Here is a 72,089-nt window from a genome sequence, read left to right on the forward strand (position 1 = left end):
TAATATTAATAATACATGCTTTGTCCAATACAAGAAAAAATAAATATTAATTGTTTTTTATATTTTTTTTTATTTACTGTCAGATGTTTAGTCACTTTGGGAGCAGTGATCTTGAGATTTCGATGCTAGATACTCTCAGATTTGAAAGCCGGTATCTTGGATATTTTCTTAGCTCCTCTAGATCAAGATGGCAAAGAACTTTATAAGGATAGGTCTCCCATCCATCACACAACATTCAAGCACCAATGGGTTTCTTTCAAGGAGTTGAAGATAAGGTTTGTATCAGATTTATCTTTTTACTACCTCTGGCATTTTTTTTATTCGTCTCATGCTAAAAAGTGATATTTTTTTTGCAAATTAGAGGACAGAAGGTAATATCAACACTGGCACTGGTGTAGATGAGAGTAGCTGGCAACTGATGCTTTCTGATAGAGACAATTAAGCTCTCAAGAAGGCAGTGGAACACACATTTAAGGCCAAAATAAAACCTGTTTTGAAAGACAGGTGCAAAATTCAAAAGAAAACAATTGGATCCTTGAAGGACAACAGCTTTGTCTGCATCAGATGATGAAAAATATGCATGGAGAAAGAGGCTTTGCATAATATTGATGTGTAAAAACAAATGTCACAGATGACAATCTCAGCTCTGCATGGCCTATACAAATGTCTTCCATACATTGGGCTGATTGTTGACAAAGGGCAAAAGATTAGCAGCAAAATCTCAAGTGTGTTAATTGAAAAATAGAGTTAGACTTGACTCAAAACATTTTGAAAGAACTTGTAATGACAATATCAATGCAATTTCTGATTAAAACAGAAGGAAAGGCTGGATGAAGACTTGGAGAAAAGTTCATTTTCTAAATAACTCTTTTATGTAAATTTCATTGACCTTCTAGAATTTGAGTTCAGTCTATTTAACTGTGTTTATTTTGTGCATAGGTTGTTCCCCTAAACTAAGCTGAGATGAGGAAGTTAAAGCGAAAGGACTGCAATGTTTGTTTCAAGGTATGTTTTTATAGACATAACATTTACCATCCTTTTTATTTATGAAAGCAGTAAAAAAGTTTTTTTCTTTTCTTTGGAAGGGGGGGGGGGGGATTTTTTGTGTAAATCTGTTTGTGGTAAAAAGAAAAAAAAAGTTCCCCTTTCCGATCTTGTAGTCTGTAGGGCAGATGATGTAAAGGTCATCTGATTCTGTGGCCTACGGCTAATGAGGGTGTCATGTGGCCAACAGAATGACCAACCACCTTTACTTTTTCCCCAACTTATGTCAGGTACCCATTAGAGCTGGGTCTAAACCAGGATTCAAATCCTGGACCCTTGGTTCAGAAGCTAAGCGCCTTACCACTCAGCCACCGCACCTCCCTCTTTGTGGTAATCAGGCTATTTTATCTTGATAAGCTATAAATATAAGTGTAAAATATTTTTTGATGTGTATAAGATGCATCTCCAGATAAAGGTGCTACAACTGACCAAATTTTTTAAAATTCATATGTAAAAATGAATAGTGATGTGCCTTTAGAACTGTTTCATGGGAGAAAAACATCTAAAATCATTTTTTTTTCCCGCAGGACCAGACACAACAGAATGCGACAACAGATGTATCGGAAGCTCAAAATCAGAAATTGAAATCTGCCCATGTGGAGTGTCACCAGAGAATGCTGACCATCTCCAAAACGGCTCTCTTTACCAAGAGGCTGTACATGACACTGGCCCCCAAACACCCCAATAGAAAGAAAACTATATGGAGAGTTCCCTGATTTGGAAACCACTGCGAAAATAATCTCATATACTGGTCCAGTCATCTGAATGCTCCAATAAAAAAATGAGAAGGAAGAAGAAAGAAGATTGTATGTACCATTTTTGTTTGTTTGAGGATTGGGAGAAAAGTGATCTTAGAATTCAAACACTCAAAGTATGTGTCTTTATGAATTCAATGTAATTGATACTAGGCTTTTTGGGCTGAAAATAAAATGCAGGAAATTTTATTGGAAGTGCAGAAAAAAAAAGATTTTTTAGCCAAAATAAAAAATGTATAGCCTGAGAACAAATCAGGTGGAAGAACCAAGGTAAATGCTAGTATATTATAGAAGAAGTATCTTTTTTTATGCTTGCAACTTCATTGATGCATAACAGTGTCACAAACTGTTTGTTAATGTGATATGAAACATAATTTTTTAATTTTTTTTTGTTACACATATAATCACTCTAAAAAAATTATTTTTAAAATAGATAACTGTCTCTAGTAACCTGCTAGTGGACCATGACCAACCTTTTTCTATCTTGCTTTGTATGGTATAAACTTTCCTAGTTTTGACTTTAAATTGTTGTTCTAGTCATGTCAGTTATGCTATAGGCTACTTTTAATTGCATGTATAAGATAAAAATAGTGAAAACAAGAGTACATAACATTTTCTAAAGAAATTTTTAATATTTTGCATTTTTAGGTGAGCAACATGGCTATTGAAAAGCAGAGACCATACAAACCTCATTAGATGGAGAGTTTTATTTTGTTGGTAAAGTCCTTGGTTTTGAGCCAGCAGAGAAACATAGAAAGGTAATTTGTCAACATTTCAGATTTATCACTAAGAGAAAAGCAGAAAAGCTTTGATGGGCAGCATCTCTGTTGACCCAATGATCCATCCAACTTATGGAACAAGTGATGGTGAAGATGTTCATTACAGTGCTTATGTCTGGCAACACTGAATGACTTACATTTTTAGTTCATGCTTTTCAAAATGTGGTGATGAAAGCTGAATTGAAGCCTTCATCTCTGGCCAGTAGTCATGCTGTTTATTATTGCTGGTATTATTAATGCTTTTGATTAGCACAACTTCCATGCTCCTATAGCAAGCACAGTGCATTCTGGGTCAATATCTTTTGTTGACATATGGAAGGGGGGGGGGGAGGATATCTGTGAGTCCTTCCTTTAGGCTCTCAGCAAGCACAATGTGGAATCAAATCAAAAATACCTAGTCTACAATGTGATTTCAATGAAGCTCTCCTCACATACATAATCAAGCAGTTTATAGCTTAGCATTTATAAATTGTATAATGTGTTATGTTTATATGTGTGATTTTTTTATATGATTTAAAGAAAGAAACTTAAGGATTTTAATTTTTATTCTTTTTGAAATATGTAAGGAATGTTAGTATATTGTTGGCAACATTGTTGGTGTAAAAATGTATTTTCACTTGGTAGCCAAGAATGCTTATAACTGATATATAATTAATAATAACAATTAATAATAATAATTAACAATAATTTAATACACAAAATGTCCAAAGACACACAATTGTATTAAAAATGTCTGATATTTATGTTGCCAACAATTGCTTTATTGTTTCAATGTTATAGACATTGGAACCTCAGCATTAGGGTCAAATGGTCAGTGCCTCACCAATATTTTTTTTAGATTTATCAATTGGCTATGAACTAAACTGCATTAATTGGAAGCATTAGCTTTCTAAAAAGTAAAATAAAGTCTATTGGCAGATGATGAAAAGGTCTGTTTCTCTGGCCCATGGTTAACAAGGTTGTCATGTCCCCAGCACAATGACCAACTGGCTTTTCTTTTTCTCTAACTTATATTAGGTACCCATTAGAGCTGGGTGGACTCCGAGGTATGCTAAAGATCCCGAAATTAAAATACCTGTCTTCAGAAAATTAAATGTTTAGTTTTTCTTTATGTTACTACAACTTTTTTTCATTGAATATAAACATTTCATGAATTATTACATAACACTTATCATTTTGCAGGGCCGTACACATATATGTAAAATACATGCTAGATCTATGAGTGTAGAGAAAGATATTCGTTATGAGCTGCTGGCTAGATTATGCCCAAACAGTACAGGTATGTATTCACATTATTATGTTTATATTTATGGGGTAATTAACAATGTTAAAAGAAGTGGGATGTGTAGCTGTTTTGGATAAAATCTCTTGGCTCCCTATCAATGGGGCTTGAGCTCAAATCTTAATTGAGCTTAGTTGTGTTTGCTGAGCCTCTAAATGCAGTACAGAAACCTTTTTACTCCAAGTTTCCACTAAAAGAGATTAGACCATGAGCATGTTATAAGCATGAAAGATGCGCTCTATAAAAAAAATAATTAGAAAAATAAAGGAATAACTTGTAGTGAATGGAAAGAGCAAGGATATTTATTTGGTAAAAAATTAAATGACTCCAGATTAATACATTAAAATCCTAAATAAGAACCCTTAAAATGCAAAGTAGCGAAACTTTATTGAAAGCTTATAATCAGCCACTACATAAAAAATTCACTAACCCTAACCATATGACAATCAATGACTACAAAACATTTATGGCTGCCTTTTAGCCTTTTAAGCCAACAATCAGTTGCCTGATTGCAACTTGCTTAGAACATAAGACTCCATAAAGTTATTAGAGCTATTGAAACTATTTTACCAAGCTGGGTTCAAAGGAGTACTCAAATTTAATGTTGAGATATTACAGTGAGACTTTCCTAATCCTATTTGATGGTGAGATGAGACTTTGCTAGTCATATTTGGTGTTGAGACATTACATTGAGGTTTTCCTAGTCATACTTTGATGTTTAGACTTGACTACTTTCTCTTTCTTCCATTCAAGTTTATACTTTCACTCAGCAATCTAATACTTGATACTCTTTCTATTATTGACAAATTCATGTATGAATACAAGCAATTACTTCATTTTAATGTACATTAGCTTAAAAAACTGTGTATTCATCATAATGTAGTTACCACAATGATCTTTATTGTTTACAAATTTAATTCTCTCACAAACTATGTTCTTTCCTCTCAACAAACACTCTTTATGTTAATGTCTTCTCATCTACTCTTGATAATGGTATACAGAAGTAAACCTAGATTTCCATTTGAATCAACTTACATTAAAAGAGAAATTCTTCTTCTTCGTTCTCATTGTTATGTTGGAGTGTTCATATGACTAGACCAACACATGAGATGAACTGCGCAGTGGTTTCCAAATCAGGGAGCTCTCCATATTGTTTTCTTTCTATTGGGGTGATTTGGGGCCAATGTCTTATGCGGGCCTCTTGGTAAAGAGAGCAGTTTTGGAGGGCGTGGTCAGCATTCTCTGGTGATACTCCACATGGGCAAATTTCACTGGTTCCAATTTTGAGCTTGCGGTACATGTGTTGTCGCATTCTGTTGTGTCCAGTCCTGAGTCAAAAGATTAGACGTTGGTCTTGTCGGGATAGCTTATAGTAAGCGTCATCTTTCTTGTGATTTGGATGAGAGCTCGTTCATTTCTCATTTATTTTATTTACAATTAATTTCTTCATTTCTTCTGGATAGAGTGCAGAGTTTATTTGTGAGTTGGTTCTCCCACTCTTAGCGAGTGTGTCAGCCTTCTCATTTCCTTCTAGTTGTATATGAGCTGGTATCCATTGATAACAGTTTTTTTGCTGTTGTTGTTGAGCTTTGTAAGTGCTGTTCTAAGGTGTTTAATATAAGAGGAATCAGAGTTTTGCAAGCTTTGGAGGGTTGTTTTTGCATCGGTTAGAAAGACAATCTGACTTTGTGGGGAACTTGGATGATTTGCTAGCATGGTAGCAGTTAGTGCTTCCCTTTCTGCTCTGTGACTGTCAGAGAGCTCTCCAGTTGCAATGGATTTTTCTAGTTTTCCTCCATCTGGCCATTTGATAAGTATTCCAGCTCCTCCATTTGTGGTGGCTTTATGGGATGAGCCATCCGTGTCAAATCTGATCCACTGATTGCTAGGGTAATTGGTATGTAGAAAACAGTTCACCATTTCCTTGAGCTCTGTTGGTCTGTTAACAGATTTTCTTTTTATGTTTTCAATATGGTCCCTTATAGTAGGAAGAGGGCTTTCGTCCCAGGGTGGAGATTCATTATAGTTTATTGAGGATTCCAGAGTAATTTTTTCAAGTTGGTGTTTCTTTTTTAGGCTTAGAGATTCCTGTATGAAATTGGTCCTTTTGAGATGGTTTTTGTGCCAGTTTTGTGCAGTGGTTTTCTCCATAGCTCTTATAGGTGTTGTTTTCATTGCTCCTGTCATTATCCTTAGACCAATATTTTGAACCTTGTCTATTTTTCTTAGGTTGGTTTGGGCTGCTGAGCCCCCCCCATGCCGTGGTTATAAGAGAAATAAATCTGAATAGTATTTATTTAGAATCTTGTCATACTGATTATTTTGATAGTGACTCCATATTGTCTGTGTTTTTATGCTTTTTTTTCTAAGTTTTGAATTAATCATTTGTTTGTTAATGCATTGGTTAAAAAACAAGAGGTCTATTGTTGTTTTTTTTAATTTTTACTTTTTTTACTTGCTTTTATCAATAGGAGCGGAAATTCGTAGTGTTGGCACAGAAGCTGGAATGTTTGCTATTAGGGTTCATAGGAAGATGGCTACAGAGAAAGATTTTCTGGAAGCAGTAAATAAAGTCATCAAAGCCTACACCAAATCTAGTGCAACTCCTTGCTACATGACTTACAATTAAATCAATAGTAGCTTGATAGAAATGGCTACTAGAGAATCAGTACAGAACTTGTGTTTACTCACTGATCTGATTTTAAACTTAAGTGAATCATTGTTTGTATTCATGATTTTTTGTTTCAACTTATTAAATCATGGTATCTTTCTTATTAAATATGTTGTCAGTGTGGTTTTTACTTTAGTCAGTAATTTGTTAAATCTGAATGTTCCTTTGGAAGATTATTGCATCCCAAACCTCCTGCAGGATAGCTGGGAATGAATATGGGCATTTCATCTAGTAGGGTAGCTAATAGAATCTGAACATGAATGAACTAGATCAGTGTGCTTAATACTCAGAGCATTAAAAAACAATGCATAAACAGTACCCAGATGTGTCTTAATATCAATTGATAAAGACACTAGAAAGCATTATGAAAATAATTCTTCAAAAATCAAGTGTACAGAAATAAAGTTTTGGGTAAATAGGTTGGCATGTCTTGAGCTTATTTAAACCATAAAAATATTTTTTTTAAATTTAGACAAATGGGTTTCAAACCAAATTATGTTTATTCAAGCTTGTAAAATTAGGCTTCTAATTACTACTTGCAGTACACAACAATGGCTGCATTGCATTTATAAGTACTTGCTTAAATCAATAAGATTTGAACATTTCTTGTGTAACAGTTAACAGTTAGTTGAAAATGTAATTATGCTAAAAAATGTGCTGCAAACAGTAACAGAGGATCTAGACATTTAAATATTTATGCTAAATAAATTTTAACTTTGGGATGCTGTGGGTGAGAGGTTAAATGCTTGTCTTCCAAACTGAGGGGATGTAAGGGTTCAAATCTTGCAGAAGAATGGGATCTTTGATTCTTATGATGCCTGAGCCCCTCCTGCCCGAAGCTTACTGGTTAAGGCGCCAGTTACTCGCCTTTGCCCCTTCTCCTGTTAGTGAGAACATACAGTTCGGCCGGACTCAATATCTGAGCCACACATAAAGGCCATGAGTTGGACTGGTTGTCAGAGGCTATTCGAGATGCATGCCTTTTGGAAGCATTTTATAGGTAGTGGAGTGCTTTCATCCATTACCACTTCCGGCTATGACAACCTTGCTGGCTACCCACCTAGGAGAAGGAAAACTCTGAATTCAAACCTCTGTTGCTTTGCAGCTATACCCAATCAAGGAAAAGGCTTCGGGAGTCAACCCTGAGGAAAAATCAGGAGCTGGCGACCCTAAGGCAGTTTGCAGCACCCAGTGCTACACTCTGGCAGAACCTGCGACGCCGCTAACCCCAAACTGTATCGGCACTGCCGTTCCTTTGGATACATCAGCTGCGTGGAGAGGGGGGAACTGATGTGTGGGCAACATCGTTCCGATCACAGCTAATGCCCAGGCATTCATCTCACCGAGATGATCCATAGGAGGCCATAGAATGATGCCTGAGAGTCCAACCAAATCTATTGGGCACCAGACAGTAGTTGGGGAAAGTAACGCTGGTTGGTCATTGTGGTACTTTTACCTTCTTACAGGGTCATTATCTATAGATAAAAGTTGCATTGTATAATATGATTTTTACAATAGAGTTGGGTGGCTAATATGATTTAACACAATTAAACTAAACAAGAAGATTGAACATATTAAAACTCTTTTATTGTCTCCCCTACCTAATATTTTCTCTAAAATTGAACTAGTACTCAACTTTCTAGGCCATTTATAGCATGGCAATAAATAAAATTTACTGATGTTTCACAAAACCAATGTTTATGTAATTATCCAATTTATACATCTCATGACTTTGACACATACATTATATAACAAATAGCAGTAGTAACCTGGATTTTAATAGCCAAGATGTAGGTTTTGTTTCATTTAATTTTTTTATTTGAAAAATATTTTATTACAATATAATTATTCTACAATGCTGTCAGAAAGCAAACATCCCAGTCTACAACAGTGCCCCCCCCCCACCCACCCCCAGGGTCAAAACAATTAGGCTTCAAGGAAGTAAGAAAACAAGACAGGAATGGAAGAGCATTGCTCAAGTCTTGGTTGGGAAGAGAGCCCTTCTGACCATGTCAACAATCCCAACATTCTGTTTCACAAATGGAATGGGGATTGTTGAGTGTGGTAAAGAGAAGGAAGATGGCAGGAGTTCTTGGTGTGCTTAGCGGTCTGCCAATCTCTAGCCCCTGTGTCTGGAGCTTCTGAAGCATTGGAAATAGTAGTGTGATACAGACATCAATTAGGATCTCTTCCAGACAGAACAATCATTTCAGTCAGGCTGGTGAGAGGAAGCTTTTATTTTTTGCTGGCCTATAGTTTTACAAGCCTTCAGTTCAACTCTTCAGAGTTTTGAAAAAAAGCTTCAATGAACTCAAAAACCTTAGACCATGTAAAATTTTATAAAAAGAAGAATTCCATCAAATCATAGCTATGTATACAAATTCAGCTTGTAAGTAAAATTAAAACTAAACAAAAATGTAAAATAAAAAATTAATAAAGTACAAATTTAATGAAACCTCTCTGGTTTTACACAAATACTTTTTAAAAAATCATGATAGAAACTAATGACTTATACATGTGACCAACACAAATCATCTCACAAAAAATTACATTTTTAATTAAATAAATTGTGACACACAAAATGAAGAAGCAATAAAGTATAGCTCAGGAAGAATCAATTAAAATGCATTTTAGTATCCAATACTTTACAGTTTATATTTTTAATAATAACAAAAAGCTTTACGCAGTTTATAGTTTGTATGATTGTGAAATAGATTAATGTATGAACTTGGTTGTATATAAACTTTTTACATTGTCAATATCTATATGTTACAACATCTAATCACAGAAAAAATATACCAAGACCACATCATAGCATCATTATCAGAAAGACAACTACAGTGGTATTTAACATTGAAATCATGTAAAAATTAAAAAAAGGAAAACTCCAACCTTAATAGCTAATAATCAACCTTTGCATAATATACACACTATCCATATGGCTTTTTACAACAACAAAAACAATCAAAGCTAGCTTTCCCAGTTCAGTGATAGGATTCCAAGGTTGAGTAAATTACTATTTTAATATATATATAGATTTTTTTTATAAATTTTGCAACAAAATTTCAAACATCTTTTTTACTAACATGAAATATAAATTTTTAATGGTAAAAATACTAGACTGGTACAAAATAAAATAAAGTGAAAACAGAAACATTTTCCTAAAAGAGAAATATGATAATTAATGAAATGGTGGATACTTGAACATTCATCTGTCTAGTGGATACTTGCACATTCAACTGTCTGGTGGATACTTGAACATTCATCTGTCTAGTGGATACTTGAACATTCAACTGTCTGGTGGATACTTGAACATTCATCTATCTGGTGGATACTTGAACATTCATCTGTCTGGTGGATACTTGAACATTCATCAGTCTGGTGGATACTTGAACATTCATCAGTCAGGTGGATACTTGAACATTCAACTGTGTTATTGCTTTAAAAGTTAATAAATGAAACTTTTGCGCTGAAAAATAATGATACAAATATGTAATTAGTTACTAGCTATTTGAATTGTATATAATTATTAAATACATCTTGACACTATCATAATGATAACCATTCAATTTGCCCATTTCTTCCCAGATTCAACAAATTAGAATCTTTCAAAGATAACAGAAAAAAAAGAAAAGTTTTTACAGAAAACTGATTAGATACTTAAGATTAAAAAAAGGACTCCTTATGACAAGGCAATTATTAGTTGTTGAATATAAACTTAGCAAGTTGCAAAATACCATAAAATCAGTTTTTCTAGTTTTTGAGATCTAAACATGACAGTCAGATGGTCATACTACCACACAAAACTAATAGCAGCTCTTCCATTTTTGTAAGCCAGTAATAATAAGGCTTGTCTTAAGAGTCCGAAGATTAGCAAGGAATGCTGTATTTCCCATGGCTACACAGCCCCAGCTGTGTCCTACATATTTTGCCACATCCAGGGCAAGATAGTAAAATATGTCTATAAACAACTTATATAAATGTTTATTCACAAACCTTCTATTTACTCAACTCTCCTTGGCAATTTTGACTTTGTTAGGTCAACATATGAAGGGGCCTTAAAAAAAAACAATTTTCAACTCATGTTAAAATGTCATTGCATAATTTTATACAAACACTTATATTAGAGCTATTGTTAACTTTACAAATATATTATAGTTACTGTTGATGTGTGTTTTATATAGGTTGCACCAATCAGTGTTTGGGAGTAACATCCTTTGTAACTGTTGTTGTCAACCAATATGGCATTAGATTAAACAGCTGATTTCATGTCTTATAAGTTATATCCAGAGTCTTGTTATTATTTGTTCACAATAATCAACATGGTGGCAGCGGTAACAAGAACTATATTTAGATTTATATCAGTGATATAAATCTAGTTAAATTTAAAAAAAAAAAATAGATCTAAAGTGTAGATCTAGAATCTAGTAGATTCCAGAGTCTCAGTCTAGAATATTATTAAATATATATAGAGAGGCTCAGGGTTATTCAGTTACGGTAGATATACTATAGTGAAGTTTTTGTGGAAGATGGCAGAAGGTCTACTTAAACCACCAACAGAGTTAAAAGTGACTGAAGGTAATGTCAGTGAAAACTTTCGCCAATGGAGAAGACAAGTGGAACTGTTACTGTTAGCAATAGAAGCTGAAGAAAAACCTAAAATCAGACAAAAAGCAATAATATTACATTGTGCTGGACCTCAGGCCCAAGAGATTTGTGAGCAGTTGCAGCATGATGAGAATGAAGACGTAAATGACCCGCAAATATTACTAAAGAAATTACACGACTATTACAACCCCAGAAAAATGAAGTTCTGGAAAGTTTCAGATTTTGGAACATAGAAAAGGTGTCATCTTGTGATGTGTTCATTACGCAGCTTAGAGCTCAGGCTGAAAAATGTAATTTTAAAGAAAAGGATACAATGATTAGTGACAAGATTATATTCGCCGTGGAGAAAAGATTGCAGGAGAGATTACTGAATCACGATGATCTTACCTTGAAGAAGTGCTTAGAGATATGCCAAACATATGAGCAAACTGCAAAAGGATTGGCAGAGATAAATAAGGAAACTGTTGTGAAGATAGATAAGATAGAACAGAAGAAAAATGACAACAGAAACAACCTAATAGATTGCTGGTTTTGTGGAGGCAGACATGCAGTGAACAGAACAGCATGCCCAGCTTGGGGAAAAAATTGCAATAAATGCAAAGGCAAAAATAATTTTGCAGTTAAGAGTAAGATTAAGAATAAAATACATATGCATAATGCAATGGATGAATTTGACCAAGAGGAACAATTAAACTCAATTAATGTGTTAAACATAAATAGGGACAGAATGACAGCACTATTCATGATAAATAGTCAACAAATAAGATTTCAACTGGACACAGGAGCAGATGTTAACATTATATATAAGAAATACGTTAAAAAGACAAATTAAGAAGAGTGTTCAAACATTAACAATGTGGAATAATTCCAAATTAAAAACCAAGGGCACTGCTAACTTAATAATAACAAATCCTAAAAATAAAAAGAATTATTTGGTAACATTCACAGTTGTATAGAACCAATATCAATGCTTATTAGGCCGTAAAACATGCCAAAGTTTAAGTCTGATCACATTAAATGAAGATAGATTCATATCACAAGTAAACACAATGGATTGTCATCTGGGAGATTTAGGTGAAACATCATTAACTATCAATGAGAACAGCTCTGGTGGCATCACCTTGTCGTAATATACCATTTGCATTTCAAAAGAAAGTGGAAGCAGAAATAGAGACATTAGTAAAAAGGAAAATATTAATTCCTGTAAATGAGCCAACAGATTGGGTCAGCCAGATGGCTGTGGTTCAAAAGCCAAATGGGGATTTAAGGATCTGCATTGACCCAAGACATCTAAACACTGCTTTAAAAAGAGAACATTTTAAGTCACCAACTTTGGAAGCTGTAATGCCACAGTTCCTAAATGCTAAAATATTTTCTAAATTGGACGTAAAGGAGGCTTACTGGCATGTACGTCTAGATGAAAAGTCTAGTCTACTAACAACCATGATCACACCATATGGGCGGTACAGATGGTCAAGACTTCCTTTTGGACTAAGTGTAAGTGGAGAAATATTCCAGAAGAAGTTAACAGAAGCATTGTTAGGATTTGAAGGATGCATTAATGTGGCTGATGATATCGTGATTGTGGGATGTGGTCAGTCCAAAGAAGAAGCAGAAAAAAATCACACTGACAAACTGAAGAGATTAAGAGAGAGATGCAAAGAGAAACGCATTAAATCAAATGAAACGAAAACAGTAAAGAAACAAGACCAGATAAGTTTCATGGGACACTGCATTAGTGCACAAGGCATAAAGCCTGACACAAAGAAGATCAAAGCTATTCTGGAAATGAAGAAACCAGAAAATAGCCAGGAAGCAAGAAAATTATGTGGAATGGTGCAGTATTTGTCAAAATTTTTGAACAATCTAGCTGAAGTGTCTCAACCATTAAGAGAACTAACAAAGAAAGATTGCAATTTTAGATGGACTGAAAAATGTGAAGAGGCATTCAACAAGATAAAAACAATGATTACCAATACTCCAGTCTTTATATTCTACAACCCTGACAAGAAACTGGAAATACAAGTGGACAGTAGTCAACATGGACTTGGAGCTGTACTAATGCAAGAAGGACAACCAATAGAATTTGCCTCTAGAGCATTGACACCAACTGAAAAACGGTGGGCTCATTGAAAAAGAACTACTTGCCGTGGTTTTTGGGCTAGAAAGATTTAATCAATATACATTTGGAAGACATGTCATAATAATAAATGATCATAAGCCACTTGCAAACATCTTAAGGAAGCCTCTAAACCAGGCTCCAAGAAGATTACAAAACTTGATGTTAAGGAGCAATCGTTATGATTTCTCATTTCAGTGGGTAGAAGGAAACAGTTTACACATTGCTGACACATTATCACGACTGTGCAATCAAGAGGAGATGCAAGATGAAGTGTTTAACGTATGTGGACAAGTTGTGGACATACCGGATCCATTATTAGAAAGAATAAAACAAGAAACAGACTTAGATGACACATTAAATAAATTATCAAAGCAAATTATGAATGGATGGCCTCAAAGAAAACAAGATTTAGACAACATGATAAGACCATATTTTGATTTTGATGATACTTTGGGACTTAGTAATGGAGTAATTTTGAAAGGAGAAAGGGTAGTCATACCTTTCAGTATGCGCCAAGAAATGAAGAAAAACCTGCACACAGCACACATTGCATATGATGGAATGATGAGGAGGGCCCGACAGACGATATTCTGGCCAGGCATGGTTGATGAAATAAAGCAGATGGCAGAGACATGCACTGCTTGTCAAGAAAGAAAACCTATGAACCAGAGAGAAACACTTATACATGATGAAGGAAATGTTCCATGGGAAAAAGTTGGGGCTGACCTGATGGAAGTGGATGGAAGACAGTATCTAATTACTGTTGATTATTACTCTAATTTTATTGAGTATGATTATCTTTCAACAACAACATCACAAGATGTGATTAGAAAATTAAAAGGACAATTTGCTCGCCTTGGTGCTCCAAAATTGTTAGTAACAGATGGCAGTCCACAATTTAGTTCAAATGAGTTTTTGAGATTCACAAGGCGATGGAACATCAATCACATCAGATCAGATCCTGGTTATCCGAGAACAAATGGGAAGGCGGAAGCTGCTGTAAAGATAATGAAGAATTTAATACTGAAAACTAAACATAATGGTGATGATCCATATGAAGCTTTACTGGAACTCAGAAATACACCTCGGAAATGTACTGGATTTAGCCCAGCTGAAATGTGCCTCAAAAGAAGTCCTCGGACATTGATTACCAGCACGTCAAAGTGTTTAAGTGAACATGTTGTAGCTGAGAAGAAAGAGAATTATAAACGACAAGTAAAAAGACAATATGATAAGCAAGCTCTGGATTTACCAAAACTCCATCTAGGGCAAACTATTTATTACCAAAACCCAGGTCAAACTGGATGGTATCCTGGAATGATCAGGGAACATCCATCTCCAAGATCTTATAAGATCAAGGGAGATAATGGAGGACTCTACATACGCAACAGATTTCATATTAGGCCAAGTAAAACTATTTTGAAAGACACTGACACAGATGTCTATGATGGGAATGTCTTGGATGATGATGATGATGATGAAAGGCCAGATTTCTCTGATAACTGTTCTCAACATGCATCACAGTCTGAAGTAGTTTCTCATGTACCAGACAATAATTGTGATAGAAATATGCCAACAAGAACTAGCACTCGAGAAACAAATAGACATGTGTGGCATAGGGATTATGATATGTACTAAGAATTTTTATGACAATATTAATATGCATGTTGAAATATTTATTCTATATGTGTCACACTCTCAATTGAAATTTATTTTTATTTTTTTTAGTTGTTATAATATTTATAAAATAAGATGAGTTATTAATGTTTGTTATTTTAATTGCAAATATTTCTGATATGTATTTTGTTAGCTATAGAAAGGGAAGGATGTTGATGTGTGTTTTATATAGGTTGCACCAATCAGTGTTTGGGAGTAACATCCCTTGTAACTGTTGTTGTCAACCAATATGGCGTTAGATTAAACAGCTGATTTCATGTCTTATAAGTTATATCCAGTCTTTTATTATTCGTTCATAATAATCAACAGTTACTAGATCCTATCACAAACTTTTACATGGTAATTTGGAGTACTCTTGGGAGTTCAGAGCAGACTGTGTGGCAGTTTCTGTCTTCTTCAAAACAAAAAAAAAACCATTTGAACTGTCTTATCCTCACTAAATATTTGTTTACATATTGAAAAAAAACAACAACAACCATTTTTAGCATACATTACATGATATAGTAGAGAAGAAAGGTTTGCTGATCAATTAACTTAGGAACTTAAAATGTCAAGCTTAAACTTGGTTCTGACACATAATGATACCTAGACATAGACTCCCAAATAGCTAAGACAGAATGACCAAAAGTGTCTGGCACAGAGAAGCCATCACCATACAAACTTAACTAGAGGTCAGTCTGACTGTTTTCCTCTCAACAATTCTTTATGCTTTGAATCATGGACAGTGTATAGAAGGCATGCCATGAAGCTTAGCTCTAAATGATAGAGCAATTGGACACCACACTATGAGAATAGGAGCACAAACTGCAAAGGATAAAAAAAAAATCAGCCTTGAAAGAAGAAAAATAGAAATCCACACAGTCTTACATTTACCCAGTATGCAGCCAAACATTCCAAGCTCATCAGAAAGGCACAAAAAAATGGAATGTGCCACCTAGAGGACAGATGTGTCCTGTGAATTATAATGAACGAACTATACATTAAATATGATGTGAGCTGTTAATAGATGTTTTATTTTAGATGATTCAGACAAGAAAGATGATGCCTATTATAAGCTATCCTGACAAGATCAATGCCTAATCTTTCGACTCAGGACTGGACACAACAGAATGAGACAACATATGTACCGGAAGCTCAAAATTGGAACCAGTGAAATCTGCCTAAGTGGAGTGTCACCAGAGAATGTCCTTCAAAACTGTTCTCTTTACCATGAGGCCTGTACAAGACACTGACCTCAAAACACCCCAATAGAAAGAAAACTATATGGAGAGATCCCTGATTAAAACCACTGCTCAGTTGATATAAAAATATTGGTTAAGTCATCTGAATGCTCCAGCATAAAAATAAGAACGAGGAAGAAGAAGATGATTCAGATGATCCTTCAAAAAAGCCAAGGAAGGTTTTAAAAGATTTTTTAGCCTTTAAAAAAAACAACTACTGATCAAATACTTTTACATTAAGGTAGTAAAGTAAAACAAACAAGAAAAATGAGCCTTACCTGAGCTATGTAAAATGATGCCAAAAGATCAGAAAGTCTTACTGTGCTTATAAACTGAAAATCAAACAAATATTTTAAGATAATCTTAAATGTAGCAATTGACTTTGTATAAGTATGGGTTGAAATGACACTAGAGACGTGGGACAGGTTTCATTCAGTAGGCTAGGCTCTATCATTTTCAATTATTCTAAGAATATTTTTTTTCCTTTTTCAAAACCCATCATGAATTGGACAGGTGAACATCAGGGCTCTGTTGAAGCACATTATAAAAGAAACTTATTTATCTGAAATAGGGAGCTAGCCCTTTCCTGAGCTAGCCAGGAAAACCAGTGACTTGGCAGAATATAAGTCATTGGTTAATTTGCATGACTAAATGCATGACGCGTAGGACGTAATCATGTTCTTTTTTGAAGTAACGTCTGTATTATATAAGATAAGATAGGGAGGCTTTGTGCTTAGTTGAAATGCACCTGTACCAGAACAAATAACAATTTTTAAAACCAATTAAAACAAAAATGTTGTTTTTTTTAGTACTTTTCATAAATATAATCTTTTTTTTTTTCAAACATAGTTGGGTTCTTTGGGTAGATTAATTTAAATTGTGGGAGAGGTACTATTACTTCATGGTGTAGTAAATGACATATTGATTAATTATTTTGTCATGAGTGTGCTAACAATTAAGGCAAATGAGAAGCAACCTTTTTTTTTTAAAACTTAATTAAAAGAAAAAAAAAACTTACTGTAAATCAATTAAAATGACACCTTAGGTCCCTCAAATTCAATCCCATCAAAACTGTAGAAGAGAGATGTTTCACAATTATTAAGTTATTGGAGCAGCTAATAGAACAATATAATCTCATTGACCCATACAAATGTTATTTAATCAAACACTTTTTGATAATTTGATAAAACACTCATTTTTTTTTTATTACAAAAAAAAAAATTTGTCCCATAATAAAAACTGTTGATAGAAAAAAATTAACAATTTGGTTTTAACCCAATATCTGTAGACTCTAATAGTAGTACTAAAAGAATTACTTGTCTAAATGTTCAATATTCTAAGACAACTTTGTAATTCCAACATATAAGACACAAAGTATTTTGAAACCCCACTGTTTTGAAAATACATTTGATCTGAGTGAGATAAAGGGAAGTGAGACTACACAGACAAATCAATCATCTTTTCTTTTAAAATAATTTACTTTCCATTTTAATTCTTGGAATTATATATAAAAAAAAATGGGAGAATAATAATTGTAACAGTAGTTTTGATACATTTGTGTTTTATTTGAAGAATTAAAAAAACAGTACTGAGAAACTTGAAACAAAAATGTACAAACTTAAAACAAAGCGTGTAAATGTAAAGTAAGAACTATTTTTTTTTAAACTCATACCTTAATTTCAGCAGGGCGGTAATACTTTCTATTTTTGTCCTCTACAGCTGTTTTGTACCTATCTCTAGGAAAATGTTTGATACCAAAGTTGCCTTTAACTTGCGAATGACCTTCTCAATTGTTTTCATTCTAACATTATCTTCATTTACGGCTAATGCAGGCCAACTTACGGAGAGGCATCAGTGTTCTGCGATACAAAAAAAAAAAAAAGTCATTTAGAAAAGTTCAAGGATACAAGAGTATGCAAATATCAAGATCCAGGATTCTTACACATTTAAAGTTCACAAGATTAGGTTTTGAGGAATATACATGGCAGCAGAGTAGTGAAGTGCTTGGTTTCCTGATGAAACTGACTAGATCTCACATTATGCCATTCTTCTTCTTCTTCTAGCCAGCTTTATTGCTGCTGAGCTGTGAGCTCTTTTGCAGACTGTGCCAAGGAAAAAAAGTGTGCTGTTTTTTTCAGTTGTTCAGCACTGCCGTACAGGGTGTTGGTTATGTTGGGCTGTAGTGGAAGTAGGGTCTGCCTAAGGTGGATTAGGGAGGGGCATTCAAAGAGGATATGGTTTACAGTTTCAAAGGGGTGGGCGCAATGTCTGCAAAGGGGTAGTTGTGTGGAGTTTATTTTGTTCAGGTGGTAATTTAATAGTGGTGCGTGTCCTGTTCTTAGTTGGAAGATTGTAGATTGTTCTTTGCGGGGGAGGAAGTTAATACTGTCCAGTTTGTTAGGCGTAGTCATTTCCCTGTACATGGCTCTGCCTGTGTTTCCTGATGCCCATGATGCCAATGTGTCCAGGGATCCACTGTAGTGTAATATTGATATTTAATTTTGATATCATCTGGTGGATTATCACAATGAGTGTTGTCAACTCTCTTGGGCTGTTTAAGGTGCTGTTGTTAAGTGCTTGCAGAGTAGATTGGGAGTCTGTAAAGACAACAATATCTGATGGTGGTTGCATTCCTTCATATAATTTGTTTTCCACTGTCTGAAGTGCTATGGTAATTGCCTCAATTTTGGCTTGGAAGTTTGAGCAGTAATCGCCACAGGGTGCGCTTATCTCAAAGTGTTTATTTTTAGGAAAGACCAGGAAGGCACCAAGACCAGCATTGATGGTAGCTTTGAAAGCCGATCCGTCTGTATAAATATGGATAGCTGTTTTTTGATAGCTTTCGATTGTTTCAAGCGTGCCTACTTTGAGCTCCAGTGGATTTGATTCTTTTGTGTTAAGGTGTTATTTAGTAAATGTGTTTTGATGGTTGGTTGTTTGTAGTTTAGTCCGGGTGTAATGTTTGAAAACCTGGTAATTTTTTCTCTGTTATTGGGTAGGTGGTGTTTTAGGGCTAGTTCGTCAGTAAGTTGGATCAGAGTCCTTTGCTTTTTTTGGTTGTTTTTCCTATTTCTCTGTGTTAGTAATTTATTTGGATGATCGTCCTCCAACCTTCTGTATCTCTCAATAGCTTCTAATGCTGCTCTGATGTACCTTAACTTAAGAGGTTCAATATTGGAGTCTATTTCACAGGCTGCTGTGGGAGTAGTTCTCATACCTCCACTAATTAACTGCAAGGCTTGGTTTTGGATTGTATCTAATGATGATTGATAGGTTTTGTTGGCAGCTACTTGTATGGAGAGACAGTTATCCATTACAGATCTGACATATCCAGTGTATAACTGTCTTAAGGTTTTCTTTTCAGCTCCCCAGGATGTTCCTGCTAAGTGTTTTATTATGTTTAATCTTTGTGATGCCTTTTCTTTTAAATCTGCCATAAAGTGTTTTAGAGACAGTCTTTGGTCTAGTTTTACACCAAGATATGTTGGATTTTCTTCTTTATTTATTGGCTGAGAGTCTATTTTTAGGATGTAGTTTCTTTTTGCTGTTTTGTTGCTGTGGCTAAAGATTGAATAAACTGACTTTTCTTTGTTTATTTCCATTTTCCATAATTTTGAATATGTGGAGATAGTTGTGAGGGCTCTATTTAGTTTGGATCTAGTCAGCACTGGATATTTCTCTGTAGTCCAAATTAAAAGGTTGTCTGCATAAAGTGCCTTATTGACCGAAATGAGGTCCGGGAGGTCATTCATGAAGATTAGAAAGAGAGTGCAGCTAAGGGCTGAACCTTGTGGTAGTCCTTCTTCCAAACTTTTTTTACTAGAGATGGCACCTTCAAATTGGGTTTGGATGGTTCTGTTTTTTAAGAATGCCCTGATCCAGCTGTACATTTTTCCATGGATGCCCATTTTTTTCATCTTCAAAAATAGACCTTTTCTCCACACTCTATCATAGGCTTGCTGCAAATCTATAAATACTGCTGTAGTGTTCCAAAGGACTGTCAATGCCGGTGGTGAAAGTGGGGATAAGCACCCACTTTCCAAGAAATGCTCCCATGGCTTGCATCTCTAAATGCCTCTGACAGTCAAATCCAGCTCCTGGCCTTCACGTGATTTCTCAAAAATCCGGCGGAACCTGTTCTTACAAACTGACAGGAGAAGGGATGAAAGGCGGAACACTGGCGCCTCAAAACCAGTTTAGCTTCGTGTTGATGGGGCACGTCAGCCTAAATAACGCAACCCATCTAGGAGAAGGAAAACTCTCCAAACCTCCACTCTGTGGCGATACTCCCCCGTGTGGGTATCGGGGCTTGGAAATGACCAAGAGAAATAAATAACCCCACTGCCTTTCCACTTGCATTTCACTAAGTGAATAATAGTGACCTTCCCCCCCTCTAGGTGCTTTTTGACAGAGGTCTGGATTGCACTACACCAGACGGAGGTCCTTGTCTCACTACATTCTAATACTAGACATAAACCCATCATGAAGTGTTTTTTTCTAAATCTGGTGAATGTGATATCGTGAAGGGGCCTGGATCCAGGATGTGACGATTCCACAGAGCATACCCAGGGCACAGTCCACTTTAAGCTTTCTACTGCAGAAAAGTTCCATTTGGAGAGCTCTATGGATGGCGGAGAATGGACCATTGGCCAACCCCACCTTGTCCCATGGATATTCCGGTTACAGTCTTCAGACCTAGATGTTTCCTTTTATGTCAGTATTGGAGAAAATTGCCAAGACCGAAAACTCCCTTAAAATGCGGGGTCTATATATTTATATATTTTAAAAAAGCCTGAGGAAACACCCAGCCTACACTAAATGCCAAGGAATTTAACGAAATCCATACGAGCTCAGACGTCGCCTCGTAAAAGGTTTGCGCATGGCAGTTTCTTCCAGGACTGCCTGTGATAAGTCAGCTACTGGAAATAAAAAACAGACTAGCAGCAAACACCTAAACCTTTTGCAACTCAACATCTAAACAAGACAACAGAACTCCAACACATACTCAAGAAGCATGATATACACATAGCGCTATTGCAAGAAACACTACTGCCCAAGAAAAAAATAAACATCACAGGCTACACACAGTACAGATGCCTTTGCACCAAATGCCAGGGAATTATGACCCTCATAAGAAACGACACACAAGCCACAGTAAAACAAATACAGAACAATACAGACATCGACACGCAGGAAATACTTCTTTGGAGAGGAGGAACAAAGTACACCATCAAAAACTACTATTGCCCACCATCATCAACAGCAGAAATAGACATACAACTACCACACTACACAAGGACAATAATAGCTGGCGACTTCAATGCACACACACCTTCCCTAGGCTACCCACACTACAACAAGCGTGGCAAAGAAATAGAGGATGTAACAAATGCCTCTAACCTACAACTTCTGCAAAACAAAACTACACCTCCAACTTTCCTCCACAGAGCACACAAACCAACTAGCAGACCTGACCTAACTTTTATCTCTACAGACATTACCAACTCTTCTAAAATAACAGTACTTGAAGTAGGGGTGCACCGGATAGTACTTTTTGATATCCGGCCGGAGCCGGATATGACCGGATAGTAAAATTTGATATTCGTCCGGGGCCGGAGCCGAATACCTAAGTGTCTTGTAAATAGCTTGTATTGCTGAGCATTTTACGAAACTGTTAAATAACATACCTATATTTGTTGGTATTATTTTTTTTCCTTTTATATACCTTATTGTTTTAAACTCTGTTACTGATTGATTTATTCAAGCTTAACAGTATTTATAAACGAAAATTAATCTGTGTAGCATGTACGAGGCCACCAACCATAAAGGCTGTGTGTTGGAGGGTCAATGTAAAATATGTTAGTATATATTTAACTAGTTACTAATGTAAATCTCTCATCTGGCTTGTATGGTGGTTGGATGTAGGCTATGTGTTCAAGAATTTCTGACCAACAACTGGTCATCAGACTTGTAATTTTAAGTCCAAAGACTGCTTCTGGTTCTGGCTTCAAGGGATTAATACTGATAGCTGTTAGTTAATAGTTGGAATCTGAAGCGTAGTAGTTCATATATTTATTAATCCATTTGCGGCAAACGATATTTTATTAACAGCAGGAACATCTATTATACCTACTCATAGCCTGAGCCTTAAATGTTGCGAAGCATAGATTTAATTGTAGTCTGTAGGCCTATTATTGGTATCTATGTTTAGATCTACTGTTATATAGATCTAAGAAAATCACGAAAATCAACTATAGAAGAAAAAAAACTCATTCACACCCTCCGTACCAAAAAAACAACATAAATAGACTCTGTGTTCGACTGATAGTAACAATCTGGTTAGATAGACTTAGTGAGCCTACACATGTAGTCCTAGTGTAGTGTGTATAGATGATGGTGTTGACCATCATGCGTTTTTGTTCTTGGGCATACGCAACAGTGTTTAGTGTGCAGGCGAAAAAAGATAACACATTGGCATGGTCAGTCAAGCATATAGATAAATTATATCTGTACCTTAGTTACAGAGGTCAAGTGTTTCTTAACATTCCAGCATATTTTTTCTTTGTTTGCTAGATCTAATTGTGGTGCTTTAGATCAATTTATTTTCTGTGATGTTAAATGTTACTGTAAGGTTTTCCTTAATATATTAAGTCAATAGATTAAAACAATGATATTAGTTTTCTTTCTAAAAGTTTTAATACAAGGGGAAAAAATACATACACGCAAACATGCACATATTTGTTTTATTTTATTGTGCAACGAACATGTTTTCAGCACCCTAAATGACATTTCTCTCCAAGTGAACAAACTTAGTCTCATCATCTAGTGACCTCTAGACAGTGTCAATATTTCTCAACAATCTGCGTTAATCCATTCTGGCTTAAGAATGGTCAATGTCTATCAATACATTGTCATGGATTAAACAAATAAGAAGTTGGGGGTAATGAGTCTCTTTAGCCTTCCCTTTAAAGATAAACCTGGTCAGTGTCTGTTTGGCTTGTAGTCCAGCCTCCTAATTGAGACTTAAAGTAAACAAACTTATTGTCCCGGCCAATAGTATAAATGGTGTGGCTTGTGTTCCAGACCCTTGATTGACAACCTATCTCATAATAAACAAACTCATACCAGGTTAACCTTATAGAGATTTGGCTTGTATTCCCGCCCCTAATAAAAATTCTTCTCCAAGTAAACAAACTCAGTTCCCTCATAAGATGTGACCTCTGGAAAGTGTCAACACGTTGACATCTGGCTTAATGTGGTCAGCTGCCTATCTGTGAACTCAATGTTATGGACTAAACAAACAAAAGGAGGTGGGGGTTGCTCATCTCTACCTCTGGAGATATACTCGCACATCTAGACAATCAGCTTGACATAGTTAAGAAATATTACATAGTTACTAGACCACTCAAAGGTCAAGACAAGCTTTTAAAGTGTGCCAGACATCGCTGCTACGTATGTAATACGAATTTATAATGTAAAGTCTAGTCCACCACCCAATATCAAACCTAGTTCCCTCGTGTGACCTCTAGAGAGTGCTTACGTCCATCGTATCTGACTTGGGTTCACCTGTCAATCAATGAACTCAATGTGATGGGCTAAACAAATAAAAGGGGGAGGGAGATGTTCATCTAGAAATATACCTGGTTACCTTAGAGGTGTGGCTCTTGTAGTCCAGCCCCCCCCCCCCAATAAAGATTAACTATTAAGTAAACAAACTCAGTTCCCTTGAAAGGTGTGACCACTAGAGAGTGTCAATACGCTGACATTAAACCTACGTCCATCGTATTTAACTTGTGGTCACCTGCCTATAAAAAAAAACTCAATGTGATGGACTAAAGGGGTGGGAGTTGTTCATCTCTACCTCTGGAGATATACCCGCAGAGCTAGACAGACGTCTGGTCAGCATGACGTAGTCAAGGAATGTAGCATTTTAACATGTTAGCTAACTTACTCAAAGGTCAAGACAAATTGAAAAAAGTGCCAGCCATTGCTGCTCTGTATGTAAAGCGCATTTATGATGTAAAGTTTCATCTCTATTTATATTAAGTTATTAACATGCCTTGTCTTTATAACAAACGATATTTGGTGCATATGCATAATGGCTCTATTTTTAAGCACATTATTTTGTTTTCATATAAGCATTAATACATTCTATAACAGACAGTAATGGAACGAGGTCCACTTTATGCATATTAAATAGGTGTATTTTTTACTATCCGGTAGTGATATCCGAATATCCGAATAGTGAGCCGAATGGCACCAGATAGTAAAAAATGCCGGATATTCGGCAGAAGCCGGAGGGACTATCCAGTGCACCCCTAACTTGAAGACATAGGTAGTGACCACAGGCCTATACTCCTCAATATTGGAACGCCAGGTAGATACCAATCCAACAAAACAACTAGATGGAACTATAAAAAAGCTTTTTCACAAGAAACAGACACAAGACTATCAAGCATATAGTCTCCAACATCTTACAAGCAGCAAAAAAATACATCCCTCGAGGCCAAGTTAAGAAATACAAACCTTTTTGGACACCTGAATTAGATAAATTAGTAAAAGAAAGAAACATGGCCAGGAAGACTATAGAAAAAAAACCTACTAGAGAGAACAAGACAACGTACAACAAATTGACAGGGCTTATAAGATACAAAATTAAAACAGAAAAAAAGAAAAAGTGGACCACAACATGCGAACAACTAGATCTAAACAAGGATGGTCGAAAGGCCTGGACCCTTCTGCACCGGCTAGCAGGAAAGAAACAAATAACAAACCCCCAACCTATAAAAGGCAATGACGACATAATAACAGAAAACCTTAAAAAGGCTGAAACATTCAACAAATATTTTGCCAACATTAACAAGTCAAAGCCAAGAAAACAACTGGACCAGGCCTTCAGTAATATCTTAAAGAAAGAAGAAAAAGCTCCAACAGTCAACTGTCAGATCTTTGACACTCCCTTCACTCTACATGAGCTCAATACTGCCCTAAAAAGCCTCAAGGCATTCAAGAAAATCCCCTGGACCCGATAAAATAACAAATGAAATGATTCAGGGACTAGGACCACAGGCCCAAAACTGTATACTTAACTTTATCAACCATACATGGAAAACTGGAGACATACCACAGGAATGGAGAACCGCAAACATAATACCCATTTTAAAGAAAAATAAACCACCTGGAGACCCAAAAAGTTATAGACCAATATCTCACATTATGCCATAAAAGTGCTTTATTTTCAACTAGTCCTGCTACATCTGTAGATTCATTTATTTGCAATGCATATGTACTGCATATTTCTTATTTTCAAAGCAAGTAACAATTTTTTTGATGGCTCAGCAAATGGTATGATTTAATAATTGGTATAAGTAATTACCCCCCCTCCCCAAATAAATGAAAACAACCTAACTTAAACATAAAATTAAAATACATGATGCAAAATAGAGCTATGAGATTTATAACAAACAATTATTCACGTTTGAGTAACACCATTGGTCACTAAATTTAGAGATGCTTCTGAACTAAAGACTAAAAAGTAAAGTAGTAAAACATTAAACACTGAACAATAATTTGCAAATACAAAACACACCTAATATACTAAGAAAGACACAAAGATAAAGGCACATTTCTTTTTCCATATGCTAGGACAAATTTGTCCAAGTATTCCTTCCCCGGTGTCATTAGAGCATTGAACAGTTTGTCTGAATTAGCCAGGTTAATCATGCAAAATGAAAACCATGTAGTGGACTGTGCAGAGACCTAATAATGGGATATTCAAAATTAATCTCAGTTCCTATTACTCAAACATGAATACAAACTGAAAATAGAAAGAGTTGCTGTGGTTGAGAATAGGAGATGTAAGACTAATAGCAGTTGTAGACTGAGTGATCTACAAAAATGAAGTTTCTCTGCTAGGCTGCCTAGTACCTAGTACATACATTCTTTTTTCTTTGGCCTCATATTACAATGGTAAAATGGTTATAAAGAGGTGAATAAAATATGGTTAAATATAGATAAGCTCTGAAGAGGATACAAACAGATCTCCAAACTGGCCACAGCACCAGAGCCCATGTACTATGCTAATAGCTTTGACCATCAAGTCCCCAAAAGAACCTTCTAAGTTAGTTAGGTTATTAGGACTCATTGTTTTGCACTTTGCCAAGAGTCTGCCCACATACTTTTTTTTTACTTTTGTTATCTTTCCATGGGCATTTTTTTTTACAAAGAGGCTTTGTTCTTTGCTTACCTCAGAGTTTGATTCCCATGGTCAGATAGTTTCAAATATTGTTCTGTTCCTGTGGTGGGCATCAATATTAACAAAAATCCCAGACCAGGTGGCTCCATGCTCACCAAATAAGTTACATTCATTGACTGCCTTAATGCTGCTCTAGCAATGCCAACTGAAATGATGACAAATGCAATAATATATTTCTTAAAACATCTTGCATTTCTTGCTTATAAGATAAGATAAGATTATGTGTTCTATTTCATTAAATTAGATGTCAATGAATAAAAAATAGATATCCAGTATTATATTTATTTTTTGGGGGATATCTGTTTCCATTGTTATGTTTTTTTTACCATTGTTATATCTAGTAAGCATGCATCTCTATTCTTCCATTGTTTAAGTTACCAGCATGCATCTCCATTTGTTTAATTATCAGGTTCTCTGTCCCCATTATTATATTTACCTGGCATGAATCTCTGTGCTTTTATTGTTATATTTGCCTGGCATGAATATCTATGCTTCCATTGTTATATTTACCTGGCATGAATCTCTATGCTTCCATTGTTATATTTACCTGGCATGAATCTCTATGCTTCTAGTGTTATATTTACCTGGCATGAATCTCTATGCTTCCATTGTTATATTTCCTCTTTCCCACATCCCAGAGTCAGGTGTTCTATAAGCTCATAGTCAGGTGTTCTATAAGCTCTCTCCACATAAAAAACTAGATTCTGTATGAAGTTGACTTCATCTGTTGAATGAATCCCCTGAAATAAAAGTAGAAAGAATTCATTCATGCTTTTAAGCATCATTTCTGCAATCATCAAATACAAATTCAACTTATAAATATGATAAGAGTGGCACAACACATCTTTTTTTTAAATCAATGTTGCCTTTCATGATACTGTACCATTGTTAATTGGGAGAACTAAAAAAAAATCCTTTTCAATAAATACCAAGAATAACAATAAAAAGAAAGATTTTGTTATTGGTTATTTAAATAACAATATGAGTACAAGCAACAAGTACAGGTAATAATGAAAGTGCCATGATGTAGGAGATATTGTGTCTGGCAGAGAAGGGGCAAAGTTGAACAACTGGCAACTAAGCTAGGTAATCTTCAGGTAGGAAAGGCTCATTAGCCTTAGCTTGCCATTCATCTAGAAGGAAAAAACTGAATCCAAACTTTGCTGCCTTGCGGCTATGCCCAACATGGGAATAGCTTTGGTAGTCAAACCTTAGGAAAAAATCAGGAACTTGTGACCTTTGGGCAGCTTGCATCACACATGCTACATCCTGGCAGAACCTGTGAAGTCATTGATACCAAGCAGTATCAGCACCTGTGTTCCCAAGGAAAAAACAACAACTTTTTTTTGAGCAACATTGTTCTGACCATAGCTAATGTCCAGGTCATCCTCCAATTTTCATGAGATGATCCCTAGTTGCAGGTGACTGAAAAGGTCATTGTTATTGTGGGAGAAAAAAAAAGGTTATAGTTCTTTTTCCCCTCATTCTTTGACATACTTATGGTTTTATAATTAGAAATGGAGGTGCAATGGATGAGCAGTAAGCCCCTGGCTTCTGAGCTGGGTGTCCCGGGTTCAAATCCTGGTAAAGGCTGCAATTTTTATTTCAGGATCTTTGGGGGCCTTTGAGTCCATCCAGCTCTAATGGGTACCTGACATTAGTTAGGGAAAAGTAAAGGCGGTTGGTCATTGTGCTGGCCTCATGACACCCTTGTTAACTGTGGGCCACAGAAAAAGATTTCATCATCTGCCCTATAGACTGCAAGGTCTGAAAGGTGAACTTTACTTTTTTTTTTTACTATAATTAGAAATGAAAATATTACTTGCTGAAACAGTATTTCTATTTACTGGTAATCCAGGAGATATAGTGCAACTCTGTAATACAATAGAAATATTATTTTTTTATTCTTGTAAGACACACAAAGGTTCAGCAAGTTCAAGTTCCTATAAAATGTTGTATATCTTGAGCTATGCTAGGTAAGTATATTTGTTACATCTAAAGTGTGCTAAATGAAATAACATCTAAAAATATTAAGAAACAGTTTCAGGTAAACAAGAAATAAAATTTTCAAGTGAAATCCTTTAAAACTTTTTCTCATGTCTCTCGATGCTTTAAATAAATTATAACTTTTTCACAACTTCAAGACATTTGAACTGGTGACTGATCATTTCATTCCTGGTCACATCATCCCCAATCAATTCATCCTTGGTCACTTCGTCCCCATTAAATTTTTTTTTTCTAGTTGTGTAACTGTGCTGTTAAGGCTTCGCCTTTAAGCCCTTGTTTATCTAATATATAAATATGTTTATTTAGAACACTTTTTGATATTTTGACAGTTATTATAGTGTTCCTTCCACTCTTCATAATTTTTGAGAAGTGAAATAATATATGTAAATAAGTAGATATATTGAAATGCAGGCTTTGTATTTAGTTCTATTGTTTCTGTTTGCTATAGGGATGCCAATATTATCCTGCACATTTTGTGTTAATGTTATGAACAAATGCCAAGGTGTGGTGGAAGTAGGGGAAATCTCTTGAGAGATACAAGTACAATTAGAATAATTATGACCTTGCCACTCTAGGCTTATTACTTATCAAAAAAGGTAAATGTGTGGTGAAAGTGATGGATATCATTTGAGAGATGAAAATTATTAAAATACTTATGATCATGCTGCTGATAACTTTTCTCCTGATGGCCAGCTTTTTTTATTATATCTTTAACTGTCAATCATTCTTTCTTGAATATGAGCATGCAATTTCAAACCCAGATATAACATTTTATTTTTTCTAATTTCTAATAAATGCTGACTGCAAGAAATACGTAACACTGGCTAAGAAATTAAGAATGATGTGCAGCAATATGAATCAATGGATTGTCTTCTGTACCAACTATCAATAGCCTATCTTTTATTTCAATTAACATGCAAAAACAATTTAGCTCTATAAACGTTAGCTCTATATCTATAAATGATTTCAATTAACACGCAAAACAATCTTTACATTAGCTCTATATCTATAAATGTTAAATTTTTTTAATATTTTTAATGACATTATATTCTGTTCTTATTTAATGTGTCACACTTTTTGTCTTGTAAATGAAATAAAATGAAATACTGTTAATTTCAAACTTTTTACAATTATTATTTGATAGATAAGAGAATGAAATGACTAGCAGATGAAATAACCAGGGGATGAAATGAAAAGGAGATGAAATAACCAGGGGATGAAGTGACCAAAGATGAATTGACTGGGATGAAGTGACTGTGAATGAAATAACCAGGAACTATTTGTATCAGTCTTCTGCTGTTCTTAGTGATCCTTAGTACCTAAAGCTAATTATATTTATTTTCTAAATCTGTGTAATGCATAGTGTAGGAAATATTTAGATATGTAAACAAAGAAATAATCTTCAGACTCACATCCATATTTGTGAATCAGCAGAAAGTGTCAAGGCTCCACATCCATAAAACAATGATTTGACAAATGACAGCATAAGTATAAAGTGGGGGTTAGCCTGATATTGTTATTGTTCAACCATTCCAGTAGATTCCCACCTTTTGTCAACTTGAAATAACTATGAAAAGAAGGTTTTCCATCTGTCATGATCTTTCCCAGGTGAAAAGAAAGGTCATGTTGTCTCTCGCAACAGTTTTAATCTAGTCAACTAGACTCTCTGAAGTGTCTTTCAGAGTTGCACTAATATTATAGAAGAGCAATGTTAATTTCATTTCACAGTTCTTTAGTATGGGACAATCTTTCACAAATTAATCTCAAGCTAAAGATTTGTTTTGTATTATTCTTACACTGTAAACACTAAACCTATTTTTTTTTTTTTGGAGATTTAAGATTTTGGTTGATAATTTTAACATTTAAAGCTATAAGCTTTTCTTTTTTTTTTTTTTATCTTATCTTCTTATCTTATACTATACAGACCTTACTTCAAAAATGTTATAAATAGGGATTGTTAGAGGGAAGCACTGATCATGTTGATGACACTTAAAGTATATAAATAATGTTTGCATCAGTCAAACACACCAGAAGACTTTTTAAAAATGATATTGAATTGCTCATGTTAATTAGTCACTTAATGACTTAAGAAAATTGAAGACTATTTCCTCTCATCCCAAACCTCATGGAGGATGGGAGAGGATTGTGGCAGACAGATTTTAAACCCAGAGCCATCAGTCCAAAGCAGGTGTACAGTTGTACTATGAAATTGGCTAACTTTGGCAGACTCATTTCCTGATTGAAAAAGATTAATTGAGAATTTAAAGAACTAGAAATCATTTATTTGTCTCTCTGAGCATTCTATCAAGTTTTGTTTTTTAATTGTTAATCTACTGTTTAGTTTATGTACTTTTGTTGCAATGCTAAATGTCTTTTGATCCTGAAGTCTCTAAACCTAGTGTTTCACTGACCTAGTTGGCCTCACTGCTGTTTTTTTAAGACTGTTCTAGTATTGGTATGTTTCCTTCAGTTGAGGAATTCAAATCAAAGGTGTTCATTTATTATCTGAAATATAGGTTAAATAGCATTTCTATTTTTGTTCTTATTAAATTGGAAAAACATTGTGGTGGTGTTTTTTTAAAACTCCTGACAAATGGCATACAAAAAAAAATCCATTTTGATCAAACAGGTCTTATGTCTGCTTGGTGGCACATGATCTATTATCTACTCAGGGATGTAAGACATCCTCCATCAGGCATTTATCTTATATGCTCTGTATATTGCTGAATTGTTCACTTGTAAGGTAATTTGTTATGTGTGCAGCATAGTATGAATGTGGAAAGGTGCAAATTTGTGTTGAAATAGGAAGAGAAGAAACTGAAAAATGGAGTAATTTAATTGACATATTATTGTTTGTTAATCAAGATTAAGAGTCTCATCTGCTTGTAACATAACTAATTTACTGACTCGTTTTAGGATTATTCATTTTTAGATTAGAATCAATGTCCAAGCACTCATGCACTATCCATGTAACTTTTGCTTTTTACATTAGGTTACATGGCTGTGTCTTTGGCTACAGATTCCTGATGACCAAGAAACAACTTACTTGCAAATGTTCATATTCTTTGCCTCTGTATGCTGGGTAACCAGTGACAAGATCCAATGTAGAGTGCAGGGCATATGCTGGACTTAATTGGATTTGAACTTTTCTACCTTTGAAAAAGAAAAAACAATTGTACTCAAATCTAGTTTAAATTTGATATTTACTTAACACACTAAAATATTCAGACAAAATTATTCATTCAATTTATTATCTTCATTATTGTCAAATAGTTAAGGTTATGTTTGTACGATTTTCTATTTCATGTCAACTGGAAACATTTTAAATTTGAAGTCTACTAGAAAACATTATATGCTTTTTGTTACCATGGAGAAACGTTTTACTTGACATTTAATTGAGAACAATGATGAATGTGCTTTTTATTTAAAGACACATAAATTAATAATGCTATTTGATTGAGAAATATCTAATGAAAGATAACTTAATAATGCAGCCAACTATTTCTTCTTCTTCTTCATCGTTCTCATTGTTATGTTGGAGTGTTCATATGACTAGACCAATACATGAGATGAACTGCGCAGTGGTTTCCAAATCAGGGAGCTCTCCATATAGTTTTCTTTCTATTGGGGTGATTTGGGGCCAATGTCTTATACGGGCCTCTTGGTAAAGAGAGTAGTTTTGGAGGACGTGGTTGGCATTCTCTGGTGATAATCCATATGGGCAGATTTCACTGGTTCCAATTTTGAGCTTCTGGTGCATGTGTTGTCGCATTCTGTTGTGTCCGGTCCTGAGTCGAAAGATTAGACGTTGGTCTTGTCGGGATAGCTTATAGTAAGCGTCATCTTTCTTGTGATTTGGATGAGAGATCGTCCATTTCTCATTTATTTTGTTTACAATTAATTTCTTCATTTCTTCTGGATAGAGTGCAGAGTTTATTTGAGAGTTAGTTCTCCCACTCTTGGCGAGTGTGTCAGCCTTCTCATTTCCTTCTAGTTGTATATGGGCTGGTATCCATTGAATAACAGTTTTTTTGCTGTTGTTGTTGAGCTTTGTAAGTGCTGTTCTGAGGTTTTTAATATAAGAGGAATAAGAGGAGTTTTGCAAGCTTTGGAGGGTTGTTTTTGCATCGGTTAGCAAGACAATATGACTGTGAGGGGAACTTGGATGATTTGCTAGCATGGTAGCAGCTAGTGCTAGTGCTTCCCTTTCTGCTCTGTGAGAGCTCTCCAGTTGCAATGGATTTTTCTAGTTTTCCTCCATCTGGCCATTTGATAAGTATTCCAGCTCCTCCATTTGTGGTGGCTTTATGGGATGAGCCATCCGTGTAAACTCTGATCCACTGATTGCTAGGGTAATTGGTATGTAGAAAACAGTTCACTATTTCCTTGAGCTCTGTTGGTCTGTAATCAGATTTTCTTTTTATATTTTCAATATGCTCCCTTATAGTAGGAAGAGGGCTTTCGTCCCAGGGTAGAGATTCGTTACAGTGTATCGAGGATTCCAGAGTTATTTTTTCAAGTTGGTGTTTCTTTTTTAGGTTTAGAGATTCCTGTAAGAAATTGGTCCTTTTGAGACGGTTTTTTGTGTCAGTTTTGTGGATTTTTGTTCTGAGTGGGTGCCTTTCCAAGGTTTCCAATTTAGTGAATTGGGAAAGGATTTTTATCTCTTCTTTCATCCAGAGAGATCAGGGCAGCGGTTTCCTCCATAGCTCTTATGGGTGTTGTTTTGATTGCTCCTGTCATAATCCTTAAACCAATATTTTGAACCTTGTCTATTTTTCTTAGGTTGGTTTGGGCTGCTGAGCCCCATGCTGAGGCACCATATTCTAGTACAGGTCTTACATAACTGGTATAGGTCTTTTTCAGGATGTTGTGATTAGCTCCCCAATCTGTGCCAGCTAATTTTTTCAAGAGGGATAGTCTCTGAATGCCTTTACTCTGTGTTTTATCTATTTGGTTTTTCCAGGTTAGTCTCGGGTCATAGGTGACTCCAAGATATGTAGGGCTGTCATTTTTTTCTAAAGCTTCCTTATCTAATGTTAATATTATTGTTTGTTGTTTTGTTGACAGTGAGAATATGGTATATGTTGTCTTTTTTGTGTTAATGGACATGCCCCAGTCTTTGGACCAATTATTGAGTATATCGAGAGCATCCTGTAATCGAAATTTCGATGTTCCTACATATTCTTCTGTGCTAATTAAGGAAAGGTCATCTGCATACATGCTGCTTTTAACTTTTCTTGGTAGGTTTTGATTTAGATCGTTTATGAATATTAGGAACAGTGTTGGGGATAGGACTCCTCCTTGGGGGACGCCATTTTTTATACCCACTGTGTGGCTTCTTTGTCCTTGCATGCAAACTAAGGCTTTTCTATTATTTAGGTATTCCTTTATCCAGTTGTACATTCTTTGGGATATGTGATGCTGGATTAGCTTGAGCAAGAGACCTTGTTCCCAGACTTTGTCAAATGCTTTTTCTAAGTCAACCCACACAATTGTTGTTGGTTTCTTTTCTTGAAAGCCGTCTTCTATTTCTTGTGTGATGAAGGCAATTTGATCTTCTGTTGATCTGCCTTTTCTAAAGCCAGCCTGGGCTTCAGTGAGTAGGTTATTTGACTCAAGGATCCATGTCAGCCTTCTATTTATCACTCTTTCCATCAGTTTGCAAGTACAGCTAGTGAGGCTGATGGGACGGTAGCTATCCAGTTTATTTCTTGGTTTGCCATGCTTTAGTATAGGGATCATAATGGCTTTTTTCCAGATCTTTGGAATTCTGCCAGATTTCCAGCTAGCATTGAATATTTGTAGCAGTTTTCTTTTGGCTTGAGGACCCAAGTGAAGAAGCATGTCATTAGATATTTTGTCTGGGCCCGGGGCTTGTTTTGGTTTGAGGACTTTTAGGGATTCATCTAGTTCCTTCATTTTAAGATTAGTGGTCATTCCCAAGGAGTAAGCTGGATTGTTTTCTTTAATTTTATCTTGTATTTCTGAGTTTACATCTTTATTTCTACTTTCATTAATTTGTATTTGTCCTACGCTTTGGAAAAACTTAATGAATTCATTTGCTGCTTCTTGGCCTTTCAGGGGTTTGTTGTCCTTTTCTATTACTATAGGAGTTGTTCTGTTTTCTTCCTGGTTGAGACATTTGGCTATACGCCAGAGTTTGTGTCCGTCTCTATCTACGTTTAGTTGTTCTGTTTTTTCATACCAACTTTTCCTCATGGCGGAAAGGTAATTTTTCCTGAAAACTGCGTTAGCTGCTTTTAGATTTATGTTATTTTCTATACAAGGGTTATTTTCTACTGTGTTTCTGGCTTCAATAGTGTCATTGTGGAGTTGTTGAAGGTGATCAGACCAGTTGGGGATATAATCTTTTCTTGCACCTCTGGGAATTGATTCCTTAGCTGCTAGGAGGATTGCTTTGGAGAAAGCTGAGAATGACTTATTAACCTGATTTGATTTGCAGTTTATTGAAGTTGTGTATAGGTCTGTGAGCTTTGAGAATAGGTGCCAGTTGGCTTTTTTGTAGTTCCATCTGGGGATGGTGGAGTTTTCTGATATTTTGAAGGAGGTATCGATACTGATCAATATGGGTCTGTGGTCAATGGTGGCTAGCTGGTCTGCAACTTCTCTTGTGCACTTTTTGGATAAGTTGTCAGTTGCAAAGGCTAGATCTGGAGTGGTTGATGTTAGCCAGGCTCTTGAGAAAAAGGTTGGTTTATCCTCAGGTTTATTAAGCAAGATAAGTCTGTTCTCTGCTTGCCATTCTTCAATTTCTTCTCCCCTGGCATTTAGGTCTGGGTATCCCCAGCTCTGAGAGTGACTATTCATATCTCCTAAGATTAGACAGTCTTCTTGGTCACGTATTTGTATGTGGTCAATCTCTATTTCCTTGTCTGGTGGGAAGTAGCAGTTAAATAGATTAATATTTCCATCTGGGAGAATTAGCTTAGTTCCCATTATTTCTGATTCTGAGGAGTTGGGCATAGTTATGTCTGTGGTAGGGATGTCATTTTTAATGAGGGTTAGGATTCCTCCTTTGGGTCTGATTTCTCTATCTTGTCTGATGCAGGTGTAGCCTCTAATGGAGAAACGAAGATTACTGTTCAAATGAGTTTCTTGGATGCAAGCTACATCAATTTCTTTCTCATGCAGAAATATTTTTAGAGCTTCTTTTTTCTTTTGGATGCCCTCTGCGTTCCATTGTAAGATTTTTAGACTTTTGGTCTTGGAGTGTTGGCCAGTAGTTTTTACTTTCTTGTCCCTGCTCCTGGCTCCACAGGCAGAGACAGAAGAACCACCAGCTCGCTTGTGTGGGCTCCTTCGAGGCGGAGAGCCGGGCCCCCTACCTGCGCGGCGGGATTCCACAGGCAGGACACCACATCTATTAGAATGGTTACTGAACTCCAACATAGATGAGGTTAGTGTTAATGTGTTATGCGCCAGGAGGCCCATTGACTCCGACTTCAGCCTGCTTTTCTTTCTGGGTGTGCTCCCATAGCCTTTGATCATCCAAGATCATCTGCAAGGCAGCAGGTGTTTATTTTCGGAGTTTTCTCTCCTAGATGAACTGCTATCCCTAGCTAACAAGTTTCATCTACCCGGGTTTAGAGTTAGAGCACCCTATACTCGCTTTTTGCAATCATTTCCCTGGATTTCTGAGATGTTTTTAGTAAATATTCTAACCACTGGAATACTTCATCTCATCCTCCATGACTGCAAACCAGTTGGTCCATGGCTGTTTATTTGCTATTCACAGCTAACACTTATATCTAAGGGTCTTTCCCCTATCCGCAACCTGGGGACGCGCTTGGTACTCCCCCAAGAGCCAACTATTGATTTGTAGAGAAATTTTATACCACCAATAAATATTTTTTTAGAGCTGCACATGTCTTGGATTTCCAAACTAAGAAAGCATATTGTTAAGTAATTTACGTGCAGACCCTGGGACCCAGGAGTAATCCAAACCTAGTTATTTTATGCACTGACCAAAACAATATGATTTTAATATTGATATGCAATGATATTCTATGCTTGGTTGTAAACAAACTACTCACTTTATCTGCCTGTCATATCCAACATTGCACATGGAAAAGTGTTTGAGATGAACCATAGTCGCTCTAAGACTGAAGGAGGCCAACTTGAATATCCAACATTGCAACATACCTATCATCAGCTTGGCCCAACTAATGATACTGCCCTGGTCATCATCAATCTTTCTGGATAGAAATAATCAAGTAATTAATTATGTGCATACAAAGATACTAATTTTCAATTAGTCATCAAAACTGTACTAATTTTCAAGTCAACATGCACCAATTAAATATAAATTATGACCAAAAAATGGACCCTAACCTTTAAAATAAATCTTTGTAACACAATCTTAAGGTTTAATTTTTTCCAAGTTATTTTGTTAGCTAAAATATTTATTATCATAAACAACTAAACACTCCTGGCATCTGACTTACAGTGAGACATTGACTAACAAAGGATTGCTATCTATTCTGATGAAAATCTGACTGAAATGAAATTATGTTTCATAGTTTAATAAAGAAACTTATTTCTGGGTAGATTTTTGTTTGGTGTTTGAGAACCAATTTATTTGTAACCATTGCAGTATCTTTACTTGGAAGACACTTTGACCAAAAGTAGATACCAGAGGATAATAACTAACTAAAACCAGTTTAGAATTGGGAATTATACACACTTCAAGTCAAAAAAGAAATATACAACCCTGATATTGGAAAAAAAAAAGAAACATAATTATAAACTGTTTTAACCCTATACCACATGTATCCCAAATGCTTCAATACCTATTAATTTTTTTGACACATAAATCTTTCCTTATGAAATGCTAACAAATGTAGTCAATGCCACCTGAGGTTTTCAATTTAGAAATCTCTATCCCTACTAGTGCTGGGTGAGTTTTTATCAATATAAAAGTGGCAGACTTTGAAAAAAAAAAGGCAGCAGCTAAAAATACCAAACATGAAATGATAAAGCTGAAATACTTATAAACTTGAGCCAGTGACCAAACAGCAACTGCACAGTAAATAGAATCCTGAACATGAGCTATTCTATTTGTATTCTTGTCAGATCCAATAGAAGGAAAAAGACCATTGATAGGACTCTGGTTTCGCAAGATTTGATGTTTTGCTGGTGATAGAATAAGATTCAAATTAGGAACATTTGTAATCAATACATGATACATTTTTGAGATAAAATATATTAAATCATCAAATACTGAATTACAAAATAAATTAAAAAAAAGAGTTAAAAAATGATGGGTGAAATGTTACCATGATTGTCCAGAGTTTCATACCCTGCCATCCTAAAGGAGATTTGGGGTAGGATGTAATAATAATGAAGGAATGCCCAAATGTTGTTTTTTTTTAATTGAAAATCATTTTTTATTCTGCTTGAACTATAATATATCATGGGCATTTTTTAATTGTCTTGAGCTTTGCTAATACCAGCAAGTGTTCATTTTGATTTCTTTATTACAGTAGCTTTCTTGTATACACAACTTTTGATGTTTTATTAGTTTTTCCTTTCCACTTTGATGTTTGTGCTCTGGACTCTTGATCTGGTTGTTGACTGAATCAATCATGTCCCAATGTAGTCCAATTAACCTAAATTGACTGTATTAGTGATATTGATAACTACTAAATTTAATATTGTCTGTGGCATTTTACGTCTCGAGAGACGATCTTTTCCCTTTGCAACTTCTTGTGTGACTAAAGAGGCCAATCCTTGATACACAGCTGCGATCGCAGGTTGGGCATATATAATCACCAGGCGCCATTGCATTTTCACCCTTCTTTCTGCTTCTGTTGTGTATGACATCTGCAATTTGTGACCCTTCCTTTATGCTCTCTCTCCATGTGGATCTGTCCAGTGCCACCTCTTCCCAGTTGCCAGTGTCGATTTTGAAGAGCTTCATGTCACGTTTGCATACATCCGTATAACGTAAAAGTGGGCGACCAGCGGCTCTCTTGCCTTCTATTAGATCACCATACAGGATGTCCTGTGGAAGTCCACCTACTGGCATTCTACGAACGTGGCCAAGCCAGCCAAGGCCTCTGCTGCTGATAACAGAGCAGATGTCCTGGCATCCTGCTCTATGTAGCACTTCCTCATTGGTTATCTTATCTTGCCACCTTATTTTAAAGATCCGCCTTAGGCATCGGAGGTGGAAGACATTCAGCTTTTTTTCCTGCCATGAGTAGGTTGACCATGTTTCACTTCCGTACAGCAAGGTGCTCAACACACAGGTCCGGTAGACTAGGGCTTTAGTACTGCTAGTCAGCAATATGTTGTCCCAGACTCTTTTCTGCAACCGTGACATGGTGGCCATTGCCTTGGCTATCCTGTTGTTTATGTCTTTATCCAGTAGAGTGTTGTTGGATATGATGGAGCCAAGGTAACAAAAGTGATCAACAATTTCTAGTGGTTGGCCATTAATGCTTACTTGAGGTGCAGTGTTTGTGTTTTGGACAAGTATCTTAGTCTTGCTTTGACTGATGTTTAAGCCGAACTTCTGGCAAGCAGCAGATAGTTTGTCAACCATGGACTGTAGCTGAATATCAGAATCAGCCACAATAGCTGCATCATCCTGCATCAACAGGAGTTCCCTGACGAGTAGCTTGGTTTTTGCCCGCAGCCTTGATACATTAGTTTTCCAGAGGATCTTGTATGGAGAAACACACCTTCGTTTATGTCGCTGTACGCATAATGCAGTAGACAGGAGAAGAATATGCCAAACAGAGTAGGTGCGAGCACACATCCCTGCTTGACACCACTGCAAACCTCAAAAGGTGCTGATTGGGCTCCATTGAATTTGACAGTACATTTAGTTTCCTCGTGAAAACACTCAATTAACTTCAGTAGTTTGGGAGGGCAACCTATTTTCCTCAGGAGTTTGAAAAGGCCACTTCTGCTGACCATGTCAAAAGCTTTAGTCAAATCAACAAAAACAATGTAAAGGGGTCTGTCTCTCTCTCTGAATTTCTCCTGCAGTAGTCGTAGAGAAGATATCATGTCTATAGTGGATCTACCGCTCCTGAATCCACACTGAGACTCTGGGTAGACTCTAGAAGCTATCACCTGCAGCCTGGATAGTGCCACTCTAGCAAAGATTTTGCCCACTATACTGAGGAGAAAGATACCCCTATAGTTGTTGCAGTCACTCAGATCCCCTTTGTTCTTGTATATTGTGACTATAGTTGCGTCACGCATGTCCTGTGGGACATGACCTGTTTCCCAACAGCGGCAGATTTAATATTAGAGGAATAGAAAAGTACCAGACATAACGTATTGGCTATGGGTTAGTAGCACTTTTTCATAGCAAAATTTTAGGGGCACAGACAGAAAGACAAGTTAAAAAGTGATTTAGCTAAGAAAAAAAAGTCAAGTTTATAACATATGTATATTTAAAAAAATGCTATTTTCTCATTGGGCTAGAGCAAACTTTTATTACTAGATTACAGTGATGTTTTGTTAGTGAGTTATGGAGATGTTTTTTTTTTTAATGATTAACGCAACGTTATTGTATGGAGGTTTTGTAAATAAAGAACTTACAGAGCATATAAAAACCATTAAGTTTTATGTTCAGCATATGAGGTTCTTTTTCTTTTGTTACTAAATCTCCAATTCATGCATCTGGACATTGTGTCTTCATTTTGTTCCTTTGTTTACTATAAACAACTGTCAATGAATGACTGGTTCAACAATCTGTAGAAAAGAATTAAGTCTAATGAAAGGAAATGGCATTTCAATATTCAAGATCATGTCTTAAAACCCTGAAATGTGACTATTAGTTAAAGTAAATACAAATGATATCCATCTTATTCATGGTTGTGTAAACAATGAAATATTAGAATATTAGAAAAAAGAGCTGCATTGATCTTTTTCTCTATTTTTTTAATGAATTTTCTAAACACATGAATGTTGGTAAGGTTCACAGTTTAATCCCCTACAGTTAAAACAAGATAATTAATTCTAAAACTTATTAAAAAACATTTTATCAAAAACAAAATTTCTAAGGAAAAAAAAGTAAATGTTTCCAAATTAAATAATTGATATCTCCATCTCAGTGGTGCTTAAAGTCACAATGTCAAATTTTTTGATGGTATACAAACATAAGAATTCAAATATTTTTACAAACTTCACATGTTGCAACTTAAACATCCAGACAACAAAAGAAAATGAAATATATGATATACGCTATCAAGTGTAATAAAGTCCACTGTTCATCTTGACCGAGTTATTTAGTGTTTTTATATAAAAGCTGAACCCAGGGACAATTAAACTTGATGAGAAACCAATGTAGTTTCTAAAGAACTAGATTGAATAGAAAGCTGTAACATATATTTGTGAGCTCATTTTTCCTAAACTAAATGTTGTGCTCAGAGGACAAAGATTTTCATCTATTAATGATGTCATCATCATGTTTGTAAATAATATTTTTTTAAACAGAAAGATGATTAATTTTACACTATTAAGTTAACAGTATTCATAAAATTGAACACAAACAAAATAATTATTAATGAATGAAAGTATTTGTTTAAATCATGTATGCTTTAACACGATTGGGACTCAATGTTGTTAATACTTGTTATATTTGAGTTACATTCCTTTGTAATTGTTAGTTATGTGTCCTTTGTTGCGAACAAGCAGTATGATGTATGAATTAAATGTCTATGTCCCCACCCTTTGTGACAACTGTCAGAACATTTAATCCAATAAGAGAACTATTTATTGAGTTGAACTATGAGAAAATGAGAATTTCAAAGTGTAAGTAATGCATAGTAAAGAGAAAGTAAAGTTCCTCTTTCAGACCATACAGTCTATAGGCATAGGGCAGATGATGTTAAGATCATCTGTTTCTTTGGCCAATGGTTAACAAGCAGGGTGTCATGTGGCCAGCACAACAACAAACCGCCTTTACTTTCCCCAACTAAAGTCAGATGCCCATTAGAGTAGGGGCACCCTAAAAATCATGAAGTTCAAAATCCCAGTTTTCACAGAGATTCAAACCCAGGACCTCAGGTTTGGAAGCCATGCGCTTAACCACTCAGCCACCCCCCCCCTAAGTAATGCATATTGATATGAAATAATTTAAAGTTGAACAATTATCTCAAGTGTTTGATTACAAAATTAGACAAAAATTAAAGTCTGCTTTTCAAACTAGTCAAAACAAATGCAGTCTGGTAGGTGGGGAACAGAAAGTGGTACTGGTAGCAACTTCATTTTACCACTATGACTGACTATGACTATATGTAGATCAACACACTATTTTTATAATCTATGTATCTTATCTTTTGGTAAGAATCTCAACTGCATTTTTAATTGCACATCAAAATTAATCAAATTATGTCTGTAGACATCTAGAGCATTTTTCACCACCTACCACGGTAATTTATTAGCCCCATCGCGGACCATGCAAGGGTAAATATCTACAATAAAATGTCTACATCATCATCATGGCAGCATGTGTCATGAGTCATGATGATAGATTTATGATTGTAGGTCTACTATTGTAGTACTATCAACAACATGATCTGCTATGGCTATGGGTCTAGATGATTAGATCTAGATCTATATTTAGGCTGTATTTTAGATATAGATCTTTATATAGATGTATCTAGATTCTAGACATCAAGCGAGAGTTGAGATGCCAAAACATGGTAATGACCTGGTTTATTATTGATTATTGTTAATGTGTTATCTCGAACTTCGCCGTGTGCAAAAGAAACGAAGCTGCATCAGTCGAGAGAAAGAAGAAGAAAGCTACCCTAGGACAGATGTATAGATCTATACATGCACGAACTGTGTCAAACTCTGCCACTCCAGAATATAAGGCTTGATCAGTCACACCAAATTCTGCCCCATCTCAAAACGAAATCAAAGCCAGTGACTCACCTGTCTTCCCGACTCATCCATTGTCTTCCGACACATGAGGGGCCATATCTAGATCTAGAATCTAATTATAACTTAAAATGCACGTGATTTGTTGGAGACACGAGAAAAAAAGTTTGACCTAGATCTACATCTAGATCTACATCTAGATCTATGTCTAGTCTAGATCTACTTTTAGTGAAAGCAAACGTGTACCTACACTAGATCTAAATCTAGATACTACAAAGCATCTCATTTTGGTGTTTCAATCAATTACTTTTGTGTGTGTAGGCCTATAAATTAGCGTGCTTCGTATTTTGGATACTTCAAAAATATTGGATTGGATTTAACACGGATTATTGGAACAGTTTGGATTATTTAATACGCAAAGGTAAGGCACTTTTTTTTAAAGAAGAAAATAGATTACCCGACAATATGATACATGATAATCTGATGATGATATGATAGTACTTTAATTTAGTAACATAATAAATGATAGATGAATAGATCTAAGAGATGTACTATTAGTATTACTAGTTATTACTAGTATTAGTTACTATTAGTAATATGAGTATGGCAGTGAATGTCAGTGTACACTGACTACGTTGATTTGTCCCCAGGCTTTATATTGTCTTATTGTTTATCATGATCAGAACACCCCTTCTTTTCTTTGTTTTTTTTTAAATTATAATAAACGTCATTTTAACGAACAATCTAACTTTTTTTTAAAGCCCGTCAGCCTCTCTTAGATTGAAAGTTCATGCCCCCCCCCCCTCTCTCTCTGTTTTGCTCAATGGAACAATTTTTTTTTTACCTGCGCATTGTAATTTCTCCCACACATTAAACTTTTGACTTGATTTGGAAAGATCAGCTTCATATATAATGCGCCACCGACACAAATTCATACACGCTCTCATATTTTGGGCTCGTTAATTTTATTAGCACTTATTTAGGCCTACTTATCTGCTGCTCACCCCCACCACCAACAAAATGTTGGTCCTTCGTACACATTCCCTTTACCATTTCTTTATTTCACTTGATATTTTGTTTTGTAAATAAAAAGCAATATCAATTCGGTTTTATTCATTGTAATCGTTTATTTGACCCCATTTGAATGTAGCGAAATGACAATAGATCTAGATTATTACTCAGCACTGGCTGCCTAAACATCGTTTCCATCCTAACGCAGGATGGCTGGGAATGGAGACAGGCGGGACTTGAACCGTGACCTCCGTGCCGCTTGAACCCGGAACCAATGAAATAAAAAAAATCTATTCTTTATCCGATAACGTTTATTACTCCCAGAGTCGCCTCTTCTGTCTAAGGCTCAAAGTCTGGACTAGGGTCTAGATGATCTAGTCTATTCAAGTGCTATTTGAGATGTTAACTTTAGTTAGAGTATTCGGTTAAATGTGTACATAAAAGAGCCGGGGTAGATATATAGCCCAATAGAGGAAGATCACAAAGAGGTTTAGTAGCGTAGCAGAGTAGCCTACGAGTGGGCCCAGGTATAAGAATATCTTGGTTGTCACCGCCTCCCCCAATAAGACGAATGTAGTGTGTGACAAAAAAAAAATGAATGTATTGGTGCATTTACCAAAAGACATTTTAATGCAGTAGCAGTGTAGCCCCCTTTTATCTTATCTTATATAATACAGACGTTACTTCAAAAAAGAAGATGATTACGTCCTACGCGTCATGCATCTTATAAAGATAAGATAAGATAATTTTATTGATCCAATCAAATGGAAATGTAAATGGAAATTCAGTTTGACTACAATTGACAACCTCAGCGTAACTACTTAACAAAAACAAAATGGATGAAAAATTCGAACAACATTCACACACGAAAATACATACACATTCACAACCAGCGCTTTATGAGTTTGACTTCTATGTACTTTAAAAAAAGTAGGGCTAATTATATCAATTACGTTTGTTTCAATTAGGAGTCCAGCAAGTAATAGTGTCTTTAAAGTCATGTTTGTACAATTTCTTAACAGAATTAAACGACTTAAAAATGTTTCAAATTAATAAAGAAATTTTTATGAGTTCTATTTCCCATTATAGACATTTACATTCCTAAAACACTTCTAGGTGTAAAACTATTAAACATTGCTACAAACTAGTATCTGATTCGACGTTCATTATTTTAACAGTAATTAAATCTAACATTAATCTAATAACATTTATCTGGCCTTCTTAGAAGAAATGTCAGTAACTAGTGCTTTTGTCTGTTTCTCATCAAGTGAAGCCAAACTGCTCTTTATCATAAAAATTTGTAAATAACTTTTGTTCAATCGAAATTTCAGAAATTTCAATCGAATAATCGAAAAAAGTGAGACAAAGTGAGAGATCATATGCATTCTGTAAAAATGTTTCGAAAACTAGATGGTATAATGTAGCTATCATAAAAAAAAATGAACAACCTGATCACTTATTGAACACAAAACTTGATATGTCTTTATGAAAGGCTTCTTAAATGAGTTTGCATCTCTGGCAATATCATCTGGATGAGACTAGAAGCATGTTGACATCATTCAATTCTTTGCGTTTGCTATTGAAACAATGACATCAATAGTTCGTTTGGATACGTTGATGTTGAGATTCTTCTCTCGAATCTTGAATTTTTTCTTCTTGTAATTAGTGGTAGGCTCATCAAATTGTCTTTTAACCTTCTGCAATTGTGTAGAGCAAAAAAAAAAATTATTAACAGACCAGCTACTTCAGCAGCCTGTTGTTTTTTTTTACACTCTGAAAGTCATTTTTTAATAATTTACTCCAGTCAAGAGCCTCTTGAGTTGACTATCTGATGTATGTATTTCTCGCTGCTCGCTATCCAACATTTTTGACACAACATTGATTGCTTTTACAATATTGTACTAGACAATAGGTTGAACAATATTATAGAATGTTTCTTGTTGTCCTCAAAGTGCTGCAGCTCGTTAAGTACAGTTCTTTATTTATCAAACAAAGCTGAAAGTCAGTTAAGATCTTTCAACTATTTGATGTATACGTGCTTTTTTTAAATTTTATTTTAAATACAGGAAAAAAAATTGAGCTTAAAGAAAATTGAATAATAAGCTAAGAGGGGGCGCGGTGGCTGAGTGGTTAAGCGCTTCGCTTTCTGGGGTCCTAGGTGTCACGTCACGTGTGTCCATTAACGCACGACGTGTCCAAATAATGTCAACATTGGCAAGAGTGCAATGGGTCAGAAATAAGGGGAAGTAATTATAAAGAAATTTCTTAAGGCGCCACGACAAAAGGGGTGCAGACAACTGGTTCGATGACATCGAGGTAACTCCAGCTTCCCATGGTCTCAATGTTGCATGCCGGTGAAAATGTCTGTTTTGGTAGCATTTATGCGGACAACGGGTAGTGAACATCGCCTCTATTGTAATAGGCCTACTTATCCATATGTGCCCCTTCTCTTCATTTGTGTGTGGGGGGGGGAGGAGGAGGAGGAAGCGGGACAACAATCCAAGGTTTCTGTGATCTCCGGTGTGTATCTGACATCTGAATCTCATGGAGCTCACGGTTAGCTAAACTTTTATTTAAAATAAACTTGGTTGGGAAGACTGCCCATTCTTTTTAAGTAAATTACCATACAAAGAGAAACTTAAGGCCTTTATTTGTTACAGTGATTGATATTAATGTATGTATAGTGAATATATTCGGATGAATTAATTAAGAGACCAACAACAGCGTTCTAAGACCAGTAGATGACATGTCTAATCACATACGAATTATCATTGGTTTGGTGGAGGTGTCGCATGATCTCGAGTTGGCCCCGCTACGAAGTCCTTCATAAATCACAGACTTTATTATCTTGAACAGTGTAGCGATGCGTTGATTGGAATCAAAATGAAAAAAAAAAAGTAGCAGAAAATAATTAAGATAAAAAGCAACCATTGCTGGAGATGTGTGCAAAAAAATGTAGTAAAATTATATTTTGAAATATTGCCAATAAGAATAATCTTCGTTTAATTTGAACTTTCTAGAATGACATGTAGAGACAATGTTTCATTAGCCTCTTCCTCATAATTTATAAGAATCAGAACTTTCTAAAATGCATATAGATATTTTATTTTTAAATATATTTACATTTATAGGTGGCCCACCTGATTTCTTTAGGTGTCCGCGGGCCGCTTAAAAGACTCCTCGGGCCGCTTGTGGCCCGCGGATTGTAATTTGCCCACCCCTGAGCTAGTTTAATCCGACCAGATATTTTGAATAATAATCAACTGGTCCCTCGCTACTGTTTAATATGTCTATTACGAATTATTCTATGACAATTGTTGACGCAGCGTGGCAAAACAATAATGATTAATAACAGTCCTGTGGTAGAATTATATTTTGCGCATGAGTATTAGGTTATTTTACAAACGAATCAATCGTTCTATCAGCATCTCTGCTTTACATCGCCATTCAGAGAAGTAGACTCCACAACACACAGATATCAGCCTTGTTATTAATCGCTCACATTTTATGATTAATTATTACGTTCAACATTGACAGTAGTATTTCGTGTTTGTTACATTGTTTTTCGCACGCCCATCTAACCGTTAGATTATGGATACATATTTGAAGCGTAAGCTGACATTTGAAGAAGAGCAAGAGTGTAATGGAAATAGTGACAGTGAGCTGAGACACGATGACGTAAGAGAGGCCATACAGCCTAGGGCAAAATGACGTAAATATGCATCTGAATATTGGATTTCTACCGTACAAAGGCAACAGCCGCAATGTGTCATGTGTCTCGGTGCGTTATCGAACGAAAGTTTGATATATCAGCAGCTTTAGAAATATACTGTTTGGCCATTCTAAGACTAAGACTAGTATAATTAGGTTGCCTGCTGTGCAGCGCCCCGAAAGTGGTCGGGGTCTTCTAACACCGTAAGGCTTGTAAGAGTTGCAGAACTGACAAGACCACTGGCTTAGCGTGTTCAATCCATGACCTCCGTGTCGAAGGAGCCGTTCAATCCGGCTTAACCTAGATCAGTGGTTCCCAAACTTTTTTTGTCTCGTAGACCCCTTGCCATGTTTTCTGGTTTTCGGTAGACTCCCTGCTTAACTTATACTGCAATTTTGCAATTCACCAACAACATTTTTTATAAGTAATTTCTAACAGTTGTAAGTCGAAGGGTAAATACGTAATTTAACGCTAGTTAGTATATCTTTTATATTGATAAAATTCAAATTAAAATAAACCAAAATAACAATTGATATGTATTACTGGAACCACCAAGCATGTTGGAAACGTGTGTTGTTTGTCGCAGGTTCATCATCCGTTGCTACGGATATTATGTTTCATAAAGGAATTTGTTGTACTATAAAGTAGTCATTCAAACATTAAATATTAATTAATTGATTAATTAATTGGTCTTAAAGTGTCACAGTAAAAGTTTTCGTAAGAAGCAGTTTCTCGTGTATTTCATATTTCAAGCCTGGCTCAAATATTGGGTTCGCGGAACTATTTTCACAATCTGGAGAAGGGGCGAAGGTGAGAAACTGTCGTCTAAATCAGTAAGCGTTGGGCGGGAGGGTCTCATTAGTCTGGGCTTGCAACCCACCTAGCAGAAGGAAAACTGAATTCAAACTTGCCTTGCAGATATAGGCCTACCCAAACATGGGAAATGTTTCGTCAAGCCGGTGACCTTTTGGCAGTTAGCTGCACACAGCGCTACATCCTGCCAGAGCCTGCGAGGCCGCTAATCCCAAACTGTTTATCTCGTTTGCAAAGAATTACATTATAGGCTTTTAATGTTATAACTCACACCACTAATGTGCCCTTAAACTGTATTGTTGCTGAAATAAATTCATTTAATACTATCAAATTTAGGTTTGTGTTAAAACAAGTTTTTAAAACTACTTTAACAGTAGGTAAAATCAGTGTTTTATCTTTAATGTTTTCGCTATTAGGCTATAAGTAAACAAATCGTGTAAGACGCTCACAAACCATCATCTTCTCTCTCAGTCTCATGTTGAAGAGAGATGTTGTGAGTCTATTTTGAACTTTTTCTTTGAGAACCTTTTTTTTTCAAACCTTTATCTTTTTATCAGGGTGACATCATCTCAAATGATCCTCCAACGTAATTGGTTTCATATCGTCATAAGAAGCCACTTAGGCAACCTCTTGTTTGATAAAGAAGGAATGAATCCTAGTTTAAAATAGTCAACGCTGTACAATCTACATTTCTTTTTGAACATTCGGGCGTGTCAATCTTCGTGGTTTTGATTCCGTAGACTGTGGTAATTACGTTTCCAATAAGTTAAACAATCAGTTGTCAACTATTTTAAGTTTCGGAAATTTTCGCTCCAGCCTTGTGTCCTTGACATCAAATGTGACAGTTAACTTTCATCGCCTTTGTGGGCAGTCTTCTTAGCCACTCAAGTGGAACCCTTCTCTTAGCATGTGTGTGTTGACCCGACGTTTTAGATTTGCAAAGAAAGTGTGTCTCTAAGGTGCAAAACATTTAACGACAATATGAAACAAAACTTAAAAAAAAAAAGACTGGTGTCTAGGTTTTTCTTGGTTCAGGCCGCAAGGAAAAGATTTCTAGGTTCATAAATGGGAGATTTGGGGAATTTTTATAGCAACAAGAAAATACGAGCGGCGATATTATGTGCTACCGAGCAATTCACGATAAGAGCCATTTTCCGGCGAATGGGTTAAAGTGTTTGCTGGCAGTTGTGGGGAAAATGTGGCTTGAAGTAAGAATGCAGTTAAAACAATGACAAGGCGAGTTTGAAAAAAAAAAAGGGGGGGGGGGGTATCGCTTTAAAATTTACGAATATAGCATAGCAACTCCGCTCTTGGTATTTGTTCGCGGTATATGTCAGGATTCCGTGTAAATATTTTGACTCACAATGACCCCCCGACCAAACTGCTTTGCTGCTAACAGCTAAACAAGAGACCTTGGAGAGGGCGTAATTTTACTGAGGCCATATGTTCCATGAGGAAGACAAAAGGATAATGTTGAATTAGTTATGAATGAATGAGGGGGCAGAAAGATTCCACTGAACATTTAATACGATGACTGTTCAAAGTGAAGAATGATCTGTAAATAATGTGACAAGAGATTGCAACACACATTCATATCATTTATAGTACAAGTGCGAGTCGTGCGTATCTCAGTAATACTATCACTTAATTAACATGGACCCGTATTACGTCGCCTGTTGGTCAAGCCTCAACATTGCTAGCTGAGCGATATTTCCACTCTGGCTCTCTGAACCAGCACCTAGCAGTTCTTGCAAACGGAATGAATTATTTACACAGCGACGAGCCGAGGCGAGCAGTTAAACAACGAAGTTCAACACCAAGCCCCAAAGACGGGAAAAAGAAGGACGTCATCAAACACACAGCAACCAAGAGGGGTCACCAAATTGCGTGCACACACACACATACACAAAATTCGTTCTCACAGAATACAGCCTATGCATCAGCGACAAAATGTAGAACTTAGCCGACATGAGGAGCCATCACTGGCGAGGACCTGCTCCAGTAAGTTCAGTCATCATAAAGATTTATATGGCTCCTAAGCTGAAAAAAGAAGATTGGCCATCAGAAATAGACCTTTTTATCTCTTGCAATTGAAATGAGATTGTAACATTTTAACTTTGAGTGTGTCCATGAAATCTGTCATTAATTAATAATTTACATGCATTTATCACATCAAATCATCATTAGATTTAATTCCATTTTAATTCTGTGTGGCTCTTACTTTAACAAGCTATGCACAAGTTATGTCGTCGTGTTGAAATTGTGTAACTTAAGGTCACTATGATCCCGCGGTGGTATGTGTTGTTCACATCTGACAAAGAGAATTGCCTACTCGATATCGGACTTTTTGTTTTCACTTGCAATAACGTTTTGGTCTTAGCTTAGGTTACTACAATCGAGTTGTTCCATTGCAAGTCAAGTCTAGGTCAGTGATCAATGCTGGGGGTGAAAATAAAAGTGGGTTCCAGAGAGAGAGAGAAGAAAGGAAAGAGAATGATAGCGATCCGTTCCGGTTCAGTGTAACACAGTGATGCCCAAAATACGGCCCGCGGGCCAGATTCGGCCCGCGACCTGGTTCCATCCGGCCCGCCGAAAAGTCGACATAAAGTGCAGAAATGTATCTTGACCTCCACTATGGCCCTCACTTTTGATCTGATTGGTTGCTATCATGTCAATTGTTCTTTTATGAAATGGGACTCTGTATGTAAAATCTACCAGAAAAGGTGAACTTCCCTTTTTTTTTTTTTTCGGAACATGATAATACGCTTACATATTTGTTTTATACAAAAAGTTTAGCTATTTAAACTAACACCATAAAGTCGGCATTATGAAACAAATATTCCGGCATTCTTGTTAAAAAAAAAAGGGATAAACTTCAAATGTGCTATAGATGAATGTAAGTACTAGATACACTGGTTTCTAATCAAATAGTTTCAGGTCAATTTCATTTCTTTTTTTACTTTTTTTTTGTGGCCCGCGACGCGAGTGTCGGAAATAAAATGGCCCGCAGGTCGAATTAGGTTGGGCATCACTGGTGTAACAGATACTGGTATTGACTGCCAAAAATAGGTGGATGGTTGAAATGCGTCCAGTTTATTAGAAGTTTAAAATGAGAGAATGTTCCGGCATAACTAGACAGTCACAGGTCGGTGTGTAATACTAGTTAAAAGATATTTACACTAATTAATTATTGCATAGGCTAACCAACTATAAGCCTGTAGAATGAACGTTTTCAATGATATGTTTTTGGAAAGTAATATTGTCTCCTAAATTACGTGGCATTGTTGTGTCCTAGTTGAGTTAGAGAGTATGTTAGCTTTGGTAGATTATATTGTGTATTGTTTTTAGCGACGGTTAAAGGAGTGACAGTGACGTAGTCAGACAGACGAATAACGCAGGAGAATAGGCGAACAAGGAAGAACGATGTGGCGATAGCTTAGAACATGGTTGATTAGAATTAGAGATATTTAAATAACGACGGATAAGTAGACAAGACAGGCATCCCAAGTGTTAATGAATGCATCATTTATAGTAGTAGAAAGTCTTGAGTACGTTCATCTTATTAATTGTAATGTTCTTTGGCTAATGTACAATAGTTGATGAAATAGTAGTGGATTTGCATAACACCCAAGATACTAGCCAGAACAGCATGTGTGGATTCGGAGGAGTCTCTATCTAAGGGGAGGAGGACCACCACTAGGTAGCAAAATATCGATATTTAAAATTAAAAAATCGAACTGTTTTTTATTTCATTTTTTGAAAGTTTATCCATTTATCTACAAGTTTTGAACATTGAAATATGTAATTTTTAACTTTAAATATTGTTTTTAGTCATTTTTCTAGGGCATGTATAATGTTTATTTCATCTAATTCCGAATCTACATGTAAATAATACCCTTGGTAACGCATCGAATACTTTTGAGTAGTCATATTCGACCTAGGCATATTTGGCATCAATGAAACCGTCGTTTCCTACACTTTCCTAAAATAACCGTATCTCCGAAATAATATAAATAGCGTTTCGGCTTTGAACGGAAACCCGTGGTCACCGAGAGTGTAAAATATATTTATTTATAGATTCTAGTATCTTATTATTTCCGACAAAATGATTGGTCGGCATTGGGCTTCCGCCCCTATCGACATTAGTTTGAACATAAACAAAACATGGTTGTTTACGTTTCATTGATGATATAGTTTTAGATGCTCTACCTGTCGACTTATTATTCAACTTCTAAATCTAGATCTAGCATGAAAACTAAAAAGAATAGACCTTAGTCTAGATTCCTCATTCTAGATCTAGACATTATAAGACTATTAGCCGGCAGGCTAGGCTGAGATGAGGCCCTATCGAGTATCGACATCGCTATTACTATTATTGATAATTTGATTATTCATTCATATTCCCATCAACTAGATCTAGGTCTAGATCTAAACAAAAACATCCTTACCACAAGATAACTGGTGCCTCTCACTCAAGTAGGCCTAAAGCCTATCAAAGCTTGCAATTATATAAGATAAGGACAAATACACATGTGATCTAGATCTAGCTGGATTATCAACAGTTTCACTACTACAAGATCTGATCTAGACTTAGACCTAGACTAGATAATAACTAATACTAATTTTCTTCTCTACAAGTTCTAGTCTAGTTACCACTTTGACATTCACTTTGGAAACAAGACTCAACTACCCAGGTAAAATAATTTTTATTATTGAAATAGATCTAGATCTAACTATTCTAACTTTCGATATAAATGTTATCACTATTGTAGAAAAAACAAACATCAACAATGGATCTATTTTTTTTTTACTGTACATAGGGCTGGGCTAATTCTAGACTATATTATACAATACACTACTTAAATTTCTGGATATAGATAAATAAAAAAAGAAATCACATTGTATTTCTTTGATATTATTAAAACTAACTTATATATTTTTATTTAGAAAAACTATTTAAAAAAAATAATTCAGCTGACTTTACAATCTTTTTTTTTATTTTTATTTTAAAGGTTCTTCGGCATTGATGCAATCAACTGAAATTTTATGGAAAAGATCAGGGCAGAAGTTTACACAGAGATAAACAACCTTGTCTGATGGAAACACCAGGTTGTTTTTGAGAGTTTTATTAACAGATCTGAGCCCAGGTATTGTCGTAAAACAGAACAATTCGTCGGCCTTACAGGTTTCGAACTACTTGGTTCTCTCCGCAGCCATGTTTTATTCTGAAGTAAGGATAGTTAGAATTGATTTACCTTGCGTTTAATGTTTTCAAACCCAATTCAATACTTAAATGATCCAGCGATAAACACAAAAATAAATGACTTGTTCGAATAGAATAGCGACTTACATTTAAGTATTATCCTTGAATAAATAAAACACAATGATGATAATAATCCACCATAGCTGGGCCTGTCTTAGATAAGTAGAGTCCCTAGGCGATGTGATTTGGTGGCCCCAAATAAAATAGAGGCTAGTCTCAAACTAAACTTTCCAAAGACAGAGAGATATTACTTTCTTTAGTCTAGTCTTGTAATCGTTTTCATCTCTTAAATGATTTCCACTACCGGTAGCCTACTTCCACCACACCTTGGCCTTTGATGATAAGTTATCAGCGGCATGGTCATAATTATTCTAATCGTTCTCCTCTCTCAAAAGATTTCCACTACTTCCACCACACTTTTGCCTTTGATCATTACGTCATGTATATCCCTTACAACCACAAGAAGCCCTGTAGCTAAGTACACTCCCAGCTGTACAACTCATCAAGAATGTGAAGTGGAAGAGGAAACATTATAAACACATTTATAACATGTCAAAAAAATATTTAAAAGCATTTAAAATAATCATATTTATATATTAGATGAAATGAGGGCTTAAAGCCAAAGCCTTAACTGCACAATTAAACAATGAATAACAAAAAAATATTTAATTAGGGATGAAATCATCGGTCACCATTTTTTGTACCGGTATGTTATTCATTATTTATTATTTCTTTATGTTGCAGATTCCTTAAATAAGCCAACATGTGAGATAAATGTTTGAAGCAATGAAAAGAGGGAAAGGATGGACCCCTGATGGGTATGACTTTGTGGACAGCACACATTTTATTGATGCAAACTTTGATGATATAATGAAAAATCTGAAACCCTCAGCTATTCCTACAATATTTCAGGTGATACTTAATGTAGAAAATGTTAATTTTAGACTTCTATGTGAGTTTGAATTGGTTTTACATTTAACTATTTTAAAAAAATGACTGCTCATGTATCCCAGTATAGTATTTGAAGCAAAGTAGAAATAACAGCAAGTATTTTCAGTATTGTCTAAGTAAATGTTTGACTAGTATAATGAAATAACAACTGACATGAACTGATCTAGACTGACTTTAACTTACAACTGAGTTACTTTTACCTATCCCTTAGTTTGTAAGACCGATGGGGCACCATGCAAGATTTGTCAATCATCTTTCTCCATTCCTCTCTGTCTTTTGCCTTAGTTAGAGCCTCTTTCAATGGAAGTACCGTCCATTCTTTTATGTTGTCCTCCCATCGCTTTCTCTGTCTGCCTCTTCTTCTTTTTCCTGGTACTGTTCTCTGGTCTTTGCAAACCCCTAAGAGGCATTCAATATGGTAAATCAAAATGCACTGTTAGATTTAATATATTATTGTACTTATGTATATTTTATACATTTAGTGATATTGATATTCATATCTTGGACTTTAACTAAACAACAAAATGAATTCCAATTGTATATGTGATATTTTATTTTTTGTCATATTTTCATTATTAATTAAATCACTATCTGTATTTTTTCTGTCAATGCTATAGAATTAGAGATATACTTATGGTATCTGAATGAAAGCTTGCTTATCTAATTTTAATATATACTCCAGAATTTACTGTTATGCCTGAAAGGATTTTGTATTGCTAACAATTATTATTTTTCAGTGTCATAATGATGCAGCTTCCTGGCCAGTTAAAAAGAAGGAAAAATAAAGTCTTAAGGTGAAAGAAGAAATTGTACAATTCAAAGAGACTTCTGATATATTATAAAAAGAAAGTTCAATGTTTATGAGAGGAGTTATAGAAAAGCCAACCTCACCTAAAACAGTTATGATGGTAAATGTAAAATTTACTCGATAGTTTAGTGATAAGAATATATAATAATTAGCATAACAATCATTGATAAATTATTCATGTCCATGTGGCACTCTTTTTATTTGTTTGGCAATAGTTATAGATAACATTTAGATCAACTGGTCTAAGATGGATTCCAATTTAACATTTAATATATGATTTTTAAAAATATATTTATGCTTTTCAGATTTATCTTTACATCTGTTTGAGGAGCCTACAGGAAATGCAAATTATACAGATGAAAAAATATCCTTCACAATAACATTGCACTTTTACTGTCCTAATGTGTATGAGTTCCTTTCTACCACGTTTAACTTGCCTTCAACCAGAAAAGTAAGAAGATGTATGTGTTGCTCATTAGTATTTGTCTTTTATAATTCTATGATATAATTGGATGATCACCAGGGATGAACAAATGCATGTTGTGATGGATCACCTGGGATGAACAAATGCATGCTGTAATGAATCACCAGGGATGAACAAATGTATGCTGTGATGAATCACCAGGGATGAACATATACTTGTCTAGAATCTCTTGAAACTTGAGGCTCTAGGAAATTATAATAATTATAAGAAGAATTACAATATTAGAGCAAAGGTTTATTTTAGCTCATATTATTAAAAAAGTAAGTTCCCCTTTCAGACCATGATGTCTATAGTGCAAAAGATGTAAAGGTCATCTGTTTCTGTGGCCTATGGTTAGCTAAAGTCATGTGACCAGCACAATAACCGTCATTACTTTTCCCCAACTAATGTCAGGTACCCATTAGATCTGGGTTGACTAAGAGGGGCCTTAAAGATCCTGAAAGTAAAAATTTCAGTCTTCTAGGATTTGAACCTGGGACCTGTGTTCATAAGCCAAGTGCTTTACCACTCCCCACTGTGCCTCTCATATTATTAGTTAGGCTTTAAAAATTTCTTCATTGGAACTGAAAACTTGGTGATTCAAAGATATAACTTTACTTGTTTAATTAGTTAATTAAAGTGTTTCAATTTCACTTTGTTTATTATCTTCTGTAGATTATTCATTATTGAGTAGGTCTATTTAGGAAAAAAATCCACTAGATTCAACCAATTCAGTGAAGCATTTCATGACACTTTTAGCTATTAAACAAATCCACTTACTTGCACCTGGTTAGAAACAGAAGTAGGCCACCAATTTCCTTCCTATTGCATGAAGGGCTAAGGATTCTTGGCCAAGGCGTAATATTTTAATCATGATGATATGAAGGATTTGAACACAGGTTATTATAATAACAACATTAATGTAAGTCAAGTTTACTTTAGCCAACTTAATGAAATTATGCGAAAAGTATCTTAATCTAGTTATTATTCCATAGGATGTTGGCAAGTTTACCTTCATCTATTTCAGTCATGATTGCCTTTATATGTGGACAAATAAGCCTATACAGTATTTCCAAGAATGAGAACTTTGCAGGGTAGAGTCATTTGACTTACAAGGTGAAGGTTTTTTATATTTAATTTATGGATGTTTTTTTTTTGCAAAGCAAAATAACTTCAGGTTGTATAGACATACTCAAAAGAAATAATTTTTTTTGCAAGTTACCTTAAAACTTAAAATAAATAAATTATGGCTTTTATTGGTAGTGTTTAAAGTTAAATACTTTGAAAGCTGATCACTAGTTAAGATGTTTAAGTTTGCAAGATGATAGATATATTAAATTAGCTAGATGATATTAAATTTACTAGATTTTACAGGAATTAATTTATTCCCAAATGTACTTAAAAATATTTTATTTGCTGACCAAAGACTTTTTTTTCAGCCTCTTAGAGACCACTGGGACATTGTTCTGGGCTGCCTTTGGTATGGGGAACTCTCAGGCACCAGCTATTAAAGAAGAAACAAATAGCAGTCAGGTTAATGGTGACTCAGAGATAAAAGACAGTGTGCTGCTGAAAGTCATTGAGGTGATTGGCTACGTTTTGTATGGAGTTTACATTCTTGATGCTGTCGTGGTCCTGATCAACTTGTTCATTGCTATGATGAATTTGAAGACATTTAGGTTTGTTTCATGTTATGTTAATCATTAAGTTAAAACTATTTATATATCCCATTTCATTCAAATACTCTTTACCTATCAATTTATCGGAGAGGACCCTTTTGTAGTTTGTTTTACATGTTAATTCAGGTTTGATGATTATTACTGAACATATCAGTAGGACAGTATAGAGTGTATGCTTCATTAATAGAAAATCATCCAAAGTTGTGGGGTGAAAGTCTCTGATGATTAAATATAACATCATCTATCTATTTCCTTTAGAAGTGTTCAGTGCATTTATGAAAAAAAAAAAGATTCCTCTGAACCTTTGCACTGTTATCAGCAGTAGAAATCTTAGCTAGCTTGGACATGTTCATGGAATGCCACAAGGTTGACTTCCTCAAGACATTTTGTATGGTGATCTATTAGAAGCCAGGAGAGCCTTGGGTCACCCACTACTTCTAACTATCTCAACATTTCAGCACTACTTCTAACTATCTCAACATCTCAGCACTATTTCTAACTATCTCAACATGCCAACTTTGGATGAGGAATGATTCCTTGCCAAGGCTGATTTGTTACAAAGCAATATATAAAAATCCAAACCTATCAAAGTGGTAATCAAAACTATGGCTTATGAAGCAAATAATAATAATGGCAATGTCATTGCCATATCAGCATAGAAATTCAACACAGGCAAAACAAAGAATGTGATTCCAGAATTGATATGTCGTTCTTAGCTTTGTTCTAAGGCTGTTAGCCACTTGATAAACAAAAATAATATTGTATACATGGACAGATTTTATAACAGTCCCACTGTTTGACACTTTAGCCAATGATTATGGATTTTTGCTGATGGAACTGCAATGGCTTTAAAAAACTGACAAAGTTGAAGAAAAAGCAGAGAAGTCAATCTGAATTGATCTATCATGGCAATAGAGTAAGTCTTATTCTGGATGGAGAAATGACCCATTCATCTGTTCACACCACAATCCAGGCAATATTCTTATTCCATATGCTAGGCCAAATTCCTACAAGTGCTCTTTCTTCCCTAGTTTGAATATAGAATGGGCTGCCTGAATCAGCCAGGAAAACCAGTGACTTAGCAGAGTTTAATTCACTAATTAACATGCATGACTAGATTGACACATGAAATGCATAGAACATAATTATATTCTTTTTTGAAGCAACATCAGTAATCTATAAGGATGGACCAAGGAGCCATTCATTTTAGTTTTTCATCCAACACAAATGGGGACCCTAAAAAAGAAGAACTAAAGATGGAATATCTGTGGATGTGCTAAAACCATTGCTCTTTATTGACTTCACCAAATACATGGTTTTGATGTCAACAACCAGGTTTGCAAAAATGGCTCTTTCATCCTTTTCAAAAGAAAAGATAAACTGGGTACTTTATATTTATAAACAACTCTTGACAAAAAATTGAAACATATTTGGAAAATTGGTAGGCCAATGATTCCACTTTCACATGGATAAGCAATTGTGGAAAAATGATTTTCTATTAAGAACTAGAGAATTGCAACTTGGCAGAGAAAACACTGGACTCGGAGAATCGTCATAGACAGCTTTTGAGGATTCTCAAAACTTAGTGACTTTGTTATTAGACCAAAAAGTTTTATCATGCTGGAAATGTTCATGGAAGATGTACTCTGTATTTGATGAGCCGAGAAAGAAATGTGAACAAGACCAAAGGGGAGTAAAGAGAACCAACAGTAGAGATGATGCAGTGATGCAACTGAACAATAGATAATGAGTCTTCTATTTGGGAACCCTCAACTCAAAAAAACATTAAGAAACTAGAATACAAAGATAGAGCAGTGAGATTCCGAACTAACAAATATTCACATTTGATTACAGTTAGACCTCTAGTAAAATTATTAAATTTAGAGATCCTCCAGGACAGAAGACTTCATAAGTAAAGTAGCAATTATACAAAAAACATTAAACTATAAACTTCAAATACAAAAACAAAACTTAAAAAAATACTAGACACAAAGATAAAAGAACATTCCTCATCCCATATGCTAGAAGAAATTTATACTCCTTCTTCCCTAGTGCTATTAGAGCATGGAATGGGTTGCCTGAGTCAGCTAGAAAAAACATGTGAATTGGCAGAGTTTAAGTCATTGATTAACTTGCATGACTAGATTGACCCTTGAGACACCCGTAGGATGTAATAATCTTGGATAAGAAGATGAGATACTGCAAAAAGATGGCAATAGACTGGGGGCTGTGAAAGCTCTTAGTTTATTTCATTTGCCAAAGAACAGTCTAAGAAAGAGTGAAGGAAGGAGAGTCCAAATCAGTGGAAAGACAGTCTGAATTAAAAAACATGGGTTTAATTGTTTAGATTGGTTTATATTTGTATCAAACTGGTTGTTATTATTTTGATTTTGTTGAATTTTCTGTTTTAACTTGATGATTTCTCACTTTGATATTGTCTGTAATATTCTTCACCTATCTCTTAGTATGTTGGGGCATCTTACAAGATTTGTAGATCTTCTTTTGGGGTGTTATTCAGGAAGTCTAACTTGCATCTGGTAACAGCTAGGTCCAAGGTTTGAGTCCTCCTTAAGACTTATCTATGTATTACTATGTATAACTACTTTTTCTTCACCTTCTTCTCCCTGGGTGCTGCTATTATGTTTGATGTCATGTTTATTTCATCAATAGTCAAAGTAAGAAGTATTTGGGCCTGATATTGATTAGTTCTATACCTACTATTACTTAGTCATAGTAAAAGTATTTGGACTTAATAGTGTTTAGTTTTGTTTCACTTTCAAATAGAATAGTTACTTATTCAAATTCATTTGTTAAGGTATGAAAGAGTTGAAAAAAACATGTAAATCTTTTTTTTAATGCTTTTGATATAGTGCATAGTTCATGCTTAGAGCATACTTATTTTGCTATGGCCCAATCTCCTTTTGTTGACTATTGGGGGAAGAGAACACATGGGAGGTTTACATGCTGTCTTTGGGCTTTCAGAAAACAACTCTGCTCGAGTCAGGATTCAAAATCGAGCCCCCATGGTAAGTGGCTAAGCTGTAGCCAAGCAGTGTAGGCCCACCTCTCAGCCACACATGCCACAAATTTTGTGAATGAAAATGGGAAAATGGAACCTGCATCTGACAATGTTATTATAGAAACTCTTTTAGAAAATACTTTTTACTATGACTATGGGTGGCTTCCTGGATGTGCAGAATGCATGCTGGACTGTTGTTTGGACTTGTTGATGGTCCTGGATTCATACCTTGCCCTTCCCTATCGTCCTCTGAGATGTTTGGATGAGGAAATAAATTATCTTCAACTTTGAAGGAACATTTGAAACATGTAAAACATTTTACAAACTATCATCTCTATTTTAAAAATGGCCTCGTTCTTAAATAGGGCACTTGCTAACATTGGATACTGAAGAAGTTACAGTGCTACTACTGCAGCCTTGAGTTCAAATCACAGTATAGAATGCAATTTTTATTTAGGGCTTCAGGATGTTTCCAACCATGAGTTATGGATACATGGATGGCTGCTTGGTTGTGCGGTTTGCGCGCTGAACTGTCGTTCAGATTTGTCGAGGGTTCAAACCCTGCCCAATCCCATCCCCTGTCGTCCTGCGGGAGGTTTGGACTAGGAAGTAAACTATCTTCAACTCTGAAGGAACATCTGAAACAATGTAAAACATTTTACAAAAACATTAACATCATTTTGGGATATTATCTTTCCTGAACAAAAAGTCCTTATTCTATTAATGTTTTACTGTTTGGCTTAAAAGTTTTTAGGATAAGAAGAGCTGAGTCTGAATCTGGGACTATCAAGTTGACCACCATTTCTGAAAGTTAATTTAATTTTTTATTTAACTTACATTGTGATACCATGCAGTGTTAACTTGATGTGAATAGAACTGATGTGGGTCAGTGAGTTCAGCAATACAAACTTAACCAGCAGAAATAACTGGAATATAATGGCAAAGTTCCCCTTTCAGACCTTGCGATCTACAGTGTCAAGGCTCTTTTTCTTCTCTAATATATGTATGTGTACTTCAATGCTGATTACTAAATGTACCCAATTCCTGGTAATACCTTAACGACACATATAATGACAGAATAAAGTGTTGAGGAGATGGAGCGTTGAGGAGATGGAGCATTGAGGAGATGGAGCATTGAGGAGATGGAGTGTTGAGGAGATGGAGTGTTGAGGAGATGGAGTGTTGAGGAGATAGAGTGTTGAGGAGATGGAGTATTGAGATGGAGTGTTGAGGAGATGGAGTATTGAGATGGAGTGTTGAGGAGATGGAGTATTGAGATGGAGTGTTGAGGAGATGGAGTATTGAGATGAAGTGTTGAGGAGATGGAGTGTTGAGGAGATAGAGTGTGGAGATGGAGTATTGAGATGGAGTGTTGAGGAGATGAAGTTTGAGATAGAGTGTGGAGATGGAGTATTGAGATGGAGTGTTGAGGAGATGAAGTTTGAGATGAAGTGTTAAGATGGAGTGTTAAGACAGGGTGTGGAGTGTTGAGGAGATGGAGTGTTGAGGAGATGAAGTGTTAAGATGGAGTGTTAAGACAGGGTGTGGAGTGTTGAGGAGATGGAGTGTTGAGGAGATGAAGTGTTAAGATGGAGTGTTAAGACAGGGTGTGGAGTGTTGAGGAGATGGAGTGTTGAGATGGAGTATTGAGATTGAGTATTGAGATGGAGTGTTGAGGAGATGGAGTGTTGAGGAGATGAAGTGTTAAGATGGAGTGTTAAGACAGGGTGTGGAGTGTTGAGGAGATGGAGTGTTGAGATGGAGTATTGAGATGGAGTGTTGAGGAGATGGAGTGTTGAGGAGATGAAGTGTTAAGATGGAGTGTTAAGACAGGGTGTGGAGTGTTGAGGAGATGGAGTGTTGTGGAGATGGAGGAGTATTGAGATGGAGTGTTGTGGAGATGGAGTGTTGAGGAGATGAAGTGTTAAGATGGAGTGTTAAGACAGGGTGTGGAGTGTTGAGGAGATGGAGTGTTGAGATGGAGTATTGAGATTGAGTATTGAGATGGAGTGTTGAGATGGAGTGTTGAGGAGATGGAGTATTTAAGGAAACAGGAAACTTGTTCTATTCTAAAGTCACTAAAAGAAAGCCTTTACATTTATTTTGTTTAGTTTTGTAATTATTTTTTCTCTTTTGTTAAAAAAATTTGAACAGAATTTTTTAAATACTCATTTGGGAATCAACTGTGAAATTTATTAACCGGCATATAGGCTAATTGATTCATACTATTTGATATCTATCTTGTAATTTTGCATTCCTCTGCTATGCTGTTTTTTTTATTTACACATTTTATCTAATATTGTTTGAGATCTATCTGTGATCTATATTATCTTGTTTAAGATCTATCTGATCTAATTTGTGATCTATCTTGTTTGAGATCTAAATGATCTAATTTGTGATCTATATTATCTTTTTATGAGATCATTATTTTCATATTTGAGATCTCTCTTAGCTTTTGCAAATAGAATTTCAAGAGGTGATGATATTTATATTAATCCCTTCTTGCATTTATTTCTTCCAGAATGTCCAAAAGATTAGTCAGCTAAGGACCCTAAAATGTTGGCCTGTTTACAAATATGAGATCTTCCTTGACTACACAAGTACCTTACAAAAGAAGGCTACTCACTTGTGTTTGGATGTCAGCTGTTTTGGTAATAAATCAAGTGTTGTTTTTTCTACTATCTCTAATGTTTGTAGGTTCTAAAGCTAGAAAGTGTTGTTGCTTTTTATTGCCACATTGCCTGTCAATTCTGTTTAGTTTTTATTTATTCTTTTTTTTATACAGTCCCTGTGGCCCTTTTCAAGCATGACAGATACTATTCTAAGCAGCTTTTTTCTATGGAAATTATTCAACCACAGAAGCTGTGAGGGATATCTGAAATCCATTGCTTACTTGTCTAGAAAGACTTCCATCGATTGAGTGATAAAAGATTAAGTGTACACAACTTTTAGTAGTCACCACATAACACTTAACATTTTGATGCTCAAGACAATACTGTTCAGGAATGGTTTATTTTTCTTTATGCTGAGAGTGTCCAAGAAAGATAAGGTCAAAGGTTAATTGGACAAACAATAAACTTTGTCTTTGAATCTGAAATTGTAGAGAAAAAAAAACAACTTAGTGTTGTTGTTTTTTAATGTACCAGGTACCTACTATTCATTTACTTTGACTGTTGACTTTAAGTTAGAAATTAAGGAAAGATTTCTTTGAGCTATATTTGTCAATGACCATAGGCATTAAGAGAGTTGACACCTCATTTTACTTTTCAACAAGATGATGTCTTAAAAAAATTAAGAGCTTTTGATGGAATTCTGTGGTTGAATAACAAGTAAAGTTAATCACAGGATTCCATCAAAATCATTGCAATTTGAACATTGTTGGTAGTGTCAATGTTATTAAGTTTTTTAGTTCTTGGTGTTACTACATTATTCATTTTCTAGTGACCAGGCAGTGTTTTATACCATGAATGAATATCTGTTGTAAGAAGTTTAAGTTATACAACTCAATCAATAATATCTTTGACAATAAAATATTTTGATAAAGTTTATATTTTTGGAACAGAATATGCTAATGTGTTAAATGTACATTTTTCTTTTTTTTTTGGAATAACAACTGATATTTAGTTTTATCCCTTTGTGTCTTTCTACAGTAGATGCACTGTCATACTAAAAAGAAATTTTAAAAAATTATAATAACTTCTAATCAAATTGTCTCCCTTTTAAAATCAAATATCTAAATGAATCATGCTACTTTGATTCTACACAATCTACAGGACTACCAATGTACATTAGTTTTGAACAAAAAGTTGCTAACTTTAAATAATTGATTAACTCATTTTGATATTTATGTATACCTTGTAATAAAAGTGGCATTCATTTTACAATCTCATTTTTTTTTTATTGTAACTGGTCTGTGTTAATTTCTTTTTTTTTTTTCAAATTACTTTGTATTGCCTATATGGGGAAATGGTATTTCTGGTGTTTCTTTGCTCAGCAAAAACAAATCAGGATTTGAACTCAAGCCCCCTTGACAGTGGTTTATGCCAGATATCCAGCATTTCATGCAGTTTGTAGGCCAAATTTAATACTCACAGTGCCCCAGTGCAGGTAGAAAGAGGAAACCTTGCCTCATTAATGTTTGCTGCTCCAGGCTTGCTGCTCTCTATCTCAACTGATCTAGGAAGCACTACAGCTGGGTTTCAGTCCACTGCATTGGCTAGAGAGGATTTCAGTCTCTCAGGCTGCAACTTAAATGAAGTCTGATGTGATTTTATTTATAAAAAGTTGTATGGATGTCTTTAAGCTACATAACTTATCCTAGTCCAATGTGTTGATTGACATAGTTACCAGGTACTGGTACTAAAAAATTGCCGCTTTTATCCTCCCCTTCCAGCAACCCTTAGATCTAGTTTTTCTACATTTCTAGTTGTTTGATAGTGCTTTTCCATATGTCATTAAAAAGTTGTTAAAAGTTAACAGGTTTCTTTAGCTAATTGCTTTGTAACAATATTTGTTTTTGAGCAAATTTTTAGCAAATCTCAAACTTTGATCTGATTCTATGGCCTCCTTCAGTCACTAAGCTGCTATGGATCATCTCATTTTCCAAACATTAGCTATGAATCATTTTCCTGACATTAGTTGTGGTTGCAATGATGTCACCCACACAGCTATATATTTGAAGGAATGGAATATCCCAATACAGTTTGGGATCAATGGCATCGTAAGCTCTGCCTGGGAGTAGCACTGTATGCTGCTAACTGAATGGTTGACTCCTGATTTTTCCTCAAAGGCTTTCCCATGTTGGTTTTAGCTGCAGACTTTGCAATCTGTAGGGCAGATGATATAAAGGTCATCTGTTTTTGCGTCCCATGGTTGGCACTATGACCAACTGTCTTTACCTTTTCCCTAACAAATGCCAGGAACCCATTAGAACCAGGTGTACTCAAAGGTGCCTAATAGTCCTAAAATTAAAAATCCCAGTCTTCAAACCCTGGACACATGTTTGGAAGCCAAGTATTTCACCGCTCAGTCACCTCACCTCCAAGTGAATTATATAGAAGCTTTTCACTGTTTGCTCAACTTTCGTTCTACAACTAAAGCAAGGTAATTATGTATTGTTAGGGACAGGGGTGGTCTCAATGCTGTCTGGAATGATTCAAGAGAATATTAGTATTATGTTAGCATGGCAGGGCCCAAGGTCATGTCTAGCCTGCACTAACAAGAAGTTACAGTTGCCAGAAGGTCTACTGGGTGGGTTGTATCTGTGCACCTCAGTCTGTGACCAAAGAAATCAAGAAAGAGAAGAAATAACAAAATGATACTTTAATTCAAATGAGCAAAGCAGCAGTTACAAAACACTGCAGATAAAAAAACAAAAAAATTTGGAAAAGATCTAGTACATAAACATTAGAAGTGGCCATCATTTTAAAACAAACTTTAAAACAAAAAACCGCCAATTATTTTGACAGTTGTTTCAATTAGAAAAATAATGTACCATAATATATAACTATATATATAAAGTAGCTTTACATATAGAAAAAAAAAACAAATTCTGAAACTTAAAGGCAGTTCAAAGTACAGAATAATTAAAACTGACACACTGTGGTCAACAGTACAGGAAACAGCATCGCCCTAACCCATATAATAATAGGCGGAAATAGAAGCATACAGCTTAGCACTAGTCTACAAAAGAAGCAAAAATAAAAATACATAAAAATAGCTCTAGAGCGTCAGTTCACAATTATAAAAAAATGCTTGCATGACCTGTTAATAAAGTCTAGGTCTACTGTTTGTTTTCTTGGTTTTACATGTGTTCCATCAGAAATAGAGATTACATCCTAGCCCTAACCAGGACTGAGTGTTCATACCAGAGACTATGGATAGTGGATACCCCCATGATCACCATTAGATAAGACAAAGTGAATTAGTATTTGAAAGTTTTAAATAGACTATGGGGATGAACTCAATGCTATAGTGAAGTCTGACAATATTAAATATTAATATAATCTTTGTTTATGAAACAATTTCTTATTTATGATTTCAGACTAAAACTTAAAATGCATTCATAGCAACACACAAACACATTCATATTAATAATAGTATAGAAAATGTTAACAGTTTTATGTTAAATATAATATAACATATTATAATTGATCTAAATAATGTCAAGTCACTATTTACACTATAAAAAGCATAGAACAAATTGTGCATGGATGTGACACTAATGAACATTAATATGATAGCACACAAAAGCAGGGGAGATAATAAATTGAATTAAAAGCATAATGTAGCAAGGCTTTGGTGTTGTGACTCCAATAATAATAATGATAATATACCACAGCCACTCCCTCCTCCAAAACAAAAAAGATAAAAACATTTCACTGAAACAACAAGAAGATTGAGGGGAAAAAAAGGAATATGAAAAAGAACAATGACTGGACTGAATGACAAGATTTACCTAAATATAGAACAAGATACAAGTCAATTATAGTGATTGCACCCAAATAGTTATTACAAAGTACATCACTTGTACCTATATTAGAAATGATTGTTCTATTCATTGTCATCTGTTAGGTTTTCTGACTTTGCGACCACTTCTTGTAATGTAACCTCTTTTTCTTCTTCTTCTTCTAGCCAGCTTTATTGCTGCTGAGCTGTGAGCTCTTTTGCAGACTGTGCCAAGGAAAAAAGTGTGCTGTTTTCTTCAGTTGTTCAGCACTGCCGTGCACGGTGTTGGTTATGTTGGGCTGTAGTGGAAGTAGGGTCTGCCTAAGGTGGATTAGGGAGGGGCATTCAAAGAGGATATGGTTTACGGCTTCAAAGGGGTGGGTGCAGTGTCTGCAAAAGAGGAGTTGTGTGGAGTTTATTTTGTTCAGGTGGTAATTTAATAGTGGAGTGTGTCCTGTTCTTAGTTGGAACGTTGTAGATTGTTCTTTGCAGGGGAGGAAGTTAATACTGTCCAGTTTGTTAGGCGTAGTCATTTCTTTGTACATGGCTCTGCCTGTGTTTCCTGATGCCCATTGGTTGAGCAACTCCTCTTTGTGATTGTTGACTAACATTGACCTTAGGGTGAGGTAGTTAACAGGTCTATCTGGTTGTTCCATAGATGAACCTGCCTTTGATAGCTTATCTGCCTTTTCATTTCCCATGATGACAATGTGTCCAGGGATCCACTGTAGTGTGATATTGATATTTAATTTTGATATCATCTGATGGATTATCACAATGAGTGTTGTCAACTCTCTTGGGCTGTTTGAGGTGCTGCTGTTAAGTTCTTGCAGAGTAGATTGGGAGTCTGTAAAGACAACAATATCTGATGGTGGTTACATTCCTTCATATAATTTGTTTTCCACTGTCTGTAGTGCTATGTTAATGTAACATAAAGTAGGTGACCATGGGTACTCAGCCTGAGGTTGGGAGGAGATCTGAATTTGAAGTAGCATTAGGGAAATGTTCATTTCTTTAAAGACGCAGGTTCCCTCACAAAAAAGGCTCTAAATGATGGTAGAAAAGGAAACAATCTCTAATGTATCTAATGTGTCTGTGTCTTTGCCTCTAGGAATTGTTTTCCCTCTCAAGATGTTCACTGTAAAGAGAACAAAAATCAATCAAAACATTTTCATAGTCAGTGAAACACAAAACTTGTCAAAGCTTTACTTAGAGGTTTAGTATAAAAAAAATATTAATTGATATACATAGCTTTGCTTACCTTTTTATTCTATACATCTCTTGATAAATATTTTGGTTTACATTTCATCTTGGTCTACATCTTCATCATGCTGGTCTACATCTTCATGTTGGTCTACATCTTCATGTTGGTCTACATCTTCATGTTGTCATGTTGGTCTACATCTTCATGTTGGTCTACATCTTCATGTTGGTCTACATGTACATGTCTACCTTTTCATCATGTTGGTCTACATCTTCATCATGCTGGTCTACATCTTCATCATGCTAGTCTACATCTTCATCATGCTGGTCTTCATCTTCATGATCTGAAAATGTTCCAAAATTTAATTATGATAATGAATATATAAAACATTGGACTATGAAATCAGAGCTGTTAAGTTTTTTTGAAGATAAAATTTCAACTTGACTATTAAAACTAGATCTATAAAAACTATATGAAGCTAAATGAGTTATTAATTAACATAATTATTCTTTAAATAATTTCAATTAAAAACATGCTCAATTTGCATGCAATAACACAAAAGATAAAGCATCACAAAAAAAAGAATGAAACTTACAGATATTTGCTTTGCTAAATCAGTAGTTTAATAGCTTGCCCTTGGTTATTAGGAAAATTTTATGACAATGACATTAAATTCAAAATTGTTAAATTCTACCTTTGTCAATGACTACTTGCCTTAAAGAATTATTGATACACCAATTTTTTTAGCGTTTTTATTTACTGTCTGCTTCTCAGAGGTAATAATTTCTAGCAATTTGTATGATGTTCCCTTTTTATATTACAAAGAAGAGATCTGTGTTTTGATCTGAAAAAAAAAAGTTAAATACTATTTATTACAACACTCCTGTTTAAAATATAATTGGTTGCTAAATTTTTTATATAGCGCTACTTTCATGCCTATAGCATGCTCAGAGCCCGAGTCGGGTGTCGAACCTCGAGCCCCCTTCTAGGTAGTCAAGACAAGCCAAGTTCAAGCGCACTTAGCCTCTCGACCACGCTTCCCACTAGATCTAAGCTACATTTCTAGCATAATAAGGCACCATCTTTAATACAAAGGACTGTGATGGTTATGGATAAGCAGACAGTCTTTAATACAAAGATTATGGATGAGTGACACCATCTTTAATACAAAGATTATGGGTGAGTGACACCATCTTTAATACAAAGATTATGGATGAGTGACACCATCTTTAATACAAAGATTATGGATGAGTGACACCATCTTTAATACAAAGATTATGGATGAGTAGGCCTGCAGTATTTCACATGGCTATGCAGACCAAGTCGTCAATGCATATTTCAACACAAATGAACAACTTAAGACCTAAAATCTAAACTATAACTAGCTATGTTATTAAGGCAGCATTTTCTTTTCACAAATATGATAAGTACAAAGTAAGACTAGGCCTAGGATACACTTGATACAGGTAACAATAACACAACAATAGTTAGATGTTTACTAGATCTAGAATTCTCTCTCTCTATATATATAATATATATATTATATATATATTAAATATATATAAAAAGTAAAGTTCCCCTTTCAGATCATTCTGTGGGTGTCATGTGGCCAGCACAACGACCAACCGCCTTTACTTTTCCCCAACTAATGTCAGGTACCCATTAGAGATGGGTGGATTCAGAGGCGCCCAAGGATCACGATATAAAAATCCCAGCCTTCACAGGGATTCGAACCCGGGACCCCAGGTGCAGAAGCCAAGCGCTTTACCGCTCAGCCACCGCGCCTCCACATATAATATATATATATATATAATATACTATATATATAGATCTTTAGCTAGAAATATATAGTAATAAATATGTAGATCTAGGCTTATAGACAACTAGAATCTCAATCTAGATTAGATCTAGATCTATCTAGACTTCTAGATTCTAAGAGTCTCTAGATCTAGATGAGCCGGTTATCGTGACGTAAGCAAATTTACTTTATCTTAAAGGCCTATATTCCCTATAAGAGTGAATAGTCTAGATCTATATCTATAATCTATATTATAGTCTATAGTTATAGCCTATACATCTCTAGAATCTAGACATAAATTAAATTTATTAATCATGTTATAAAAGTTATTTAATCTTTGACAGAATTACCATAAAGTTGATATAAATCTAGTTGCCAAAGCAAGTAAATATTGACTAGATAATAAGATGGCATTACTAAATTTAAATTAGATCTAGAAGACACTGCAAACATACCTGGAACCGAAGATTAGACACAAGGGACATAGATCTATACACATACACACAATATACTAACCAGTGGTCGGCAAACTCGTCATCCAAAAGAGAGAAATATAAACAATACAAAATTGAAGTTTGATCAGAGTTAGTAGCCCTGGAGACACTTTTATTTGAAATAATTAGGATTTAAAGTACAATCTCGCGACTACCGTTACCTTTATCTTAGGTTGGGGGGCCTACATCAAATTAAACTTAGTATTATACCAGGGCCGGATTTACCTATAGGCAACACATGTTAGTATTGTTAGAACTATAACTTCCTCACAAGCTACGGTCTGCGGGCAATTTCTGTGCACGGATCAAAGGTTTGGAACTCACTCCCCATTGATCTCAGACAGACATGCTACACTAAATTCAAGAAGAACATTAATAAGACATATCTGTTTAAAACTTTTTATTTAGATTAGTTTGTGTCATTTTAGCTCTCCTGTTTATGTTTGTAATGTTATCACAGCGCCTTGAGCCTACATTTTTGTTTGTTAACTGCTCGAGTCGGGTGTCGAACCTCGAGCCCCTTTTATAGGTAGCCAAGCAAAGTTAAGTTCAAGCGTTCTTAGTCTCTCGACCACGCTTCCCAGATGTGCCGACAAAGGATCACTAAATTATTATGTTTGTTTTACATGTTTCGGATGTTCATTCAGAGTTGAAGATAATTTACTTCCTAGTCCAAACCATCCTCAGGGCGACGGGAGAGGGGAGCGGGCTGGGTTTGAACCCGGGACCATCGCGAACGACAGTCCAGCGCGCATACCGCACGACCATCCTCGTAAATAATCCCCCATCGTAAATAATTAATAACCATTTCATCAAATATTGACTATGTTTATGACATTGTTGATCTTTTTTAAATTAGCATTACATGTTCGTAATAAAAATAAAAGAGCTGTCATCTACAGATCGTTCGTTATCTCTGCACAGTGAATAGTGAATAATAAGATGACTTTTTTTAATCGGTAAAAATTGAAGCTTAAAATGTTTCTCTCTATAACCAACGAACTTTGTCATAGGGCAGAATATCTGCATCATAGATACAAACACACTCTCTCTCGCTCTACTTCAATTAAAAATTCTTAAAATGTGCGAAGATAAAGATCACTAGATAAAATTCAAGTAAGCCTACTTTGCGAATTTCGGCAATTGTTTGCGCCCTTAGTGATTCCTAATAAAAAATCTCGTGATATATTTTTTCTTTCAAAATTGAGATAAATCACAGACCTATAGGCCTTTATATTAACACCAATTTCTTCCACCTTTCTACTGTTGAAATGTAAACTCTTATTTTCCTAATGGAATTAATTTTTGCAAGCACTTAGTTATAAAATTTGCTAAATCTACCTCACGTATTTGTCATTCAATTGGAAATTAATCCCATAATTATTCTATTATATATGAGTATTGTGTATTGGAATGATTGCATGCCAAATGCGATCTTTAAATTAAGCGTAATGAAGGATGGCGTAACAGAGACCCCCCCCCTCCCCCATGCGCTATAAAGATCAAATGAGGCGCCATTTTGATCGAGGTGACAGAGAAAAACAACTGCCAGAAAAGAATACATTTGATTAGAGTAGCACAAAGATCAAAATCACTCAGAAGGTTAAAAAGTAAAGTAGCAATACTACATAACACTAGCTGTACCATAATTTACAAACACGAAAGGTCATCTGTCTTCATCGAGAAGTCCATACAAGTCTTAACTTTTAAAACGCTGGTTGTGAAGTCTTTAGAAGTCTAACTTTTAAAGCGCTGGTTGTTAGGGTGTATTTGTTCCGGGTGTGAATGGTGTTCGTATTTGCATCTATATTGTTATTGTTACAGTAGTTACTTGAGGTGGTCAAAGACAAAGACAGTTCTAGACAAACAATTTCCATTTGATTGGATCAATAAAAATTATCTGAAAGTTTTCTGAAAACAAAATAAAATACTCAGAAAGACAGCAGGGTAAAGCACATTACTTGTTCCACGTGCTAGGACAAATGTGTACAAGTGCTCCTTCTTCAATGGTGCTATTAGAGCATGGAATGGGTTGTCTGAATCAGCCAGGAAAAGCAATGACTTGGAAAATACTAAATCACTAATTAACTAGATAACTGGATTCTCACAGGCCGTAATTTTCCTTTGAAGTAACGTCT

At 35.4% G+C, this 72,089-nt stretch overlaps 1 protein-coding gene and 3 long non-coding RNA genes across 9 annotated transcripts; 1 reads left to right on the forward strand and 3 right to left on the reverse strand.

The window, feature by feature from the left end:
* Positions 1-9,148: 9,148 nt before the first annotated feature.
* On the reverse strand, positions 9,149-27,472 carry LOC129922022 (uncharacterized). The gene is made up of 8 exons (XR_008774001.1): positions 26,998-27,472; positions 26,405-26,558; positions 17,831-18,017; positions 17,177-17,229; positions 16,437-16,490; positions 15,275-15,332; positions 10,528-10,588; positions 9,149-10,000 (listed from the first exon to the last, which is right to left on the reverse strand). It is a non-coding gene; the product is annotated as an uncharacterized LOC129922022 (long non-coding RNA).
* Positions 27,473-36,473: 9,001 nt separating this feature from the next.
* Positions 36,474-42,318, reverse strand: LOC129922016 (probable phosphorylase b kinase regulatory subunit beta). Its single transcript, XM_056005896.1, has 5 exons — positions 42,117-42,318; positions 40,001-40,153; positions 37,432-37,576; positions 36,889-36,939; positions 36,474-36,639 (listed from the first exon to the last, which is right to left on the reverse strand). Exons 2-5 carry the CDS (start codon positions 40,035-40,037, stop codon positions 36,474-36,476), a joined length of 399 nt encoding a protein of 132 aa, XP_055861871.1. The 5' UTR covers positions 40,038-40,153; positions 42,117-42,318.
* Positions 42,319-51,599: 9,281 nt separating this feature from the next.
* On the forward strand, positions 51,600-63,892 carry LOC129922019 (uncharacterized). Of its 6 annotated transcripts, none has more exons than XR_008773989.1 (9): positions 51,600-52,519; positions 52,838-52,972; positions 53,833-54,000; positions 54,777-54,947; positions 55,153-55,298; positions 56,338-56,426; positions 56,750-56,989; positions 62,530-62,659; positions 62,794-63,892. It is a non-coding gene; the product is annotated as an uncharacterized LOC129922019 (long non-coding RNA). The 6 variants fall into 6 exon arrangements; XR_008773987.1 differs by having other exon boundaries at positions 51,601-52,519; positions 52,838-53,055; positions 55,153-55,308; XR_008773986.1 differs by having other exon boundaries at positions 51,601-52,519; positions 52,838-53,055; positions 56,306-56,426.
* Positions 63,893-65,315: 1,423 nt separating this feature from the next.
* LOC129922029 (uncharacterized) lies at positions 65,316-68,002 on the reverse strand. Its single transcript, XR_008774009.1, has 2 exons — positions 67,717-68,002; positions 65,316-67,593 (listed from the first exon to the last, which is right to left on the reverse strand). It is a non-coding gene; the product is annotated as an uncharacterized LOC129922029 (long non-coding RNA).
* Between the last annotated feature and the right edge of the window lie 4,087 nt (positions 68,003-72,089).

The sequence above is a fragment of the Biomphalaria glabrata genome, chromosome 12 (genome assembly GCF_947242115.1).
Source record: "Biomphalaria glabrata chromosome 12, xgBioGlab47.1, whole genome shotgun sequence".
In the NCBI taxonomy this organism is placed as follows: Eukaryota; Metazoa; Mollusca; class Gastropoda; family Planorbidae; genus Biomphalaria; species Biomphalaria glabrata.

What these genes read in the sequence shown, in the direction of transcription:
- LOC129922016 (XM_056005896.1), bottom strand. Translation starts at nt 40,037, where the DNA reads ATGCTGAACATAAAACTTAATGGTTTTTATATGCTCT. An exon ending in TAATGGTTTTTATATGCTCT is followed by an intron (nt 37,577 to 40,000) that starts GTAAGTTCTTTA and finishes TTCTATCACCAG; the next exon opens with CAAAACATCAAATCTTGCGA. An exon ending in TTGTTAGTCAATGTCTCACT is followed by an intron (nt 36,640 to 36,888) that starts GTAAGTCAGATG and finishes ATTTCTATCCAG; the next exon opens with AAAGATTGATGATGACCAGG.